The sequence below is a fragment of the Urocampus carinirostris genome, chromosome 2 (assembly GCF_059441175.1).
Source record: "Urocampus carinirostris isolate Australia breed hairy pipefish chromosome 2, RoL_Ucar_1.0, whole genome shotgun sequence".
NCBI lineage: Eukaryota > Metazoa > Chordata > Actinopteri > Syngnathiformes > Syngnathidae > Urocampus > Urocampus carinirostris.
This window is the reverse complement of record NC_142350.1, coordinates 3695782-3765643: the sequence shown is the minus strand read 5'-3', so window position 1 is coordinate 3765643 and position 69862 is coordinate 3695782. Positions and strand designations below refer to the sequence as shown.

General features: G+C 38.5%; 6 protein-coding genes and 2 non-coding genes across 10 annotated transcripts; 6 read left to right on the top strand and 2 right to left on the bottom strand.

The window, feature by feature from the left end:
* Window positions 1-6600: 6600 nt before the first annotated feature.
* On the top strand, window positions 6601-24548 carry cratb (carnitine O-acetyltransferase b). Of its 2 annotated transcripts, none has more exons than XM_088328413.1 (15): window positions 6601-6953; window positions 7967-8185; window positions 9453-9571; window positions 9646-9699; window positions 11213-11378; window positions 14037-14211; window positions 19110-19200; window positions 19312-19399; window positions 19463-19563; window positions 19631-19750; window positions 20640-20762; window positions 22182-22317; window positions 22396-22458; window positions 22530-22667; window positions 24345-24548. In XM_088328413.1, the coding sequence occupies exons 1-15, from the start codon at window positions 6888-6890 to the stop codon at window positions 24363-24365; spliced, it is 1680 nt and encodes a 559-aa protein (XP_088184539.1). In that variant the 5' UTR covers window positions 6601-6887; the 3' UTR covers window positions 24366-24548. The 2 variants fall into 2 exon arrangements, with proteins under 2 accessions (XP_088184539.1, XP_088184538.1); XM_088328412.1 differs by having other exon boundaries at window positions 24100-24546.
* A 2089-nt stretch (window positions 24549-26637) lies between these two features.
* Window positions 26638-33503, top strand: ppt2b (palmitoyl-protein thioesterase 2b). Its single transcript, XM_088328411.1, has 7 exons — window positions 26638-27059; window positions 29151-29304; window positions 30842-30937; window positions 31026-31133; window positions 31209-31292; window positions 32437-32521; window positions 32609-33503. The coding sequence occupies exons 1-7, from the start codon at window positions 26892-26894 to the stop codon at window positions 32805-32807; spliced, it is 894 nt and encodes a 297-aa protein (XP_088184537.1). The 5' UTR covers window positions 26638-26891; the 3' UTR covers window positions 32808-33503.
* Window positions 33504-33936: 433 nt separating this feature from the next.
* rps5 (ribosomal protein S5) lies at window positions 33937-36919 on the top strand. Its single transcript, XM_088328410.1, has 6 exons — window positions 33937-34089; window positions 34900-35003; window positions 35235-35444; window positions 35759-35887; window positions 36641-36739; window positions 36806-36919. Coding segments are annotated over exons 1-6 (612 nt in total). The 5' UTR covers window positions 33937-34088; the 3' UTR covers window positions 36875-36919.
* On the top strand, window positions 35035-35166 carry LOC148370683 (small nucleolar RNA SNORA3/SNORA45 family). Its single transcript, XR_015849842.1, has one exon. It is a non-coding gene; the product is annotated as a small nucleolar RNA SNORA3/SNORA45 family (small nucleolar RNA).
* Window positions 35470-35602, top strand: LOC148370682 (small nucleolar RNA SNORA3/SNORA45 family). The gene has a single exon (XR_015849843.1). It is a non-coding gene; the product is annotated as a small nucleolar RNA SNORA3/SNORA45 family (small nucleolar RNA).
* On the bottom strand, window positions 36201-47676 carry ddah2 (DDAH family member 2, ADMA-independent). Of its 2 annotated transcripts, none has more exons than XM_088328409.1 (6): window positions 47406-47676; window positions 44979-45278; window positions 40879-41067; window positions 37560-37679; window positions 37355-37498; window positions 36201-37279 (listed from the first exon to the last, which is right to left on the bottom strand). In XM_088328409.1, the coding sequence occupies exons 2-6, from the start codon at window positions 45267-45269 to the stop codon at window positions 37160-37162; spliced, it is 864 nt and encodes a 287-aa protein (XP_088184535.1). In that variant the 5' UTR covers window positions 45270-45278; window positions 47406-47676; the 3' UTR covers window positions 36201-37159. The 2 variants fall into 2 exon arrangements, with proteins under 2 accessions (XP_088184535.1, XP_088184534.1); XM_088328408.1 differs by lacking the exon at window positions 47406-47676 and adding an exon at window positions 46845-46993 and having other exon boundaries at window positions 36215-37279.
* Window positions 47677-51547: 3871 nt separating this feature from the next.
* LOC148370679 (prostate stem cell antigen-like) lies at window positions 51548-56461 on the top strand. Its single transcript, XM_088328407.1, has 3 exons — window positions 51548-51760; window positions 54569-54688; window positions 54833-56461. Exons 1-3 carry the CDS (start codon window positions 51709-51711, stop codon window positions 55033-55035), a joined length of 375 nt encoding a protein of 124 aa, XP_088184533.1. The 5' UTR covers window positions 51548-51708; the 3' UTR covers window positions 55036-56461.
* clic1 (CLIC family member 1) lies at window positions 55706-69155 on the bottom strand. Its single transcript, XM_088328405.1, has 7 exons — window positions 68997-69155; window positions 68716-68767; window positions 65206-65315; window positions 65017-65142; window positions 63192-63298; window positions 62947-63128; window positions 55706-56847 (listed from the first exon to the last, which is right to left on the bottom strand). Exons 2-7 carry the CDS (start codon window positions 68755-68757, stop codon window positions 56686-56688), a joined length of 729 nt encoding a protein of 242 aa, XP_088184531.1. The 5' UTR covers window positions 68758-68767; window positions 68997-69155; the 3' UTR covers window positions 55706-56685.
* Window positions 69156-69862: the final 707 nt, after the last annotated feature.

Genomic DNA, 69862 nt, shown 5'->3' with positions numbered 1-69862 from the left:
ACCCGAAGTCCAAAGTCAAAAGCTTTCAGCTGGTACAAAATGCTGCCGCGAGGCTTTTAACTAAGACAAGAAAGTTTGATCACATTACCCCAATTTTAGCTGACCTGCATTGGCTCCCTGTTAGCTTAAGGTGTGATTTTAAGGTTCTGTTGGTATTGTACAAAATCATGCATGGACTTGCTCCCTCATATCTTTCAGATTTAATTTCCCTCTATGTCCTGGTCCGGAGCCTTCGCTCTGAAAATGCTGGTCTACTCGTTATCCCAAGAGCCAAGAAGAGATCCGCAGGTTCGAGCGCCTTCTCCATTCGGGCCCCGGTGCTGTGGAACGCTTTTCCCCCTGAGATTCGATCTGCAACCTCAGCGAAAATGTTTAAATCCGAGCTTAAAACACACTTCTATTCTAGAGCACAGTGATTTTCAACCACTGTGCCGCGACACACTAGTGTGTCGTGAGAGGTTGTCAGGTATGCCGTGAGAAATTATCCAATGTCACTTTTTGAAATTTAAAATTCTATAAAACATTTATCAATAATTTTCTGCAAATATTATGTCATTGTCAAGTGTCTGTGCTGTAAAAACTGGGGGTATTATAAATTATGTTATAATTAATCATACTGTTCAGTGTCATATTATAACATTTTTGGTTAGTGGTGTGCTGCAAAATTTTTCCAACGTAAAAAACATGCCCTGGCTCAAAAAAGGTTGAAAAACTGCTATAGCATATGAATAACCTATATAAATTGACAATATCTGTGTATTATTTGCTATTGCAACATCCATTGCGGCTTGGTCAACCTGGAAGGGGGATTACCTTCGCAAGGTTTCTTCATTTTCCTCATGTTGAGGTTTTGGAGTTTTTCCTTGCCCTTATGTAGGTTTTAGATCAGGGGATGGTGTAATAATAGTCTGTAGTTTGCAATAATCTGTGGGCTGTGCAGCCCTTCGAGACTCTTTGTGATTAAGGGCTATACAAATAAACATAACTTGACTTGACTTGGCTTCATGATAGGGTTTTAAAAGATTGTAGGGTTTCCAGCTTGGGTTTCAAACTAGTTTTCAGGCTTAAATGGGGGTTTTAACGTGTTTCTAAGGGCCCGGTCACACAGCCGTTTGCGTCGGTATCGCGGGGTAAAATTTTGCGGGTTTTTTTTGCCCGTGGTTGCCCGCGATGGAAAATGCGCAAAATTGGCCAACCCGCTGTTCATCAGTGGTATGCCCGCAAAACAGACGCCGGCGACTGTTCCGCTTCCTCATCGCGTCATTTCCGCGTCATTTTCTCGTGTGGACCACGGGTATAAAAGCTGCCGAGCCGGCGTAATGCCGAGAAATGCATCCTTGCTGAGATTTGCATCCCCTCGCTACTACAACCACTTTTACCTCGTTTTATCTAACTTTTATGTCACTTTTAGGGAATTCAATGGCGAACATATAACCAAAACCACTTCGTCTTGCATTTGTTGGGAATGTAATACAACTTAAACCATTCCGTCTTTGTATTTGTTGTGAATGTAATCGAACGGTAATGCACGCCGTATACAAATCACTTTTGAGCAGGTAACATGTTTATTTTGCCTTTTTCTATTTAAATCGCTCGTATTGAAACTGTTATGCACTCTACCATAAAGCTTATTTCTGCATAATAAGCTTTACGGTAGAGTGCATAACAGTTCTCAAAAGTGATTTATATACGGTGTGCATTACCGCTCGATTACGTTCACAACAAAAACAAAGACGGATGGTTTTTGTTGTATTACATTCCCAACAAATGCAAGACGAAGTGGATTTGGTTATATGTTCGCCATTACATTCCCTAAAAGTGAGATAAAACGAGGTAAAAGTGGTTGTAGTAGCGACAATTGGCATAACACCGGGCTGTAGAAATCATAACCACTCAAGACACAGTCCCGTGAAGATCAAGATTTCAAGCTATGGCACCGAAGAAGCCAATATGTTATTATTGTAATAGTTTTTCATTTGTATTTCATTATCTTGTTATGAAATGAAAAGAAATGTCAAGAAATAAAAATGGATTAAGACAAGGTCACTACGGTGACGGGGATCCATGTCCACCCCTTGACGTCTCGAGCACAACTGACGTGTGCTCGGCAAATCGCGCTGTAGATACGCGGAGAAAGGCGTTTGACCGTCACACGCGTAACACGCTAATTTCACGTACTAACACCGCGATACATGCTATAACCGTGCTCCACCCACGATTACCCGCTGAAATTTCGCGTCCTACCCATGTGTAACCACGCCCTGGCCGCGGCCAGAGCACGTCGTTCCGCGTCATTTCCGCGTCATTACCTCGTGTGCCGCCCGCGATTAACACGTGGCCTAAAGTTTTGAGCAGCGCAAAACTTTTTCGCGCTGCCAACCGCGTGTGAATTTCCGACCGCGTGTAAAGCACTGCTGTATCTCGTCTATATGGCGATCTCAAAGCGTCCAACATCGTCTGCTTCACGGGCAGAAATTTCTGGCCGTGATTCAGCCTCGATACGCCCGTGAAAGGCTTGGTGACCGGGCCCTAAAGTTTTGAGCAGCGCAAAACTTTTACGCGCTGCCAACCGCGTGTGAATTTCCGACCGCGTGTAAAGCACTGCTGTATCTCGTCTGTATGGCGATCTCAAAGCGTCCAACAGCGTCTGCTTCACAGGCAGAAATTTCTGGCCGTGATTCAGACGCAAACGGCTGTGTGACCGGGTCAGGGTCGGGATTTGGGTTAGGGTTAGGGTTAGGGTTAGGGTTAGGTTAGGAAGCAATCTTTCTTTCTCAAGGTCCCCCAAAAATTGGAGGCCCTTGAGAAAGTAAGTCTTTGCACTGGCCATTCAGGAAACTGGAGCTTTTCTTGTTTTACCTGCGTTTGTTTAGTCCATCTGGAAAGAGAGTGTTGAGTTTTATTATCCAGTGTTTTTCTGCCTTGCGTCTTTCTTCTTGCGTCCAATTGCTGTTTGTTTGTAGGCCCCATATTTCTAGTGCCTGTAGCCCATGGTGTATGAAGTGGGCTACTAAGTGTGTGTTAGTTTCCCTGCTGTTTCTGATGTTATAAATGTGTTGTGCTAATCTACATCTGATTGAATTTCCTGTCTCTCCTATATATTTAATGTCACAGTGTTTACACTTTATGACATATATACAGTTTTCCGTATTAGGTGTGAGTGTTTGTTTAATTAGGTAGTTTGTGTTGGTGACGGTGTTCCTAACTGTGGTGGCTTGTTTGTAGAATGTGGGGCCCCGTGTTCGTGTTATGTTGATTTCCGGTAATTTACTTTTTACTAAGTAATCTTTGAGGTTTTTGTTTCTTTTAAAGGCTGAGAGGATTTTGTAATCTTGGATTATGTCTGTGTTCTGTAGTGTCTGGTTTATATTTTGTTTACTTTTTCTATTAGCAGTTTGGCTAAATGCTGAGTAGGTGCTTATTAGGGGGATGATTTTCTGTGTGTCCAGTTGCCCTGTGGTTAAAAATGTTTTACGGACTTGCCTGAGGAAAGATCTAGAGTATCTTCTTGGTCTCGGTGCCTTGAAAAGGGTTTGGGTAGCCTTTTCAAAGTCCGTATTCTGTGAGCAGATTCTGTGGAATCTGAGCAACTGTGATTTTATTAAGCCCCTGTAGGTGTGTTTTGGATGTAGGCTGTTTTTGTGTAAGAGCGCATGTGTGTCTGTGTCTTTAAAGAAGGCTTTAGTGTCTAGGGTAAGGGTTAGGTTAAGGGTTAAGATTAGGGTTAGGGTTAGAACCTTTTCTAGGGCTTCTAGCTAGGGTTTTAAACAAGTTTTGAGGCTTAATGAAGGGTTTTAAGCCATTCTAGGGTTTCAAGATAGGGTTTCAAATTAGTGATTAGGCTTCATGATAGGGTTTTAGAGTGTTTTAAGGTTTCCTGCTTGGGTTTCAAAATATTTTTAGGCTTAATTGGGGGGTTTAAAGCGTTTCTACTGTTTCATACTAGTTTTTGGGCTTCAAGATAGGGTTTTTAAGTGGTTTTATGGTTTTTAGCTAAGGTTTCAAACCAGTATTTAGGCTTAATTGGGTTTTTTAAAGCTTTTTAGCGTTTCCAGATAGGGTTTCAAACTAATTTTTAGGCTTAATTAAGGGTTAGAGTTAAGGTTTATGGTTAGGGCTACGGTTGGGGTTAGGGTTAAAGCCTTTTCTAGGGTTTCCAGCTAGGGTTTTTAACTAGTTTTTAGGCTTAATTAGGGTTGTAAAGCAATTCTAGGGTTTCCAGATAAGGCATCAAATTCGTCAAAAGGCTTCATAAGAGGGTTTGAAAGTGTTTCAATGGTTTCCAGCTAGGGTTTCAAACTAATTTTTAGGCTTAATTAAGGGTACCTTAACAATAATGCTAACCATCTAACTAACCCTACTCCTACTACTCCTACTTCTAACCCTAAACTCAAACCCGATACGATACCCTAACACTGAGCAAACCCTATTCTTAGCTATAACCAAAACTGTGACCCTGACTAAACTAATCTCCTAACCCAATTTCAACTAAAAGCATGTAACCTTATCAGTTGAGCTATTAGTAATTACCGTACACATTTGTTTTTTATGAAATAAAGTCAGTCCAAAACCCCTAAATTCAGGAAATATGCAAACTGATACAATTCCTAACCCCAACTTTAAATCAAACAAACACTGAGCAAACCCTAACCCAACCACTAAATCTAGTTCTAGCCAATATTATTACTTCATTACTGTAATTTTACTTGAACCCACTACACCCTAACCCTAACCCACTACACCCTAACCTTGCTTGCTGGAAAAACCTAACTCCAACATAATCCTGACTTTAGCCCCAACCAAAACCCTAACTTATACTCCAACAAAAGCCCTAACCACAACTCCAGCCAAAACCTTACCTTCAAACAAAACTTAATGATGACCCTAACGCTGCTCTCACCCTAACCCTAACCCTAAACCCTACACTAACCCAAGTTCCAACTAAAATCATATGCCTATCTATTTCCTCTGGCTTCATGACTCAACTTGGCTTTGACAAAGCCAGGGTTGTAACTCACAACCATACACGGCTAAGTTAATGATCTTATCTGTTGCGTTTCCAGTAATTACTATTTAAAGTCTGTGTTTAGGATGTCAAGTTGATATTAAGAACCTAAGTTCAGGAAAATTGCTAACTAGTAAAAACAAGAACCACAACTTTAAAACAAACAAAGACTGAGCAAACCCTAACTCTAACCAAAACCTTTACCCGAGCTCCAACCAAAACACTGACCCCTAATCCAACCAAAGCCCTAACTATAACTCCAGCCGAAACATTAGCTCCAAACAAACTTTAAAGATAATCCTAACCATTTTACTAACCCTAACCTAACCCGATCCCTAAACCCAAACCCGAAGCCCTACCATTACACTGAGCACACCCTATTCCTGTGACCCTAACTCAGGCAAACCCCTCACTAAACTAATCTCCTAACCCAAGCTCTAACTAAAACAGGGGTGTCAAACTCATTTTAACTCGGGGGCCACACGATAGAGCAAACATTCTGCCGGGGGTCGGACTAGTAGATTAAAGAGAAAGATAAAGAAATAAGAGAAAGAGGGAGGAAAAGGAGAGAGGGTGGGACAAAGAAAGCAAAAGAGAGAAGGAGAGAGTGTGAGAAACAAAAGATAAAAAGTCGTGAGACAGGGGGAAAAGAGATAGGAAGAAAGAAATCCAAAGAGAAATAGAAAGGCAGAAGGAGAAAAACGAAAAAAGAAAGTGTGAAGTGTATGAAGAGAGAAAGAGAAAAGAGAAAAAAAGGAAAAAATGAAGTTAGAGCAAAATAGGTTAAAAGACACAGAGAGAGAAAGAGACAAAGATCAACAAAGGAAGAGAAAAAGAGAGACACAGAGAGTGAAAGAGACAGAGACAGTGGGAGAAAAGGGGTGGAAAAGAAAGAGAAGGAGAGAGAGAGAGGGAGATTGAGGGAGAGAGAGAGAGAGAGAGTGAGAGAGAGAAATAAATACAAGTAAAGTGTCTTTGAGAGAGGCACCTGATTTGGCAACATCAAGTTGACATATTTCAACATGCAGCTTGTTTTTCTCTTGCGTTTCTCTGAGTGTTGTCTCGCGGGCCAGAGTAGGCCCGCGGGCTGCCTGTTTGACACATGTGAACTAAAAGCAGAGGCCTTGCTCCAACCAGTGACGTAGGTAGGGGATTCCTTAATGCGGTAATTTTATCACATCTAATGGCTTTAAGTTTGGTTTCAGTTTTGAGTAATATCACTTCAAAATATAACAACCAGAATTCCCCCGCCGCCACCCCAGCATTTGAGAGAAAAAAAGGCCTAACTATAAGAATCCTCACTCCAAAAACACGATAATATAAAATCAACCTCATTCTCATCTCATCTCATTAGCTGCACCGCTTATCCTCAGTAGGATCGCAGGGGTGCTGGAGCCCATCCCAGCAATCATCGGGCAGTGAGCAGGGGACCTATGTAAACTTAAAAAAAAATCGTTTTTAATGGGTATTTCTTTTTCATGTTCTTTGTGAGTGGAGGGTGATAAAAAATGTCAACATCGTCGCTATAGTTTTACGACTTCTACTTGGCGTAAAAAGCGACACTTGATGGCGGGACCTCGGTACTACAAGATCAATTTCCTGAAGCTACCGTGACGTCAGCACGTGTGCAGGCTTGTCTGAACTGGGTTCGCTTCAGTTCGTGGGTCGTCGCAAACTCCGAACTTTTTCTATTTAGGCGTTTTTACTTTACTTTTCTGGATCAAGGAAGGTTCTTTCGCATGTCCTGAATGGGGCAAGGCTCACTCTGGATCAAGTGAACCGTTTGCGGCGGTGCTAAAGCAGGTTTAGGTGCTATTTCTGTAGGCCGAGCGCTTTTTGATTGTTTGGGTTTTTTGACAGATGCAAAAAGGCCGCTGCAGGCATGTTGGGGACAAACATGATTTGCAAGAAAATCCAACACGGAGCGTGCAGGCTCTGGTTTGCACGAGTAAGTATCGTGCAAGTGGGCAAGTCCTTACTATTGTGATTAGCATTTTACGCACGCATGTTTTTGATAAACTACCAAACCTACTTTGCTTTTTAGTAGCAGACTAATTAGCTTTCACCTTCGGCGTTGTAATTCGAGGTAAATCTGTTCTGGGAAGTTTTAGACTGTTGTAGCCCATAAATGGACGTCGTAAATGCAACATGTCCCATGTTAAAGCGTATTTAGTCCGAATATTGATACGTTTGTTTTTATGTTTAATTGAATGCGGTTCAAAATTAGTATTAAAAAGTGGCTAATAGTTGTGTTATGCTTCGCTCAGCCGATTGGCTCTATTTGTTTTCCATTTATAGTTCTTAAGATTTTTTTTTAAGATTTAACAACCATTTTGAGCTGCAATTAAGGTACTTTTCAAATGGTTAACTCAATAACGTCCCTTACACGTCTTTTCGATCTCTTTTAGATATCTTTCTAGGTACAGAATTATACCAAGACGTTTTAAATGCACAAAGAAAGACATACAAATTCTGAAAGAGCCAAGAAGAGATCCGCAGGTTCGAGAGCTTTCTCCATTCGGGCCCCGGTGTTGTGGAATGCTCTTCCCCCTGAGATTCGATCTGCAACCTCAGCGGAACTGTTTAAATTTAAGCTTAAAACACACTTCTATTCTATAGCATACGAATAACTTATATTTTATGTTGACAATAAGAAAATTGGGAATTAATAGGATTGTATTTTTTTCTTTCAAAAATTCATACTTTTGTATTTCCATTGAATAATTACCTTAGTTTTTCTCTTTTTTTTGTCTTTTTTTGTTTACTTATTGGAACATTTTCTGCATAATTTGGGTCATCTCGGACAAAAAAAGAGACCCAAACTGGGTTTATTTTTCTTGAGCAAAATGAGGTCATTTTATCAAAAAATCTCAATCGGGTCGTAAAAAGTGACAAAAAATAATGTGACAGATTTCTCTTTGAGAGATGACCAGAAAAACCTTTTGCCCCCTCCCCATCCAGGTGAGTCAGGAGTGTAGCACATCGACTTTTGTGCCGCCCCAGCCGGTGCCCCCCCTGTCCCAGACCCTACAGGCCTACATGCAAGGCCTGGAGCCCCTCATCCCACCTGAGGAGCTGGCCCACACCCGCAGGGTCATCCGGGACTTCTCCAGACGGGGGGGCCTGGGCCTTCAACTGCAGAAGTGCCTTGAAAAGAGGGCCAGGAAAACCGACAATTGGGTGCGTTTTCTTGTTTTTGTTTTGTTTTTTTTGTAAAGAATTGTTTCAATCGACCCTTTCATGGCCTACTATGTTATGTCACCTGTGACGTTATGATCAAAGCTGAAGGCAAAATAATACTTGCGCTGGTCAGAAGACTGAGGAAAAGAAAGCTGTTGTAGTTCCTAGTTGTCGTCATGTTGTGTTGTGTGCCAGAATAGGAGGAAAGTTGTGCATGATTATAAATTGAAGTTTTACAGGATCCCATGGGACACTGCTGATCAAAGAAAAAAAAGGGGGTTTGGCCAAATGCATAAAAACAAAAAGATTGGACTGAGACACTCATGAGGATATGTTGGGTGTGCAGCGCACATTTCATATTACGTAAGAGAAATTAAACATAATTGTTGCTATTGAGTCTATATTACTTATCATATTGGGAAAGTATCTTGTATCTAATTCAAGTACTGTATTAAGCACATGTAAATATTTATGTATTGTTCTTTTAAAAAAAAAAATAATAATAATTTTTATTTATTGTAGGTACAACAATCGTTTGCGATGCATACTTTTTATTTTCGACACACGCGGTGTTTACAAGGCTACCGTTGGGGTTTAGGCTACATGTTAACAGTTCGCTGAAGCTAAGAAAATCACCAGATACTTTGCTGATATCAGCATCATAATCACCTTTATTATTGTATTTCAACAACGAGATTACGGTTGCACTCCAGTCGGCACTTGATATACAATATATAAAGACTGATGAGTAGAGGAACCGCGACCCCACTGAGGATAAGTGGTGCGGATGATGGATGGATGAATAGAGAAAACTATGTATGTATAATGTCCCCTCTAGTATAAAGTATTTCCATAAATTCATATACGATAAGTAATATGGACTTAAATGTTTATCATAGTTGCTATTACCTTCTCTTACTTGACATGAAGTTTGTGCTGCAATCCTGAGTATTTTTGAATGAGCCTTGGTCCAATCTTTTCGCTTTAATGCATTTAACAACTCTAGTCTTTTCCTTTGATCAGAAGTGTCCGCTGGGATCCTGTAATACTTCAATTCAAGATCACTCACGATTTTTCTCCAATTCTGGCACACAGACACACAACATGACGACAACTAGCAGCTACAACGGCATTCTCTTACTGTGTCTTCTGACCAGCGGAAGTATTCTTTTGCCTTCAGGCTAAGCCCCGCCCACCGTATACATCACAAAGTTTAGAAATAAATGAAAAGGGTCCATAGGGTTTTGGTTGATGGATTTTTGTGCAGATCAGCGATTGGTGGGTGCAGTGGGCCTATTTGGAAAGTCGGCTGCCGTTGCCAGTGCACTCCAACCCAGCCATTTCTCTCCCCAGGCGAGACTACAACGGATGGAGGAACCAACTTGTGTGAGTAACCCCCCCCCCAAAAAAAAATTCATCATGCAATTATTTGTAAACCATCATTCTCCACATGTTTGCAGGTTTGCCTCCAAGCTGATTGTTGCAGTCCTGGAGTTTAAAGCCAAGCTGGACTCGTAAGTCCTAACCCTTTATGCCGTTGTTGATGTGGAGTAGGCGTGGCCAAGTACTGTAGTACAGCAGTAGTAATCCTGTAATAACCTAGTAATCTACAGCCCCGCTATTTGTGGGCCCCGACCTTTTTCGGCCTTGTATTTCTTTTGCAATTTGATCTTGGTATACTATATATACAGACATAGGGAGGAGACTGTTTTTGTTGTCATGGCAACAGTATCCATTACCAACCTTTTATTTCACATCAGGGTATTTTTCCGATACTGATATCACCTAAGCTGATATCAGCAAGGAATATACACTGGTGGAAATTTGCATTAAAAAGTCAAATGTTAAAGTGTTTTCTTTTGGGTGACATGTGAATATTATTAATATCTTAAAAATTGCCCAAAAAATGCACAATTTTAAAATAAGACAAAAAGGTATTTAATAAACATTTGTTCATATAATTGTAATTAAAAAAAATACATTTATATGATCTGAATGTATACTATGATTTTGAAAGGAAAAAACATTATAGGGGAGGGGGCTCTGGGGAAAATGTTGGCTCCAAAACAAAGGCTTTTTAATTTGTTAATTTTATAGCAACATTAGAAAAAAAAATCTTAAAATTAGCCAAAAGAAATCTGCAATATGAGGTAGATTTTATTATTTACTTAAGTATATATTTTTTAATTTTACTAGAACAAAGGAAACTTTTGAAATTTGAAATAATACACATTTTTTGAAGTGAATGAGTTTTTTCAGTATCCTTATTTGTTTTGCTATTTTAGATAAATTTGTCATATATTGTCGTGTATATATATATATATATATATATATATATATATTCTCATTTACATTTTAGGTATTGTAACTTATTTGACATATTATTTGTATTTATATGTTTGTTTTTATTTGTCGTCCCTGTGTTTGGTTATTTTTTCCTACTATATTCTTTCCCCTTTCAAGTATATATATATATATATATTTTAAAATAATTTTACCCATTTTATTGATTCTGTTGTATGGGTTGTTTTTTATTTTTTTATTTTTTAAACTTATTGTATTTTTCTCCCACTGGTTCCTTTTTTGCAGTAGACTTTTTTTTTTTAATGTATTGTTCTTTATTTTAATATATTGCTAAAATGCCTGCCCTGCAGTTTGAATTTTTGTTAGCACTGTAAATTTTCTTCTTAAAATAAGTTATCATAGTTCAGATAACTTTTTTTCAAATGATATTATATGAATTTGTTTCCCTTGAATAATTTCAACATTTTACTTTTAATTAATTTTACGATAAATTTCTTAAAGGTTTTTAAACGGGATGTTCTTTAAAAACTATGATGAAACTTGGATTATATAATGTAATTTTAATATTACTCCTAGAAGTGAATTATTCAAACTAACTGGGGTTTGCTGTGATGAAAAATATTGGAAATAAACCTAGTATGTCCTGCTTTTATGCAAACGGCATTATAGGTGATTTTTGATGAAATGAGATACTGTTACTGATATCTATCTTCTGTGCGGTAGCGGGCATCTTCCGTTGGAGTACATGCGTGGCAAGCCTCTGTGCATGGAGCTGTACCCGCTGCTTTTTTCATCGTGCCGCATCCCGGGGCCCAAACACGACCACGTGGCTCACTACGGCATCGACCGCCGAGCTCCGACGCACATCACCGTGGTCAGGAACTATCAGGTGTGCGGCGTCGACCCGTGCCTGCTGCGCTTTGCAGCTTGTGAGAAGAATCACAAGAGATGGATAAGATCAAATGATGAATTCAATAATAATGAATATAACTGAATTCTTTAGGTAATAAATAAATTAATAAATTTAGGAAATAAGAAAATGATTTATAAAAGGAACTTTTTATATTTTATATATATATATATATATATATATATCCAAAAATAACAAATAATTCACATGTTCTTTAAATGATAATGAAAAAGAAAATTGAATTGAGATTTTCAACAACTAAAAACAAATAACTTGAGAAAGATGAATGTAATAATACAAAATGGTAGATAAACCTAAAAATGTAAAAATACATAATAATAAGTAAATAATATTTTTCAATAGTAACTAAATACAATTTTAAAAATAATGAACAAAAAAACATTTTTTAAACAATAAACATAAAAAAATAATACTATTTTGCAAATTATTAATATACATGGAATTTTAAAACTTATTAATTAAAAAAAAGATAAATAAGTCAGATTTTTTTTCGCCTAACATGCAATAGGTCCTCTGTTTGAGATCGGGTGAATAGTTTTGTTGGCCTGGAGAGAAATCGGCGGCACCAGGCTGTACTTGCCCAAGACACACCACAGGAAATTGTGCCCCTATATCTTAGTAGTTAAGGGATCCAAAAATATATAAAATATTAAAAGTAATAGTAATAATAATAAAAAAAAATTTTTTAAAGCATTAATAAATACAATTTAAAATATAAGCCAGAATTCTTTGAATAGTAAATAAATAAAAACTATAAAATGATATTTTTTTAATGAACAATTAATAAATAAAATGATAAACAAACATGTTTATTTAAAAATTAAACAAAAAAAATAATAGTTATTTAGATTAATAAATATAACACAATAAATGAACTTTTTGTAAATACTGAACAAATAAAATTAAACAAAGAAATGTTTATTTTAAATAAAGTTTAAAAATAAACAATTTGACACAATGATTCATAAATAAACAATGATTATTATGATTATAAATACAATTCAAATAGAACAAAGCTATTTTGTACAAACAGTAACTGTAATGATTGTATTAATTCATTTATTAATTTCAGGCAGTTACATTCTTTCTATATAAATATAACTTAAATTAATAATAAAATGTCTGAAAGGCTGTGGGGCAAAGAAAACGTATTCAATCCCAACCCTTATCTCATACGTACAACATTTAAAGTAAATTTTCGGCAACTTTTTATTGAATTGATATTCGCCGCAGGTGTGAGACATGTTGTATAGCTCAAAGGCATAGACAACAAATAATAGTTTTGTAACAGAAAGAAAACATCCATAACTGTGTAACAACAGGTAACAGACCGATAATATTACATAGTAACACGCACACACACACACATGTATGTATATATATATATATATATATATATACACATACATACAGTGGGCCCTTGCTACTTCGCGCTTCGACGTTTGCGTATTCAGAGCTTCGCGGGCCTAAATAATAATAATAAAATTAACTATTTTTTTTAAGCATTTTTGAAGGGGCGTCGCTACTTCGTGGTTCCACGTTTGCGGGTTCAGAGCTTCGCAGGTCTAAAAAATAATAATAGAATAAAATAATTAAAAATATATATATATATATGTATATATATAAAAAAAAATTAAGCATTTTTGAAGGTGCGCCGCTACTTCGCGGATTTTCACTTATCGCGGGTGGTTTTGGTCCCCATTAACCGCGATAACCGAGGTCCCGCTGTGTATGTGTATATATATATATATATATATATATATATACATACATACCTTGGTTTTCGCAGTCAATGGGGACCATATCCACCTGCGAAAAGTGAAAATTCATGAAGAAGAGTCGCACCTTTACAAAAGCTCGAGATGATGTCATTACCAACTCAGTATACAACCGTAACCAAATAACATTTATATATCTACAAACAATATCACACAACACATAATAGCAGTTGAATTAATGGTTTTATCAACGTAATACAAAAAATAAAAGAAATTGGTGGAGCACACGCAGCTTCATGTATGAGCGAAGTGCCCCCACTTTATTCAACCCCTGTGTGGTTGGACCCTTGGTTTAATTGTCATTATACACAACTAAAACATGAAAAAAGTGGAGGGGAGCGAGGGGACTGGGGATCCTCTCCTCTCTATCTCTGCTTCTCCTTCTAGTGTAGGAATACAATTGAGTGAGCAGCTGGCTAGCTGCATGCTAGCACCGGGTGTCCTCGAAAAGAGAATGGTCTCCACAATAAGACTGAATGTAGTGGTTTCACACAAGTTGTGGCTCCAAGTCATCTACTTCATGGCTAATGGACCTGGCGTTGGCAATGTACAAGGTCCGTAGTGGTGGCTTCGGAGAGTTGTTAGCAGTAGGCTGGACCAGCAGTATCCTTTTGCCAGCTCCCGGACACCACCTGAGTCTCTCCTGAAACCCGATGAAAATACCTCGAAGCACCCGCTGGTGATCAGCATTTCTTTGTGTTTATCTGTCTGTTCTTAGAGTTCAATTTAAGTGATTAGTTTATTTTCCATGTAACAATCTGCTAAAGGCTAGCTGTAGCTGTAGGCCACCTCGGCTGTTTGATTGACAACATATGCGTGTAATCACATATATATTCAGTTTTTCCAGCTGGAGGTGTACAATAGCGACGGTTCTCGTCTGACGGAAAGCCAAATCCACGGGCAGCTTCTTCGGATCAGGTCTCAGTCCTGGAAGACGGACAAGGAACCAATGGGAATTCTCACCAGTGACCACCGACACACTTGGGGACAGGCATACAATCGCCTCCTCGAAGGTATCAAACAAAAAATTGCACCACCAAAATTATTTTGTAAATATTTCTACTACTTTCCCTATATCAACATTGTTGTATTAATATTATATAATTTTACTTAATGTATTCATTATACTTGATTTAATATTTTTTGTGTGTGTGTGTGTGTGTGTGTGTGTGTGTGTGTGTGTGTGTGTGTACACAGTTTTTATTATAAATTTTTTTTCATTTATATTATATTCAACTATTGGAATTCATTTGTCTATTCGTTGATTGTTTTAGATTTACATGTTGGGTTTTCTCCGGGCACTCCGGTTTCCTCCCACATTCCAAAAACATGCATTTCAGGTGAATTGGCTGGTCCAAATTGTCCCTTGGTGTGAATGAGCAAGCGAGTTGTCTGTCCCTGTGTGCCCTGCGATTGGCTGGCAACCTGTTCAGGGTGTCCTCTGCCCACTGCCCGATGATTGCTGGGATGGGCTCCAGCACCCCCGCGACCCTACTCAGGATAAGCGGTGCAGCTAATGAGATGAGATGTTGACATTTTTTTCTCCTTTGTTTTAATCCCATATCAATATCATTTTCTTTAGAGGTCGCAGCTTTGATTCCCGGTTCATTCGTGTTATATGTTGAAGTGTCCTTGGGCAAGACACTGAATCCCCAATGCCCCCGATAGCAGGTAGTTGCCTTGCATGACTGACGCTGCTATCAGTTCGTTAGTGTGTAAAAGGGAAAAGTGTAAAGCGCTTTGGGAGGGTTTCATTTACTTGAAAAGCGCTACATAAATGCAGACCATTTACATTTATGTTCTTTATTTTACTATTTTTCTATTTCACTTTTGCATTTTTGAATTTATGATTTTATTGTCAAATAATTTTTCCACATATCTATTTTATTTTTTGACTTTTTTTATTTATCTATGTAGATTTAAGCATGTGTACATCATTTACAGTTTTATTTTTATCAATATTATTTTATTTATTGGAGCCATGTGGTGAAGGGGTGCTCTTCTCGTGAGAGGTAAGAGAATTCGCCCACCGTGGTCTGCCGCGTGTCGTAAGAGGCGACTAAAGTGAAGGGGAGCGAGGGGACTGGTGATCCTCTCCTCTCTATCTCTGCTCCCTAAGAGACAGCAGGGCAAAGAAAGGGGGCCGGGAGATCGAAAGGTCTCGCAAACCCTAGTTATAGGGTCACTAAATGTGAGAGGATGTGGAAGTAAAGCGACTGAGTGGAACAAAGAAGAGATCGAAAGGATGATGACTAAAAGCAATGTTCATGTGTTAGCCTTGGGTAAAACGAAGAAGAAAGGAAAGTGTGAATTACAGCTTAGTGGTATGTATGGTAGAAAGTCTGGAGTTACGGGTGGATATGCTAGAGAAGGAGTGGCTGCACTTGTGAGTGAGAAAGCAAAGGAAAAACTGGTGGAGTGGAAAGAGATATCTTCCAGATTTATGTTGGTGAGGTTAAAGTGGGGGGGTAGAAGTATGGATGTTTATAAGTGCATATGGACCTTGTTCAGAAAGACGTGCTGAGGAGAGAGAGGGGTTCTGGAAGGATTTGTCCAATTGTGTGGCAAGTGCAAAAGAAGGGTGGAAAGTGGTAATACTAGGTGACCTGAATGCTAGAGTGGGTGATGAAACGGTTGAAAATGTAATTGGTAGATATGGAGTACCAGGAAGAAATGAGAGTGAGAATAAATTGATTGAGTTATGTGTGGAAAATGAGTTGGTGATTGCAAATACATTTTTTTAAAAGGAGTGTCGTGAATAAGTATACCTTTTGTCAGAGTGGATGGTGGACAGAGCACTGATGGATTATGTAGTGGTTAAGAAAGGGGTGTTAAGTAGATTGTTGGATGTGCATGTTTACAGAGGTGAAATGAGTGGTATGTCTGATCATTTTTATGTGGAAGAAAAACTGAAAATAGATGTATCATGGAGGGCTAATTATAAGTGTGAGGGAAGAGTAAAAATGTCAGAGTTGAAAAAGGCAGAAAAGGAAAGAGTTTAAAGAGAGGATAGGGGAAGCGTATGAACGGATTAGTAGAAGAGAAGTGGAGTGTGGAAATGGAACGGAAGTGGTTTAAAGAGGCAGTGTTGAGGAGTGCAAAAGAAGTGTGTGAAATAAGAAAAGTTGGTCGAGGTTTTAGGAAAGGAAGTGAATAGTGGAATGATGAGGTATCAGAGGCTGTTCTAGAAAAGAGACATGCCTTTGAGGAGTGGCTGCAAGATAAGAGTGGCGATGCGTATGAAAGGTAGAAAGTGAAGAAAAGGTTGGTAAAAGCGGCAGTGGAAGCAGCAAAAAGGAAAGCAAATGATGAATGGTGTCGAAAGATAGGAGTAAACTGAGGAAAGGAGAAAAGTGGTCTGGAAAGAAGTGAAAAGAGTAAGAAACTGTGAGTCTGGAAAGGAAAAGAAAGTGAAAGATAACGATGGTAGATTACTGGTTAGCGGTAGTGCAGTCAGGACGAGATGGGCAGAGTATTTTTAGGAGTTGCTAAATGTGGAGGATGGGAGAGAAGTGAGAGTCGAGGCGATCGGTGGTATGGAGAGAATGCCCGTGTTGGGTGATTTAAATGTGAAGCTTGTGGAAAATGGGAGGTGCAAGAGGCAGTGAAAGAAATAAAAGGGGGGAAGGCGCCTGGGTTGGATGATTGTACTGCTGAATGCTTGAAGAAGGTGGCACAGCTATGATTGAGTGGTTGGTACGCTTGTTGAATGTATGCTTTTCAAGTGGTGTGGTTCCTGTTGATTGGTGCCATTGTATAAGGGTAAAGGTGATAAGTATGAATGTAGCAATTCTAAAGGTATCAGTTTGTGTTCTGTGCCGGGTGAGCTGTATGGAAGAGTCTTGATTAAGAGAGTGAGAGGAAGAACAAATGAGGTGGCGATGGAGGAGCAGAGTGGTTTCAGGAAAGGAAGAGGATGTGTGGATCAGGTGTTTGCAGTACGACAGGTGTGTGAGAAATATTTTGCAAAAGGTAAGGATGTTTATTTGGCTTTCATGGACTTGGAAAAGGCGTATGACAGAGTTGATAGAGAGGCGTTGTGGCAAGTGATGGTGATGTATGGAGTGGGTGGAAAGTTGTTTGAAGCGTTGAGTTTTTATGTGAACAGAAGAGCATGTTTAAGAGTAGGGAGTGAGACAAGTGAGTGGTTCCCTGTGTTGACTGGTGTGTGATGTCAACAGTGGAACAGTGTGGCAGGTAAGTCAGTTGTTTGCAGATGACACTGAGCTTGTGGCTGACTCTGAGGAAACATTGAGAAGGTTAGCGTTTGGAAGAGTTTTTGATAGGCATAAGTTATGTGTGAATGTTGGGAAGAGTAAAGTGACGAAGTGTTCACGTGATGGAGTGGGCATGGCGTTAGAAATAAGGTTGCATAGACAGGTGCTGGAAGAAGTTGAAAGCTTTAGTAGGTACTTAGGTTGTGATGTGGCTGCAGTTGGTGGAATGGAGTGCGAGGTATTGCACAGAGTGAATCAAGGAAGCAAGGTTTTGAGTACTCTGAGGAGAGTGATGAGCAACAAGAGTATGAGTATGGATGTTAAGAGGGGACTGTATGAGAGTGTGATTGTGCCAACTGTGTTGTATGGTGCAGAGACTTGGAGCCTGAACGCAGATTTGAGAAGAAAATTAAATGTTTCTGAAATGAAGTGTTTGAGGACTATGTTAGGAGTGACAAGATCAAATAGACTGAGACATGAAATTGTGAGAGACAGAACTGGAGTAGTCGTGGATCTGAGCAAGCGTGTGGATAAGAGAGCACTCTGTTGGTTTGGACACATGGAGAGGATAAATAAGGAGCGAATATTGAAGAGGAAGCAGAAGTCAATGGAAGGAGACCAAGAAGAAGGCTGCAATTGACGTGGATGGATGGTGTTATGAGTGCACTGCAGTTAAGAGGTCTAAATATAATGGAAGCTAGAGCTCTTGTTGGTGATAGGAATGAGTGGAGAGGTGTTGTGAAAGGATAGTGGGATGTTTGGACGTGTTCTAAGGGATGGGCAAGGCACCTTTATGATGCGGCAGGGGTAAACCAGTGAAAGCTGTCGGGCCCTGCTGTTGAACAGAAGAGTGTGTTGTGTCACCCTGACCCGAGTGACATGGCCGCTTTAGTGTGTCCCGTTTCATCTGGAGGGACGAAAGCATGACCAACTTACAGTAGGTGCCAAGGTGCCTAACTTGTTAGGGTGTTTGGGCATTTGGGTTGGCCATAGTCCAAAAAATGTTTTTTGTTTTTTTTCCCTTTTTTTATTTTCTTATTGTATGTGTTTCGTCTGACGGAAAGCCAAATCCACGACCAAGGTAGATAGATAGATAGATAGAATTTATGCATTCATTTATTGTCGGCTTCATTTTATTTTTCCCTTTCTTATATCGCATATCAATTTCAATTTTCAAATTGTTGTCCCCCTATGTGTATCAATACCATATTAGTTTACCTATTTTATTTGTTTGAATATATATTATGCTTTTATTTTCATCTTTTATGTATTAACTTGTTTCCCCTTTATTCTATCCTTATATATATATATATATATATATATATATACATATATATGAAATTTTATTATTTGTGTATTGTCTGATTTAAAAATTATCCTATATCAATACATTTATTTGTGTATTCTCAGATTTCTTTAAAAAAAATTACATTTTTATCTGAATCAATGTCCTTTTTATTTCTTTTTTGCTAATGCACAATGCTAAAAATAATCATATTTATTATTTAAAATAATCAAAATTATTCTGATTTACCAGAATTTTAATCTTTTTTTTCTATGAGCAAAAATCTTATGCTGAAATGGATCATTTTTAAATATTTTTTTTAAAAAGGAAAAACTAATAGCAATAATAAATGAGCAAAAAAATTCTACCAATTTTAATAAGAGTTCATTTTTCCATTTTTCTACACCAGATAAACTGAACCGGGAATCTGTGCGTGTCATTGAGAGGGGACTTTTTTCGCTGTGTTTGGATTCTCCGGTTATGAGGATATCGGATGATAAGTATGTGTATGCTCATTTTGACATACCCCTTGAACCCCCCAGTAGAAGATAGCCACATTTTGACATGCAACACCGCGGTATAAAAAAATTGAAAACCGATTCGATTGGCAGATACGCCAGCCGCAAAGCAGCCCAGGTCCTGCACGGAGGCGGGACATTCTCCAACAGCGGCAACCGCTGGTTTGACAAAACACTGCAGGTGCGTTCACAAATCGGGTGGTGCCGCAGAGGCTGCCGTGTTGACGTTGCCCGTTTTTCACAGTTTGTGATAGGCGAAGATGGATCCTGGGGGCTTTTGTACGAGCAAGCCACGGCAGAAGGCCCGCCCATTGCCACTCTGCTGGATTATGTCCTCCGTCATTGGTTCGTTGTTTTCTTTTCTCGACATAATTTATGTGCAATGCAAATTATGTGCTTTATGACCCCGCAGTGAGAATCCAGACCCTATGAGAGCACCGCTGGTGCCTCTTCCTATGCCAAAGAAGCTTTACTTTCACATAGACCGAGAAATCAAGAGGGACATTGAGAACGCCAAGCAGAACTTGGATATGTAAGTTTAGAGGAAAAAAATTCAGGATGAAAGTTTTATTGTGATGTTTTTTTACATTTCATTTTATTTTTTGGGAAGCACATGTATATTTTTTGTTTCTACATTTTAATATATGTTTGTTTTATTTTTACCTTTTTTTATTGTATTATTTCTTATTTAGATGAAGTTTGTCTATTTGATTTTTACTTTGAATTTTGTGTTTTGAAAATATTTTTTTTTTTTTTCATTTTTTAAAGGTCACTTTTAACTAAGTTATTTTTTGGGAATTTATTTTTACTATTATTTATTTAATTTTCTATTGTTTTTGGTTTGATTTTTAGCTTTTTCTATTTGTATTTTTTAATCTGTGTCAAATTTATTTTTTATTCAATTTTGCTTTGATTCATTCGTACTTTTTATTTTACATCTTATTTATTTTAATATGTATTTTTTATGTTGGTATTTTTAACTGTATGTTTTTTATTTTTATTATTTCAATTTACATTTGTGCATTTTTAGTTTTTCTTGTTCATTTTTATTTATTTATTTTTTTTGAAATTTTATATTCCTTAATATATATATTATTGTTTTAACTAGATTTTCTTTTTTGTATTTTGTGGATGTATTTTTTTGTAAATTATTCATTTGTGATTTTTAGATTTTCAATTTTATTTTTTTTTAAGATTGTACTTGAGTTTTTTTCATTTTTAAATTATTATTATTTTTATTTTTTAATTGACATTCATATAAAGATGTGCTCATATAAAAAGCTGTCAAAACAAAAACAAAAATATAGCCGTACATGTATAAATCTAAAGAAAAGTTATACTATTTTTATTTTGTTCATTTTATTTTTGCGCACTATTCTGATCCAATCATCCTGAAAAATTCCACAAACTTTTTTTCCCAGCCTAATCAACGACTTGGACGTGAACGTATTCAACTTTAAGAAGTTCGGCAAAAAACTCCCCAAGCGGCACAAAATGAGTCCCAACTCCTTCATCCAGATGGCGCTGCAGCTTGCTTACTACAGGTACACAACAATTATGAAAACATGTCCAATTTAGCACAATTGACTTCTATAGCCATCCGTGGCACTAATCTAATCAAGTGTGGTTGACTTCTATGGCCTTCAATGACATTATCCTTTTCATTTCGGTAAATCAACATTTAGGACAAGAGTTGAAGCCCCAATTTGTATTATATTGCGACAACTAGTGGTATGAGGTTACTTTGTCCATTTATATAAAATACTATTGATTCAAATACTGTAATGAGAAAAACATGTACTGTTTCATAAAAACAATTTTCATTGTATTACACATCTTGAAGAAGCTGATATGAGTAACCGTCAGTTTACTACTACAGAATCCCGAATGAAGATTTTGCCAAGCTAGCTTGTCCTGGTGCTTCTTTTACGTAGCAGCTACTTAAGCGCACTGCCGTGCCCAAGTCCCATGATTTCTTTTCCACAGTTTCCTTCTCTGTCCACTTGGCTGCAGGCTGTGGCTAGCCACTATTATTGTTAGCTGCTCCTTCCTTGTTCTTTAAAGTCACTTCCCTTCTGCAGCTGCTCATGCAAGTTCCGTTTTTCATTTTCTTTCTAATTTTCCTTTTCTAGCCACTCATGTTAGCCCCATGACTGAAAGCTGTAACTAGTCGCTAGCCATTATTGATAGTATTTAGCTGCCACTGCTTCGTCCTTCAAGGTCACTCGCCTTCCACAGCTGGTCAAGTGGGTCAACCAAAGAGATCCGGGATTTTGCCATCATCCGCATTTTTCCCACTGTTTTTCTCTAGCCTTTTGTCTGTGCCACTTGGCTGCAAGGCTGTGACCCGACGCTAGTATTTTTAGGTGCTCCAGCTTAGTCCTTCATCGTCACCTGCCTTCCATAGCTGCTCATGCAACCGAACGTCTGAGTTCTATTATTTGGGCATTTTTTTACTTTTTTCCCCTCTGTTTCCTACTTTAGCCACTCATTCCACTCAGTTAGCTGCAGGCTATGGGTCATTTTTTTTTTTTTGGGCTGGTTCTGCTTTGTCCTTTAAAGTGTCATTCGCTTTCCACAACCAAACTAAAGTTTTGTGGTTCAGGCACCTGACATATTATTTTCTGCTGTTTTCTTCTCTAGCCCCTTGTTTTGTAGAGTTCCATGATTTGGCTTCATGACATGAGAAATTAAATCTTTTAATAGCGTTTTACAGTAGCCACTAAAGTTAGTTGCTTTCAACAGCTCTGACCAACTGCAGCTATTGGCTCTCTTTAGCAGCTCCGGGTGTATCCAGCTCGCTCGGTCTTTTGTTTTCGCTAGCTAGCCTTCATGTCTTTTGGGCTTCCGTATTGGGTCTTTTTCTAATGCCTCAGGTTCTTTCTTAACTACAATAACCTCCAGTGGTGGTTTATTGCACACTGTCACTTCAAGAATGCAACTTTTCCATATTTTTGCACTAGAGTTCACGGCGAGGTGTGCGCCACCTGTGACATCGCCTCTCAGAGAATGTTCCGCAAAGGGAGAACAGATTACATCCGATCGCCAACAAGCCAAATGCTCAAATTCATATTGGCTTTCATGGACCCGGCGGCGTCGGTCAGCGGAGATTAATCGGCATACGATCATAATATCAATATGAAATAGTTCATTAATTCATATTCAATTAATTTCCAGCGCGAAGTTAAACTCCAATTGCTGACAGAAGCTGTCGATGCCTACTCTGCGCTCACTGACCAGGTAAAAAGGAAATCAGTTTCAGTGGGAATGCCCCGACACTGGTTTGTTTGAGATATTTTTTTTTTCTCTAGGTCCTTAAAGGCCATGGCATCGACAGGCACCTTTTGGGGCTCAAGCTGGCGGCCATTGAGGAAGGACTGAGCGTCCCCAAAATCTTTATGGATACTGCCTTCGGATTGGCCACGCATTGGAAACTCAGGACTGGACAAGTAAGGCTTTTACAATAATTGCATTGTTTTCACTTCTGTTTTTGCCAAAAGAGAATAAATATAGTGTTTTTGTTTATTATTTTTTATAATTTATTATCATATTATTTATTTTTAATTTCAATTTTTTGAAAACATTTATTATTATACTAAAATTGAGGGAAAAATAGAGTACAAAATATGTACTTCTTTTTAAAACTTAAATAACTATTTTTACCAACAGTCTAAAATGAAATTGATAAAAAAAGAAATTAGACACTTATTTGAACTGATATGAAAATATATAATGTATAAAATTTATTACTACAAATGGAGAAAAAATGTTACATTTAAATAATAATTTCAAGGAAAATGTAAAAAAAATATCTCGAGAAAAAATAATGTATAGTAACATCTCAAAATTGATTTTAAGAGAACAGTAAAATCAGAAATCTCTCCAATGAGAAAAAATACTGAAATGTAAAGATTATTTTTACTAAAATTAAAAACCATCTACTTTGAGAGAAAAAAGTGTCTTAAAATACAGTAATAGAACTTAAGAAACTTAAGGAGAAAAATATTAACATTGATAAAAAGTAAAAAAAAAATATGTTAAAATGTGAAAAAAATCTAGTATATTAAAATGTCTGCAATAAGAAAATTAAAAGAAAATGGCAGCATCTAAACATGTACTATCCCTGCACTTAGAAAAAAAATGTACTTGAAAGAAACATCTCCTGGATGCAACTGGGACACAACATTAGTGATGTACTTGGGTTCATTGAGTGTTTCGGGTCTCACAACATCTAGCACTCTCGCCCAGGTGACCCAGCCGAGGTTGGTACTTGCGTCCCGGTAGCAGCTCACGGATCTGCCTTCTTTTGAGCCATAGCCACCTAGTGGCTTTTTCTGCAGCTTCGCTAGCAATTTAATGGCTTTCTTCTTGGCTGCCCCTGTCACACCCAACCATCCTAGAACTTTGCAGTAGGATCGTCCAGCAAAACCTGGCTCAAAATAGTGACATAGAAAATTCATTTAAAAAGACAGTAAAATGGGGTAAAAAAAATCCCAAGAAAATTTGAAAGAAAATGCAACGAGAACAAAAATACTTAGATTTTTTTTAAACTATTTAAAAATACTGTAAAATACAAAATGTACAATAAGGATAACATATTAACATTTACAAAATATTTGTGTTGAAATTATATTAGAAAACTATCCCTGCATTAAGAAAATGTATAGTAACGTCTAAAACTGAAGAAAAAGCACTAAAAATAAGATTATTTTTTCATACAATTATTAATACAAAAAATTACCTGATATTTTATCTGTGTCTGAAGTCATATTTTGCATTCAGATAAGTCTTAAAATAATATCAAAAACGTCTATTTTAACACTTTGCATTCTTTTAAGGATCTTTTTTTTTTTATTATTTATTTATTTATTAACCTGGAAGGTGCCCACTAACACGGACAGCGTGATGTGTTTCGGGCCTCTGGTACCTGACGGTTACGCCATCTGTTACAACCCACAATCGGATCACGTGCACTTTTCCATCACGGCTTTCAACTGCTGCGAGGAGACAAACGCCGAAAGATTGAGCGCAGTTGTGCAGGACACCCTGTGCCGGCTGCAGGAACTCCTGGAACCTCTCGTTTAAACTCCACAAATAAAGGGCTACTACTTGTTTTTTTTTTGCAGAAATTGCTTCTTGCAGGATGAAAGCTTCAGCATTAATCTCTCCTCGTATACATGGCATCGTTCACTGTCACCAGCAATTGAGATTTGGTGAGGCTGTGAAGGACCGAAGTCGAGGATGATAATTTAAAAAAAAAAAAAAAGTGTGGCCCAGTTTGTTGGGCGTGTTTGTGCACATTTGGTTAGTTTGGTTAATAAAGTTGGTGTTGCTGCTCCATGTCTTGGTGATTATTGATGAAATATCTGCTGAAATTACCATAATTTCTCAGTAAAAAGTAAAAACTCAGCAAGTAACTTGTCAGTGTCTGTTTTTTATCACTGAAATTGTTGATTATTAGGAGTATTATGTTGACCTTATACAGTTGTTTTTCGAAGTAATGAGGACAGTTCTTGATAACTATAGATATATTTAATTTTTGATGACAGTATCCGACTTTTGTTTTCTATTAGGTTGTTTACGTAGATTTTTATCTATATAACAAATATTACTTTTAATTAAACAACAGTGTGCCGTTAACTGAAAGTGAAGCATTTCTAAATTGGGACGTTAAAACGTTGCCCGAAAACAATTGCATACCTGTCAACCTCCACGGCTCAATGCCCTTACAAACTGTCGTATTTTCCTTAGCAAAATACAAAATAAATCTTACACCATATTTTTTTTCAAACGTGTTTATTCATGTAGTTTAACATGTTATATAGTACATGTGTTTCGTTATATCATCGATATCCATCCATTGCACCGCTTATCCTCAGGGGCGCGGGGTCGTTCTATCATATATAGTTAATTAACATTTTGTTGTGAGATCCTGAGTTGCTCGACATGAATGAGGTTTATTATAAAAAAAAAGTTCAAAAATTAAGTAGCTTGGACGTTCTCTGTAGAAGGAAAAAATGCATGCAAATATAGTTAAGCAGAATAATACACATTCTTATTCAAATTGTGAATTCATTTTCTGCATTAAATTATTGTTGGTAATATACTGATTAAAGGGATAACCACAAACCTGTCTTTTTCATTTTCTCGTTTTATACTTCCTTTTTTTCTTAACTTCTTTATACAACCTAATAATTCGTACTATAATGCATCAAAGCAAGTGAGCTGTTTGAGAGCTCTCTTTAATGAGTTGAGCAGAAAAAGCCGGTTCTCTAAAAAGAGACTGACTTCCTTTCACTACATCAAACCGCTCTCTTCGTTTGCAACGAAAAAAACGATACCGAGATAGAGGCTTCCGAGGCGAACTTGTTTGACTTGATTGATTTGCCGTTTCGTGACTGTCGGTGTGTACCGGATGGTAACCATAATTGAGAAATTTGCGTTTCTCCGTATATATTTTCTCGTACGTCGTACACGTCTTAAAATGCACAATAAATGTACTTTGTACAGGATGACAGGTATGCAATCGCTTCATCCTTTTTCTAATCGTCGATCAATTTATGTACTAAATTGGCTTTTATTTGTATGTTACTCAAAGATATATGGTGCTATAGCGTGGTTTCATGTGACTGCAATTTAAGAAAACCAGAACAAATGTTCATTGGGTGAATATTTAGCCGCTTTTAAAGTTTATTAAATAAGCAATCTTGTCAACACTTATTAAATGCATTTTAACGACATTTGTTTTGTATTTGGCTGTAACATTTTATATGAAAATTGCATAACTCAACCTTCCACGGCTACATGCCCGTACAAACTGCCGTATTTTCCCGTACGAAATACAAAATAATCGTACACCATATTTTTTTTCCAGAATGATGCATGATGGGAAATCCCCATGCGATTGACAAATTTGCATTTTTCCGTACAGATTTCCTTGTACGTCGTACTCGTCTCAAAATGCATAAAAAACGTACTTTGTACGGCAAAACCGTACAAGTTGACAGGTATGAAATTGTATCGATCGTAGTGACACAAATGTGCCCTTTCAAAACGGAAGTGTCGTCTCACTAAGTTACGTTTCAACATTGACCGGAAAAAATAAACACTCCACGCTTGTCCGTCCAATGTTTACGATCAAATAATCGATTAAATAAAACGGATTGTATTTTTATTTTACACAAATTCAATTAGTGCGCCCTTTGATGAATCTTGAGTTTACAAAAAGAAAAATTCTGTTAATCATTCTCACCGTCAATATATTTAGTCGCTTTCAAACATTTTAAATAATAATGTCCCACATTTGTTTCATAAAATGTTAATTTCGAACATTTTTATTTTATTTAAAACGATAGTAGTCGTTGTAACACGATTAAGGTTTTGAAACGTTTTCAACTGTCCCCTATCTAAAAGGAAGTGACGTCATACAACGGAACAAATAAACCCTCCACGCTTGGTCTTCTCGTGTTTATTATCGACTATTCAATCTACGAAATCGGCTTTTATTACTATTTTATCACAATGAACGCCACAATGAGGGAAATCCGTCGTTTTTCTGCGGCTATGGCGGCAGGCGATTTAGAGAATTTTTGCCTTTTATTTTGAAATAATCGAAGGGTTTTCTGTTTTATTGTTGCGTTTCTTGATCCATTTTGACAGTTTTTTCCTTTAAAATGAAATATTTGCCTGTATACTCGATTAGATGGGAGGGGGGCTTCTTGTGGCCACTGCTTGGCGCGTGTTTGTGGGCCGCTGCGGTCGCCTACAAGCCGGTGATCATCGTTCACGGTTTGTTCGACAGTTCGGGAGATTTCAAGAACCTGCAAAGCTTTATAAACCAGGTAGCTTTCGAATGTGGAAATGTTTACCTTAATTCTGTCTAGTTTGCATTGCAGAATCTTACGGAGTGACATGTGTGGGGTGTGCTTTTACTTTGGAGGGGTCACCAAAGTGTTGCACGCGGGCGCCAGATAGCCGTCAAGATCAGCCGGGTAGCCCTTGGTTTGGTTCTGAAAATAGCTCACCAGTCGTTGCGATTTACAGGGGAATTTCGTATGCAAGTGCCATCTCTCTCCGTATTTTTAACTACCTTCTTCTTTATTTTTTTTCTGTCTCTTTATCTGTCTCCCTCCCTCTCAGTCTTTATTTTTCCGTTTGTCTGTCTGTCCCTGTCTATAATTGTTTCTTTCTGTTCCTCCCTCTCTTTTTCATTGTCTTTTTCTTACCAGCTCGGTGGGCTTGAGGGTATGGCACCCGCCCTGAGACTGGGAGGTTGTGGTTCAAGCCTCGGCCGAGTCATACCTAAGACTTAAACATTGGTACCTGTTGCCTCCCTGCTTGGCGTTCAGCATTAGGGGTTGGAATTGGGGGGTTTGGTCACCTAATGACTCCCAACACCTCAGTTGGGTTGCGCGAGGGGGCTGGGAATCCCCTCCTCTGTATCAATCTCCTAAAAAGAGCCAGAAATGACTCTAGCCACCTCCCACTAGGGGGATATGGCTGCGGCATATATATATAATATATATACTATAATATAATATATATATATATATTTTTTTTTTTTTTTTTTTTTTTTTTTTTTTTTTTTTTTTTTATAGCTTGCCACTCCTTGCACATTTGATCTCTGCACTATTGTTACTTACAGTGTTATTACTTACAGTGTTATTGTTTACAATATAATGGTACTGTGTACCTGACTTGTTAACCTGACTGTCCATCTTGCACATCTGGTTAGCGTCTCTTCTTGCACTATCGGCACTATGGTAAATAACACAATACAGCTTTATTTATATCTGTACACTGAAGGACACTGAGGGAAACTGTGGGAGTCAGATCCATCGACATTTCGTTCTGTATACACGTGTACTAGAATGACAATAAAGTAGATCTGAATCTGAATCTGAATCTGAATCTGAATATATTATATAATATTTTCTTAGTCTTGCTCTTTCCTTGTCTACAGTATTTCTCTTGCTATCGGTCTTTCACTCTTTTCTTCTTGGTTTATTTTCATTTCTCTGTTTTTGTTTTGCTTTTGTCTCTTTTTCTATTTATTCATTTTCTCTACTCACTTGCTCTTATTGTCTTTCCTTGTTCCTTTATTTTGGTCTATTTTCTTTCTATTTTTATTTGTCTATTTTGTCTCTGCTCTGTATCTTTCTTTTTGTTTTGTTCTTGCTCTCTTTTGTTCTCTATTTTCCGTGTCTATATTCTCTCTCTTTTTTGTTCTCCTTTTCTCTGTCTCCTTCTCTCCTCTCTCCATCTTTCCTTATTTTCTTATGTTAGTTTTTACCGTCTTTCTTTAGTTCTTTTTCATTGTCTTTTTTGTTCTCTCTATTATCTCTTTATCTTTCTTTGTTTCCTTATTTCTCTTCTCTTTCTTTTCATCTCATTTTCTATGTCCCTATTTTCCTTTGTGCTTGTTTCCTTCCCTCCATTCTTCCTATATTTCTTTGTGTCTTCTTCTCCGGACGTATTTAGTCATTTAGTTGGTAATGTCCAGGTATAAAATTGCAGATAAAACGCCGGGATCCAATGACTACTTGTCGTTTTTCGTCAAATACGGCTCTATGTTCTTAATTAGCCAAAAGGTTTCTTCATTTCATTTCTAGTCTCACAAAACCCGTCTAACCTTGTGAAGTACGCGGACTGATATGGATTTGCATAATAGTCATTTGTAATCCAACATGGCGGTCGCTTAAAAAGTCACGTGGGCCTTGGGAATTCTATGGAAGTCTATATCCAAAGGCTGTAAGGCTATTTAACTTTGATATTAAATATTATTCTGTGAATCTTTGCATATTCTTTCACTGTGAATGAATGACCTGATGCTCCAAACAAAGTTTTGTTGCTTTTTGACAGTGACATTAAATATTCTGAATCTGAAGTGTGAAATTGCTGCTTTTTGAAATCCAACATGGTTTTGTCCCCAGTCTCACCCAGGGACCAATGTGACGGTGATCGACTTGTTTGACCGAGGTTCCAGTCTGCAGCCCATGTGGAAGCAAGTGGAAGGTTTCAAGGCCGCCATCTATCCCATCATGCAAAATTCCGCAGAAGGAGTCCATTTTATCTGCTACTCTCAAGGTGCGTGTTTTTATTGCAACGGGTGACCTTTCAATGACATTCCGTCGGCATTTGTTTAACGTCAGAATGGAAATTCTCATGAGAGGTCAGGCAATATTGACATTTTTCACATTTGACACTTATCAGGGTTTTATTCATTCTTGTGACCATCTCTGGAAAATTACAGCAGCGTGACTTTGGCTGACGCTCAACAAAATCAACATATTTATATGTATATGAAGACACAATCATATTGTGCTGCTACTTTCATAAAAGATCCACATATATTGTAATGAGAAATATATATGCTTAAAATATTATCTTGACCTAGCTCTCTGGTGCCTCGCTCACATGACAAAGAGGTCAAGAGCAGACACGACCAAATTGTGCTACTAGTTTTCGTCAAGTCATGTTTATTTGTGACGCCCTTAATCACAAGGAGTGTCAAAGGGCTGCACAGACCACAGATTATTGCAAACCACAGACTATTATTACACCATCTCCTGATCTAAAACCTACATGAAGGCAAGGAAAAACTCAAAAACCTCAAAACCTTGAGATGGGACCGCACAAAAGGTAACGCTTTAAAAATTATCTTGGCTAAGCTCTAGTGCCTCTCACACATTTTAAAGAGGTAGCGAAAAGACATGACCGAATTGTGTTACTACTTCTAAAGACAATCAAAATATGTACTAATAAATGCTTTGATTTGAGTTACACAACTGATTATGGCCAATCACTCCAGTGCCTCGTGTACCTTATGAAGAGGTAGAGAGGTGACACAACCAACTTTTGCTACTACTTCTAAAAAATAAAAAATAAAGTATATATTCTAATATGGCAGCACGGCGGCGCAGTGGTTAGCGCTTGTGCGGCACAGTTCATGTCTCGGGAACCTGTCGTGGGTTCAAATCCAGCTCCGGACTTCCTGTGCGGAGTTTGTATGTTCTCCCCGTGCTTGCGTGGGTTTCCTCCGGGCACTCCGGTTTCCTCCCACATTCCAAAAACATGCATTTCAGGTGAATTGGCCGGTCTAAATTGTCCCTAGGTGTGAATGAGCGAATGAGCTGTCTGTCCCTGTGTGCCCTGTGACTGGCTGGCAACCAGTTCAGGGTGTCCCCTGCCCACTGCCTGGAGATGGCTGGGATGGGCTCCAGCCCCCCCGCGACCCTAATGAGGATAAGCGGTATGGCTAATGAGATGAGATGAGATATTCTAATATGGAACACAAATGCTTTGAAGTTGCCATGTGATTGTTTATGGTCGATCTCTCCAGTGCCTCAAACAACTTCTGTAGAGGTAAAGAGGAGACACGACCAAATTGAGCTGCTACTTCTAAAGAAAATCAAAATATATTTTAATGAGGAAGATAAATGCTTTTAATTGAGCAATGCCATGCGACTGATTATGGTGGATCTCTCCAGTGCCCCATGTACCTTAAAAAGAGGTAGAGTGGAGACTTGTCCAAGTAGTGCTTCTACTACTATTTAAATGCCTTAGTTCATCATTTTATAACATGTTAAAATGTGTGTGACTAATCCCATCTTTGTTGTTTCAGGCGGTCTAATTTGCCGAGGAATTTTGTCCATTTTGCCAGATCATAATGTTCATTCGTTCATTTCTCTCTCCTCACCTCAAGCTGGACAATACGGGGGTAAAACTTATCCATACGTTTCTGTGCAGTTTCCATGGCAAGCAATCGACACGCTTTTTTTGTTTTTGTTTGTTTTTTTCTCCGGCAGATACGGACTACCTGAAGTACTTGTTTCCTCAGTTTGTCAAGTCCAACTTGTATCATTTGTGTTATACGGCCGTCGGGCAGAGAGTTTCTATCTGCAACTATTGGAATGGTGTGAACCTAAATAACGAAAAATCTAAATATTGATATATGAATACAAATATTAAAATTGAAGTTTGACCCTCAGACCCCCACCATAAGGACATGTACGTCAACAGCAGCGACTATCTGGCGCTGCTCAACAGCGACAGGCCCAACCCAAACTCGACAGGTCAGATAATTCTCTGCCTTGTTTTGAAGTTCTTGTGGACGCTTGAAGTCTGGACTGAAAAGCTGCCAAAAAAGTAGTTGTGTGTGAGTTGAAAAGAGTGCTGGTAGTGGAGATCGTCAATATGAGATACAAGTACAGTATAAATAAATACAGTGGGACCTCGGTTATCGCGGTTAATGGGGACCAAAACCACCCGCGAAAAGTGAAAATCTGCGAAGTAGCGACGCCCCTTCAGAAATGCTTAAAAGAAAAAAAAAATCTTTTTTTTTTTTAATTATTTCATTCTATTATTATTTTTTAGACCTGCGAAGCTCTGAACCCGCGAACGTGGAACCACAAAGTAGCGACGCCCCTTCAAAAATGCTTAAATTTTATTTATTTATTTATTTAAAAATATTTTATTTTATTATTATTTTTTAGTCCTGCGCAGCTCTTAACCCGCGAAAGCGGATCTGCACATCATGTACTTCCTATTACTGAAGTAATTATTTGGATGACTACTTTTTACGTCTACTTGAGTGATATGAACTGGAAGTATATGTACTTTTACTTGAATAATACACTTTGGCACTGAGGTGTACACTTCAGTGCTGCACTTCCCGGCCATGCGTACCTCGGCGCCAAAGTGCACAGTTGATTTGAGGGACCGGGCCCGAAGTGAACCCAAAGCTGCACTTCTGCGCTGCACCTCGTACTTTAACCGAAGTATGCGCGGCGCCAAAGTGCAGCTCCGAGTTTTCTTCAGGCCCGGTCCCTCAAATCAAGTTAATCGGTCCGGTTCGGGCTTCCATACCTGCGGGACGGGTCGGGCTGGATTTTTTAGGTCTGATCTTACTTTTAGGGTTTCTGCAGTGTTAGCACTCTGTTTAGGCTCTTGGTAGAGTTGGGGCTAAGGTTACTCTAGAATTGGCGCTTTGGTAGGGTTACGGTTTGTGCAGGGTAGGGTTAGGGTTAAAACTGGGGTTATGGTAGGTTTAAGACTAGGTCAGGTTGCTTTAGGGTGAGGACTAGTGTTAAGGTTTCAGTAAAGTTAGTGTTAGGGGATTAGGGCTCAGTTAATAAATTAGGAAATTTTGTTTAAAAATATCAAAATTTTGCCATCCATATGTGTTTAAACAAAAAATGTTTTATGTCCAAATATCAGAATGGAAGAAAAACTTCCTGAGAATTGACAAGCTGGTACTTGTAGGGGGACCAGACGATGGTGTCATCACTCCCTGGCAGTCCAGGTGACTTCTTCTATTTTACTCCTGACTATCTTTGTCATATTATGCCTTTCCTGTTCCTCGTTTTATTTTTATTATTTTTACTTTTAGTCAGTTTGGATTTTTTGATGACAACGAGACGGTGGTGGAGATGCAGCGACAAGGCATTTACCAGAAAGATATCTTCGGTCTGAAGACACTGGCGTCTCGCGGCGACCTCATCTTGTGTTCTGTCCCGTACGTTCAACACGTTTGGTGGCACTCTAACGAGACCGTCTACCGCGCTTGCATGGAAAAATGGCTGCATTAGAACCAAAGGTGGCCATTTTGTCTCATCAATTACCTCAGCCCTGTTTCATGCAGTATTTTAACGTGTTTTTTTGTAGAGGTTGTTATTGTCTTCTTTTTAGGGTTTTGGTAGGGTTAAGGATATGGTTGGCATTTGAGCTAGAGTTTAGAGTTATTTTTTACCCAGATGTTGCTGTTGCTTTTCAAAATATTTCTTAGCTATTTTATTCATATTAGCCCGCGCCTTAACTTGTCCCTGTCATGCCGCATTTGAACTCGTACCATAAGTGCTAAGATCATCAATGAAATCCTAGAAGATCCGGAAAGTATGAATGTCAAACTAATGCATAACAGTTTGATCCTTCATTTTTAAAACACTGTCACTTTATTTTTCATATCTGCAGTCGTAGATTTAATCTTTCAAAAATATAGCATTCTCTTTCATCTTTGTAAGGGACTTTTATTAAACTAACTGAAATATATTCTTTTTCAAAAGGGAAGATGAACGTGTCAAATATTTTTAATTGTATTTTCATTTGGGAAAATGTTTGACATTTGTACGCTTGTACCACTTCTTTTTGACAACTCTAGAAGGTATTTTAAGGGAACTTCTAATTTTTAAGCCTAAAAGGAAGGATACAGCCATTTTGTCCCAAAAATTAGAGTGTTAAACATGTTTGAGAAATATGTATCTGCCAATAAAAATGTTTTAATGGTGTGATTTTTTTTTGTGTTATTATTCAGAAAAATATGGTATTGTACATAATATAGAACAATATTTTGTGAGTAATGACAATAATTTTGTTTGTGTATAGATTGCCTTTTGAATAAACACATATTAAACAGCCAAAGTGTTCTTTTTATTGATAAAGCATTTTTACTGTATTTTTGTTTTGTTTACTATGTTTCTTTACGGCTGTAGTTTGTTTTACGACAGTCTGATATTATTTAAGTTCTTTATTAAAACAGACCGAAATTGATGAGTTGATTTGTAAAGTAAATACCGTAGAAGATTTAATCATAATCCTTATTTGTGTTTGGAAATGAAAATTTTAAAGCATTTTCTATGGGGCTATAATTGGATGAAAATGGGTGTAAACATAAACTTACATTAAGGATTTATTAAACATTCACTGATTTTTTGGGCGGTATATCGGTGTAAGTCGTCAAAGTTTGACAACTCAACTACCCAAAAATCATAGCGCACAGGAAATACGACACCACGCTAGCGGATATCTTGGAGCGTCGCCGCTTAGAGGCCCTTTTCTGTCTCCGTGAAGTGTGCTTCAGACCGTCGGACACCAGTGAGTGAAAAAATACAATTTTATTTACGTTAAAATGCACACAGTATCATAATTCTGGCACTATTTGAAACGTAATTGAGTTCTAGTTTTCCCAAAAGTTGAGACAAATCTACACTAAAAGGATAAATCAATTTTATCTTTTACTCTAATGCTAAGCGCTAGCATGTTGCTAACTTCCTGCCCATGTGGAAGCTAGCCCGAGACGTTTGCGTTGCCATTTATTGACATTCCTCTTTTCTTTTACGTGTTTAGAGTCTATTAAATGTTTTAGTAGTCTCATAATGTTTTACCGATTTAATGCAAATGGATGAATGCTCCCAGCAATTATTGTTGACTCGCTAATACTGCCGCAAATAGTTTTGAATTGTATGTCATATTACCTATACATTTTAAAATGTGATGTCAGGGAATCGTCCAAAACATTGTTTCGAAAAGTGGTCAAAGCTTACAATGCAGTGGTTGCAGAAGATGCGGTATGAATCGTATGTGAAATGCATTAGTTTTATTTCCTTTAAGGGCCTTAGTTTTTGCGTCCAAAACCCTTGGAACACATTTTAACACGAGTGTCTTTTAATGTTGCTAGTGATATTGCAAAATGGCTATTCATTTATTGGTAGTTCGTTGCTGCTAATGTTTCATTACTTTATTATGCAGAGCCAATTTGGACCTGACTTCAAGCTCTCCCTTGTAAATATTTTATCCTGTCATTATATTTCTCTTTGAGGTGTTTCTCGGAGAGCTAGGTTTAATGTTGTAACTGAAGATAAGGAAACTTCTAATTTAATCATTCTAACCCAAATAAATGTCCAGTGACTGATTGGGAGACCGCACCAGCAGTGTCTGAGACCCCTGAGATCAAGCTCTTTGGCAAATGGAGCACAGATGACGTGCAGATCAATGACATCTCTCTGCAGGTGAGCAGTGGTGGCAACATGTGTTGCTCAAATCGAGGCTAGAGTCACGCCTTGACATCACTCCATTGGCCTGGTGTGCTTAAGCTCTCGTAAAGAAAGTCTTCGCTTATTCATTGGTTGATGCTTTTCAGTTGCTCGGCCAATCACCAGCCTAGACACATGCCTGTTACCAATAGATGTTTGAAATGCTGAAAATTTGCAGTTTTAAAAATTTATTTTCTGGGATTGCAGGATTACATTGCCGTGAAGGAGAAGTACGCCAAGTACCTGCCCCACTCAGGTGGCCGCTATGCCGCCAAGCGCTTTCGCAAGGCCCAGTGCCCCATCGTAGAGCGTCTGACCAACTCCATGATGATGCATGGCCGCAACAATGGCAAGAAGCTGATGACTGTGCGCATTGTCAAGCACGCCTTTGAGATCATCCACTTGCTGACTGGAGAGGTGCGCTAGTGTCACAATTGAGCCAAGCGAGGCTAGAGTCACACCTTGACATTGCTCTGTGGTCCTGGTGTGCTTGAGCACTCGTAGAAGAAACGTCTCTGCATATTCATTGGCTGATATTTCCAGTAGCTCAGCCAATCACCAGCTTAGACACATTCTCTTTTAAATACTGTGTACTGTGCTAATGGTTGGTCGGATAACTTAACCACTAGGGTTTTGTGGGCTTGTGGGTTTTCGGTGGTGTGTCTTGGGCAAGTAAAGCCTGGTGGTGAGCACAAAATGTAACAATCTGGTGCTATTCAATTTTATTGTAGAATCCCCTCCAAGTGTTGGTGAACGCTATCATCAACAGCGGACCCCGTGAGGACTCTACCCGTATTGGGCGTGCTGGAACTGTCAGAAGGCAGGCTGTGGATGTCTCCCCCCTCCGTAGGGTCAACCAGGTAATACATTGAGGAAAAACACCTGCTATAAGCGTTTTGTTTTTTCAAGTGGAGCTGGATACCAGCTCAGTAGCCTAGATGGTAAGGCGCCCGCTCTGAGACTGGGAGGTCGGTGGTTCGCGCCCCGGCCGAGTCATTCCTAAGACTTAAAAAGTGGTCGGCGGCGCCCTCTGTTGGCTGCGGCTGCATCGGCTCGCTACAACGGGTCAGGTGCAATCGACATTTCGTTCTGTGTACATTGTTACACAGAATGACAATTCAAGGAAATTATTATTATTATTATTATTAAGGCCTCTGACATCATTTCTTCTGGTTTGCTGGAGCAGTGATTTTCAACTACTGTGCCGTGATACACTAGTGTGTTGAGAACGTCAGGTGTGCAGTGAGAAATGATCCAATGTTACTTTTAAAATTTTACAAAACATTTATGAATTATTTTCTGCAAATATTATGTCATTGTCAAGTGTCTGTGCTGTAAAGACAGTGGGTATTATAAATTATATTGTGATTAAAAATACTGTCCAGTGTAATTTCATAATATTTTTGGTTATTGGTGTGCCGCTAAATGCTTCCAATGTAAAAACATGCCCTGGCTCAAAGGTTGAAAAACACTGTGCCAGAGCACTGAGAATAAGGTCTGAGCTTATTCGTTTGCTACACGCTGAGGTGGTCGAGCCAATTACAGACTCTAATGCATCGGGTTTCCTGATTGCATTGTTATGTTTGTCACACTTAAATATATTATACTTGCAGGCCATTTGGCTGTTGTGCACGGGTGCCAGAGAAGCTGCTTTCAGGAACATCAAGACCATTGCAGAATGTCTGGCTGATGAGCTCATCAATGCAGCCAAGGTCTGTTTAAGGATTGAGGTTGCCACTTTGCTCTGATTTATTGAATTGATTGTTTTGCTTTTCAAGGGTTCATCTAACTCATATGCCATCAAGAAGAAAGACGAATTGGAGAGGGTTGCCAAGTCCAACCGTTAAATGTTGTTTCTGAAAAAAATAAATGAATTTGAGTACATCGTCAAATTGTTTTTTTTTTTTCTTCTATTTAAACACTTTATTAGGGGCACTTTCACAGGTTTCATTTGAAAATTGTAGCCAATTTGAATGGCATTTTTCCTTTACATTCCTCAAAAATGTGGCCCTGGAACACCAAAAAGTGACTTTCCAACAAGAGAAATAAAAAATGTTATCAAAGGGATTGTCTCTAGCCCAGGCGATGCTAACCAGCTTGTCCTAAATCCAGCAATGCTAACTGCAATTTCCTCAAAAGTATGTGTGCTTCTTATTGACCAGAAGACAAAGTGAGGACAAAGAAGCTCCCAGCTTAGCAGCCTCGCTGCAAGCAGTCGGCAAGAAAGTGTAATCCTGCAATTTCTGGAAAACCTGCGAACAAAATACAAAAATGTTTTTACAAAATAGAATGAACTTTGAGGAAAATCAAAGGGAGTGCTACTTTACAGGAATGCTGTCTGGGCATTCTCCTGCCGGTCGGTGGAGCAGGAAGTCTTTCTTGGACGGGCCCTTGATGTAGATGCAGTTGGCGGCCCATTGTTCCGGGACTGTTAGAACTTCATAGTGATGATCCGTCAACTGCTCCATCATCTAGACGCAGAAACTACCAATGAGATCTCATTGAACAAAAGAGCAATAAGATCAATCACACCCTCAATGTCTTTTTTGCGCCCTCGCTGTTGCTGATGATGATTGTGTTGTCACCACCCATGGAACAGATGTTCTTCAGTCGGATGCCCCCGCACACGGGCACGGTGGACACTGAAAAGTCCTACAAAAAAAGGGGGGGCAGAATATTAAAATGCAAAATGTGCTGTCGCGGAATATCTGAGCTAGATTTTGCAATGCTTGGAATTCAGCACAACATTTTCCCCTTCAAATTTTCATGGCTTTAACAGATCTGGGTTATTCATTTTGTTCTTGAGCCTAATATTTACTTGGTGTTTTTAATATGAAACTTAAAATTCATTTGCATTTGAGAGTCCCAAGTATTCCTTCACATTTAAATATGGCTCAATATTCAGAACATTTGAGGCAGTAAAACGACTTACAATGTTTAGATTTTTAAGTGCTGAAAATAGAACTGTTTTTCAGTTTTAACCTTAAGAACATGACAGTTTGGAGGTTGAAGTTGTTTCGAAAATGCATGTTAACCAAAATAGTGATACAATTTAAAGATGGCTGAAAATTACCATTTACCTGTTATTAAAAAAAACTGGGACAATCCATTTTGTTTTTTAATTGTAATTTTTAAAAATGTTAAGTATTTTCAGGAGCTGTGTTCTAAAATCTTAACACTTATTAGACAGGCAATTTTTTTCCCCCACAAAATATATATCCATCTCCCCTGGTCATATCCCTCGAGAGAGGGGTGGCTGACAGCAAGACAAACATACAAAAAACAAAAAGTCGCAAAAACAAATTTTTGGACCATGGCCAACCCAAATGCCCAAACAAGTTAGGCACCCAAGTTGGTCATGCTTTCATCCCTCCAGATGAAACTGGACACAAGAAAGCGGCCATGTCACTCTGGTTAGGGTGACAACACAATTCTGTTCAACAGCAGGGCCCGACAGCTTTCACTGGTTTACCCCCGCCCACATCATACAGGTGCCCTGCCCATCTCTTAGAGCAGGGGTCGGGAACCTTTTGGACTCAAAGAGCCATAAAAGCAAAAAATATTAATTTTATTTTGGGAAAGAGCCACACCATATATTATGAGACAAATTTACTAAATTGCTAATCCCGCGCCCCAGACAAAAGCTTAGTCTTCAGCACATTTATTTTTGATGATTTGATAAAAATTATGAACAGAGAATAATGCCAGAGCCCCTGTCCCAAAATCAACAAACATACCACTTTAAACTTGTCTCTTTCTTGCAATTACTCAAGATCGGTTAAACTCATTTTGACCCCTTTTTTTTCATACATATTGGTTTCAAAACTAGATGCAAGCAGTTGTTTTGTGAAAACGTGACAACATTCTGCAAACAGGGAGCCTGGTGTGCTTACTTTTGGCGCATACGGAGTGGGGCGAGAGATGGGAGGGAGTGCTTGCACTTTTTGCATAGCTCCACCCATCCCTCCGACTCACCCAATCAAATGACTAAGTTCTCTTCCGGTGTTTTGGCGTATTTACAGTTCTGTGGATTCATCTTAAGGTATCTAAACACTGAACACAGATTATATAGTGAACGTTTATAGAAAGGATTCTTTAGCGTTGTACAGCCAAAACGAGTTTTTTTCCCCCTTTTTTTGTGTGACACCTTGACTGTAAATTGTAGTGAAAAACGTGCCCTATATATACTGCGAAGTAATGCACTTGTATTTAATATAGGTTTGGCTTTGCGTGTACCTGAGTGTAATAGATTTCTCAAGTTTTGAACAGCATGGAGAATTTTTGCACGCAAATTTGTCTCTGAGCCACAGATACTCATAGAAAGAGCCATATATGGCTCGCAAGCCATAGGTTCCCGACCCCTGTCTTAGAGCGTGTCCAAACATCCCACTAACCTTTCACGACACCTCTCCACTCATTCCTATCACCAACACGAGCTCTAGCTTCCACTAGATTTAGACCTCTTCCCTGCAGTGCACTCATAACACCATCTATCCACGTCAATCACGGTCTTCCTCTTGGTTTCCTTCCATTTACTTCTGCTCTGTAGATCCTCTTCAACATTCGCTTCCCATCCATCCTCTCCATGTGTTCAAAACCAACCGAGTACCTGCTTATCCACACGCTTGCTCAGTTCCACTACTACTACAGTTCTGTCTCTCACAATTTCATTTCTCAATCTATCCAATCTTGTCACTCCTAGCATACTCCTCAAACACTTCATGTTAAAAACATTTAATTTCCTTCTCAAATCTGCGTTCAGGCTCAATGTCTCTGCACCATACAACACAGTTGTCACAATCACACTTTCATACAGTCCTCTCTTAACATCCATACTCATACTCTTGTTACTCATCACTCTCCTCAGAGCACCCAAAACCTTGTTTCCTTGATTCACTCTGTGCAATTCCTCGCACTCCATTCCACCGACAGCAGCCACATCACAACCCACGTACCTAAAGCTTTCAACATCTTCCAGCACCTGTCCATGCAACCTTATTTCTAACGCCATGCCCACTCCATCACGTGAACACTTCATCACCTTACTCTTCCCAACATTCACACATAACTTGCGCCTGTCACACACACTTCCAAACTCCTTTTATTAACCTTCTCAATGTTTCCTCAGAATCGGACACAAGCGCTGTGTCATTTGCAAACAACAACTAACTTACCTGCCACACCGTTCCACTGTCACCCATCGTCTCTACACTTCTGCCAAATACCTTTGCACAAAAGTATAAATAATATCAGAATATTTGATAACCGCCCCAAAATATTTTAGAAACAATGTTCAAATTTGATGAAAGTCGGGTCATTATTTCTATAGCCCTTAATCACTAAACGTCTCAAAGTACGGCACTTGTTACGATTACGCCATCCCCAATCTTAAACCAACATGGAAGAAATACTTGTAGAAAAGTGTGTGCAGTCTAAATACTTAAAGGAACTTCACCTGTTATACGTACATTTAGAATGCAATATTTACAAAGAAAAAGCAAATCAGATGTCATTACTCGTTTTGGCTCAAGAACACTGGTAGCCCACAGGTCTGTTTTTAAGATTATAAAATTGGAAGGAAAAACGAAACTCGTATATCATTAAAAAATCTAGAGGGATTTCAAATCTTATTGAACTGCATTGTCCAAAAGCATGTACTTGTACAGCCAAACACAACATGAGAAGTAGGTTTGATTGCTATAACCAAAATTTGTAAGGGAAAAAAAATTACTAATTTTGACTAACAGATCCTTTGTGAGTGTTGAAATGACCACTATGTACCAAAATCTAAATGAGTAACCCACGCTTCGTCTCAAGTGGAATTCCAATCCAATTTTTATGGTGTGCTTACCCGAAAGGTGTCTGCAAGGACTTCTGCCCCCCTGTGGTTAGTGTAGGGTGAGATGCCCACAAAGAACTCCCTTCCTGTGAAAAGGATGTCGCTGCCCTCTAACGTGGCCCCTCCTGAGTCCCCCGGGGCCCCGTCCATCTCCACCACTGTCATGTTCAGCTCCAACATTACCCGGCGCAACGCTTCTGCCTGAAAGCACAATTACGGACTATAGGCTGCTACCTTTAATCTACATTTTAAACACTGTGGCTCACTTACAATAGTGCAAACCAGGGGAATCTGACTTTTTAATGGAAACTAAGCATCCAGAGAGCAAGCGATTGGCGATTTCTGCCAAGTGCTCTGAATGTCAAAGTGAATAAATTTAATCAAACGGTGGTAAGCAGCGGGAGTAACTATGACTCCCTTCGGTTGCTACATGTCTCGTCATCTAATTAGTGAGGCGCATACATGGATGAACAAGATTCCCACTGTCCTTATGGAGTAAGATCGTGATCTTGGCACAATCAGCGCGTAGACGTCTAGCACAGAAAAGTAACACATTGTGCTGATATAAAGACACTTGTTTGCGGACTGTGTCCACAGCTGTCAAGCTCAATCAACTAGCGCAACAGTCAATGATAATTCAATTAGCTTTAACAATAATGCAGGAATGCAACAAAACACTAAAAACAACACTCAATTTCCAGTCCTGACTGAAATTCAGAACGCTGTACAATTACAACAGCCTGTGTACTTGCTTTGCCATCTGACTGATCTTAATCCCTCCCATCCCTTACGCACATTAAAAAGTGATGGCGAGGAGACCAAGTTTTGCAACTAGTATCGTATATATTTGTGTATAACGCACTTTTTTTCTTAACTAGAGATAATTCAAAGTTTGCGCGCCCATTATACAAGAGGTTTTACGGTAGTATATTACCATATTTTTTCAATGATTGGTCAGTCGAAAATTATTGCTGACCTCAATCGCAAAACAATGGATTTAACTGGAATAAAACCTGGGTTACAACGGTGAGAGCACCAGATATTACTGAACCACTAATGATATAAATCACATACAAAATAATATTCAAGTTAATCTCATTATCATTGCACTGTTTTCATTCACAGTACCAGAGATTAAAGGTTGGAGGAAGAAAAAAACATTTATATTGTGAAATAATCACAAAAAATGCACCGTAAAATAACTCTTTGGTGTATCTGATGATAAATTGGACTTGGAATTGTGTTCATTGTTGTCAAATTATCTTAATCATGGCCGCACGTATTCAACATTTGTCATCTACGATGCTTAGTTTGAGAGATAGTGAAACATTTTATGCTGATTTCTAATCAATAATTAGGGATGTTTGTTATACATGAGTGGGCATTATACACAAATACGGTACATAAAAATGTGATTACACATGCTGACACTAGTTATTAAATAAAGAGAGGTAGACGTTAGTTATCAGGCAGACAGAAATTAGACTGATAGCAACCAACATATCAACGTTTTTGGCTCGATAGGAAAAATATCGCTGATAATTTGTCAGCTGCTGCCACATTAAAATATTTAATCAGCCGTCAGTATTTGTTAATAATATTCCAGGCATTTATTATTTATTTATCTTTTTTTTGTTGCACACCCGTGTATATGTAAATGACAATTTAATAATCATTGACTGCTGTGCTGGTTGATTAAGATTTGACAGTTAGCAAATCGGTCGCAGACGAAAGTCTTATTTGTGCCACAACGTGTTACTATTCCATCGAGGTCAATTGATTATTGGCACCAATATTTGGCAGTTTGACGGATATTGCTATTGTCATTTTTATCTATTTGACATCATTTGGGCTCAGATGCAGCCCAGCCTTTCTCTCCTGCTTTCTGACGCTACGCACCCCACGTCTTCTGATTTGATAAGCGACCGGAGGTGGAGCCACTGAAGCAGAAGCTTTACAACTCACAACTGTTACCAACTTTACAATGAGCAGGCAAATAACATTAGAGCAGAATATACAGTGGCAGCTCTGGTAACTCCTTATTCCCAACATGTCTGTAAATCAAACACACTGATAAGAGATTGGAATTAGAGGTAAGATCGGGCCAAAAAAAAGCACCCGAGCCCGACGCAGGCCCAAGGGGTATTAAACCCGACCCGGACCGAGCCCGACTAATTAACTGGATTTGCTGGCCCGGCCCGGAAGGGGCCCGAAATTACATATTTTATTTATAAGGAGGGGTGATTTATGATAACAAATTAAACTCTGCCTTTTGTTACAACATCTAGGCCTAAGTTAAATAAAACTGTATAAACATTTACATCTTTTATATTTCTGTGTCTGCACTGCAGATGTTACATTAAGCGACAATCTGTCATTGACGTTTTTTTTTTTTTGAGGTAGCGAAAACATTTAAGGGCGTCCGTCATTTTGACGACTTGATCATTGGGCCATAATCCACAGCAGCAGTAGTAGTACATCCTTAAGATTTTAGCGCAGCACTATCATTGAGGGGGTGTTGACGTGTTGTGCCCTTTTCCGACTCCTATGCAAATTCCCCCCCCCCCGATCGTATTCTATATAAAACGCTTATTAAAACAATAAAGCGAGCTAATTATAATAATTGGGAGATCCTAGTCTATATAACGCGTTTATTTAAACAATAAAGCGTGATTTTATTCTGCAAATTGCGTTTTTTAACGCGGATGAAAATGTCACCAACGTCAATGTACGCTTCCGACAAAAGCGATCGTATTCTATATAAAACGCTTATTAAAACAATAAAGCGAGCTAATTATAACAATTGGGAGATCCTAGTCTATATAACGTGTTTATTTAAACAATAAAGCGCGATCGTATTCTACAAATTGTGTTTTTTAACGCGGATGAAAATGTCACCATGCCAGCATGCTCTGGCTCCGTTAAAAGCAATTACAGCTCCTTCTCCGTTTTATCCAAATTATTTATTTTATAACAAGTATTCCTTGGTCTAGTATCCATACATAGTTTAAGTATATATTTTTAATGAACATATATTTATAATTATTAATTAATTAAAAAAAAAAAAAAAAAAAAAAAGCAGGACCGAACCCGACCCGACCGTATGACTGACATTTCAGGCCCGACCCGGCCCGAAATTGCCTCGGGTTCGGGTTCGGGTTCGGGCTCGGGCCATAAATCTTAGGTCTAATTGGAATGGTGAGAGATTTTTCAAAGTCAGTGGTAGAAGAGCGTGTGTCTGTGATTAAGAAATGGCGTAAACGTGCAGTTAACTTGTTTTAGGGAAGCACGTTCAGGTGGAGACTGATATATTAGCTCTTATCATAACATTAGTTGGTCAATCAAGCTTGTGTGTTCGTGATTGAGAAAGAGCATATAATGCACGCTAAAGTAAAAGGCTAGGTGATTAGCTATTACTATAACATTAGTTCGGCAATCTGACTTTAAAACAGGAGTGACCACATTTTTTCTAATTCGAGCAAGCATTGATTTGATGCAAGCTCTGTTTAAATTTCAATTGTTTTTCGCAATACGGTTTCATGAGGGGGTTTTGCGATGCCTTAAATCTAATTGAAGTCGTATTGACATTTTTATTCATTTATAGTAAAAAAAAAATTAGGGAGATATTTACGCTTTATTGTAACTTCATATGGGTTGGTGCTTAGCCTTATTTTATTCCTGCACTGTTAGTTTTTGGTTTGAGTGAAATATTAGTCATGCTAATTGAGTTGGAGTTCTTATTTATTTACTGGAAATAGTTTCAGAGAGCTATTAGAGTTTTATTTGAATTTATAAACACCTTTTTTTTGCATTATTAAACATTGCTTATACCAACATTTAAGCTTTTACAGCAAATTAATATCGGCTCCAAATATCGGTTATCTGCCTCCTTGTAATACGAATAATGGGTATTGGCTCTGAAAAAACCATTCCTTTCCTTTTCTTTACGAGGCATTTCCCCACTGATTTTCCTTTTTAAAAGTAATAAACGGACGAGAATGAGTTGCATGTGGCTTTTTATCAGGTGCACTCTGTAGTCCCCAAATTTACGGTAAGTGAACTGTCCTGCCAACTGGTGGTTGGTGAGTGAATTATGTACAAGTAAGTGTGACCTCTCCGCGCCGTTGTTGTCTGAAGGGCCTGGTGAGGAGCGCCGTATCCCCTTGGACCACTGCCACGTCCTCCAGTTTCCAGCTCATGGGCAGTTCGGGTTCGGGCGGTATCTCGATCAGCTGCAGGCCAACTTTTTGCCGCAGCGCCCCAGTCAGGCAGCCGAACTGTCGCTGGGCCTTGGCCAGGTCAACAGAAACGTCCTCGCCTTCGCCCGCCAGCTTCCCGAAAGTCTCCGGGATGCCTCTTACAACCGCGTGGGTGAAGTGGCCGTACGGGCACACGTTGGCCATCTCCGAGCTCTGCAAAAATGCCAGGGGGAGCAGCTCTTTACCATGTGTAAACATAATTCAAATAACATAAATCAATTAAAAAATAAATTTTATTGATCCCTGGTGTGACGTAAATTGAGCTGGTACACTGTAGTGGTGGGTGGATGCAGAGGAATGAGAAGATGGTAGATTTAGATTGAAACCGATTTTAAAGTTGTCATGCAATTTAGCGACCAATTTTTGTGCCTTTTTAATATTTGTTGATAATCACAAGCTTTTTTTTATGGTTATTATCTTCTTACTTCCCCCTTTAACATTACTGCAAGCCCTGAGACCCATAGAAAATGCAGTATTCCCTTGCCGTATTGTAGTGTACTTACACCAGTTTTGCTACTTCGCATATTTTCATCGTGTTCTGTAAACAGAAGGAGTTTCTTTTTATCGCAAACAAAATTGGACCTCTCCACTTGCTGAACTTTCTCTACAAATAAACATGACTAGACTAGAGCCACATGTGGGTCTTTGTGACTCCCTATTAGCCAATCGCCTGGCACTTTAAAAAAATGTTAGATACTTAAAAAAAGGTTACTGTACGACACAACCATAAGGTAATTGCAGTTTTCAAATTGTCCAATTAATGGCGGCAAAGAATCATGTAAAGTAAGGTGGATCGGGTCCTTAATGGTTAATGGTCTGCATTTATATAGCGCTTTTATAGTCAATGAAGACCTCCCAAAGCGCTTTACAATGTGCTTCACACTTAATCCATACAGTTGTGCAATAAAACAGCAAAATTATTTTTAAAATGATGATTTGACAGCACAGAGGTTGTTTGTAAAGACAATGTTTATAAAGTACAGTGCTCTTGTTTGTCAAACCAATACTTAAGCATAGTATGTGGGTTTGTTCTTGAGTAACACGTTAAGAAATAAATAAATGTTCATACTTCGAAGGTTTTAAATACCGCTGGGCGTTTTCGGAACGCAACCCTCGCAAAAGACGAGGGATTACTATACTGTAAAGGCTTGGCTAACTTTGTTTCAATGGCTTAACTATTAGCATAACTACAGGTCTTGGGACCCATGACAAAAACAGTAAATAAAGCTTTTCTAGCCATTTTTCCATAGTCATTTGCATCGCCGTGAGCCTTGGGACCCATTGCGAATAAAAACACAAACTTTGTTTCCATGGGTTTCATGTTTTTGCCTCTCCCTTTAGCATAACTGCAAGTCTTGGGAGGCATAGTAAAAAAAAGTACAAATATTTTATAGCGATATTAACCCGGGGGAATGTATTAGACATTAAAAGAGAATTTTGTGATGTTCACGTTTTGAAAGGGTCACAATAAACTCGTCCAAAGGTGGACCAAAACAATAAAAAATAATTTTACCAATCACGTGACGGGAAAAGTCACTTTATTGAAATGTTTGTGCTCATTTTCCGTGCTTTTAAGTTTATCACCCGTGCAGAAAATCTGTAAATCAACCAAGTAGCGCATTCGATAACACAACTCTCGTCACTGATTCTATACCTATTCATCTAAACGTTGTAAAAGTAAACAAGAAAATATTGTAAAGATAAAAAAGTGATTCTTACCACTTTTAAATGGGCGAGTTTTGGCAACGATGTGTTTCCTCCTTTGACCGTTATCCTGCTTTTTACCCTGGTTTGCCATCAATGCCTTTCAACATACTACTTCCTAAAAAGCACTTCAAAATAAAACATTTTTTCTTTTCTTCACAAGAGTTTCGGATAATTATCTTTATCATATTAATAATTATTAAAATATGACGTTTGTGCCACTCCATTTCGGATAAAAACTGACTTAAAAATGTTTTATGACGTGCCAGTTAGCAAACTAAACGTTATGTGAGTTCAACTCTTGTAAAGAACACTTTTCTTACATTTGACGGCCATTTTCGGTTAGACGACTAAAACAACTTTATTCTCTGAGAAAAAACAAGACTATTAAAAAATACACAACAAAATAAATAAAACCCCTCATAAATTGTAATCATATTATCATTGTATTTTTTATTATTTGAACATATATATATTTTTTTATCCAAAATGTATGAATGATACGTGTTTTAACGCACTTTAAAGAGGAAAAAAGATAAAAGACTGTTTAGGATAAAAGTCAGAAAAAATGCAAACCTTATTTAGTCACCGTCCCCAAATATGAAATCATATTTTTTGTCTGCACTGTCCTTGACACGACCGGGAAAAAAATAATCCTTTAATCTTTTCCCAAATGGGTCAAATAGTGCTTGTCTTCTGGATAAACATCATATTTGGCTTCAGGGTACATTTTACTAACACGATTTGAAGAAAAAACACTCTGAAAACGAAAAAAAAAACAAAAACATTTAGATTAATATTAATTTCTGAGTGAAGAAATCATCATAATCATGTAAGGGGGGCAACAAAGGAAGAATGGAATACACCTGGGCACGCCAATTTAGAAAATAGCGCGGACAAAATTTAAGAGTGAGTTGGAGGGCAGGTGGGAGGAATAAAATATGTTAAACAAAGGTCGCAGACAGGATTAAAGACTACCATCTGTCATCTAGCCCAGTGTTTCTCAACTGGTGGGTCAGGACCCAAAAGTGGCTCACGGACCTGTAATCAGTGGATTTGTTCCCTTGCCTCGGCAAAATAATGCTAAGAAGAAAACAAGCTGAGTCAATTACACTCCTTATCGATAATTTTTTATATTTCTTTCTGTTCAGTCAATCTTTGCACTTGAGAGGTACCACGTCTAACTTCCATGAGATTTTGTTCGTTTTATTTCCTTTTTCTGCCTAAAATAACGGCCCCAAAAAAGGTCGCGATAAGGGAAGGGAAAAGTGGAAAACATTGACAACTATTATTGAAATGGAAAAAGAAACAATTACCAAATGGAAAAAATTGTTTGCTACTGAAGTGCTACTAGAAGGCACAGTAAATTGATTAAAATTGTATACAGTAATCCCTCGGTTATCACGGTTAATGGGGACCAAAACCACCCGCGAAAAGTGAAAATCCGCGAAGTAGCAACGCCCCTTCAAAAATGCTCAGGGTACATTTTACTAACATGATTTGAAGAAAAAACCCTCTGAAAACGTAAAAAAAAACCCATCGTGTCTCCCAGTACGACTCTAGGATGCTTATTTAATCCTCCCCTTTCGACTTTTGTTATAATTGTGTCTCACAACTAGATTTCCTGTGTATTTAAATATAACAAACGCGTCATGGACAACCCTGGTTAGAATAACCACCGCAGAAAATGGATTGATGGATGGATGGTTTATAAAAATAGGCCTAATAATACTATAATACAGTGGAACCTCGGTTCTCGACCATAATCATGGGAAATGCGAACTCACGACCAAATAAGATCATCAAGTGCTGGTGGAAAACATCGAAGCGCACAGGGAGCGCAGTTGCTGTGTTTTGCGGAAACGTGGCTCACGTTTAGCATTCCGGACGCTAACGTGTAGCCACGCGGAGCTACCCGGAGCTATCCGGCTTCAACGCCGCTATACAGAGACACGAAAGCCGGGGGGAATCGGAGAGGAGGCAGACTTGCTAACACGAGGTGGTGTATCCCTGGATTTTCAGAAAGAAAAGATTTCCATCTGCCGAAGGGATGTCGAACTTTTGGACTAGCGTGACGTCATCCACTCCGCTACAAGCACCCCTAGGGCATCATGTTAATCTGTTAATAAACAACGGGGTAGACTGCTGGAAGTGTGAATTTCCCTACGGGGATGAATAAAGTATCTATCTATCTATCTATCTATCTATCTATCTAATCAGTTGCAGAACCCTGTTCGAAAACTGATTTGTTCGATCACCGAAATCATTTTTCCCATTAAAAATAATGTAAATCGTTTTAATCCGTTCCAACACCCTGAATGTTTACCTCGAATGTTTAACGTAAACATAAAGCTAACCCAGGCTAATCGTATGTTCGTGTTATCGTAATCTTCCGTACGAAAGATTACGCTAACATGAACGAGTAAAAATAAAAAAAGGATAAAGAAAAGAATTATGAATAGGATTTTTTTACTTTTGTGGTTCACGGCCTCCTTATTCTTTAGTATCGTACTGATCGTAGATTTAGCCATGATGTATTCCATAGCAAGATCAGACCCTCGCACACCTCCTTCATATTTTGCTATTATTTCTTTCTTAAATGCAATAGTTGCATGCACTACTTTTCTTTTTTCACCTGTAGCAACGACTTTCTTCTGAGGTGTAATTAGGGGCTAAAACACTTCGTACACCTATATTAAAAGCGAAAGCAAAACGAAGCACGTCCGCACGCGATAACAGTTTGTCACGACGCTCAGCATCGCACCCTAGCGTACGCACTCACGCATTACCGGCGTTAGAACTCCGATTTTTTGACCGAACAGCGAGAGAGACTAATTGTGATTAAGGGCTATACAAATGAAAAAAAAAAGACTTGAAACAAGAATTTCTTGAAATTTTGGTCGGACTCCGATTAGTTCGAACTGAGAGGCGTTCGAAAACCGAGGTTCCACTGTATACCATATTTAGACAACGAGCGAATTAATGGCAAATTATTATTCTACCACTTCAACCCAATATTATTATTATTTTTTAGACCTGCGAAGCTCTGAACCCGCGAACGTGGAACCGCGAAGTAGCGAGGTCCCACTGTATTTTTTTAGCTTGTTACCGTTGTATTCATCTTTATTTACTACAAAGTTAAATAATTATCGATGTTTAGGTACACGCTTTAATGATATATTCATTTCGTCTAGTAAAACATTATTTATATTTTCTTGTATGTTGCTCAGAAACGTCTTCAATAGACGATTATTGGTATTACACCCAACAATGACATAACTATACTCCCAAACATACACTAAGTGGCAGTGTTCCCCATCAAACAACACTGTGCCCTCTTGCTTGCAATTGCACTGTATTTTGTTCTCATGACACAAATAAACGAATTCTTGCAACTTCCAGCTGCGTGCATTTCTGCACTTATTTTTCTTCTGCGCCCCTCCCTCTAAGAGCTAGTAAACAGCTTATCACAAGACATCCAGTCAGCGGATTTGTCTCCTCGTGTCTCCCATTACGACTCTAGGATAATTCAATTAAAATCCACGTCTCTGTCTACTGACTCTGATGGGGGCTATCAATTTACAATTCTCTCTTGGGGAAATGGAACACGATAAGAACATCCACAATAATATCCCATTCGGATGAATTAAACATTGATTCAACTAATCTCTTATTGTCTTGAATTGGTTAGTAATTTGACAAATTTCAGCTTCTGTGTTTGTAGCACTCTGAGAAAGAAAACAGAAAAGGGCAATTGCAAAAAAAAAAATAACACGAAAGGACATTTTCTGACTTGTGAATAGAATGCATCAACTTGGCACTTTCTGATCAATTTGAAACTTGTTGGATTTGAATTTTTGTTTGGGTGTTTCATGCCAATTGTGTTAGGAATAATGCAACGGCCAACTAAACAGTTTAAAAAACGGACACTTCATAAATGGCCGTTTGATAACATCCCAGCTCTAAATAAAAATGCACGATATAAGACTCAAGTCGTTTCTTATTTATGTAAATAGGAAAAGTTTCCATTCGAGAAGTCTTCTTGTGGCACACATAAATCTGAATCGTGAATAAAATAAAATCAATATTTAGACAGTCGTTTTAATATGTTTATTTCCTCTGAAAGAATTTACGCACGACCGACACATCGAATATGACGGTTTGGTGAAGTCTGTTTCCCAAACAAACAGCTTACGTTTTGTTTCTAGTTTTATTTGAAGTTGCAGTTTTATTTTGCGTGACTAAATGAATTAATCAAACTTTATTCTGAACATGAAAAAAAGAGAAACAAAAGTCAAAATACAAAAACAATCTGAACGTAACATGTCGGAAAAGGAGTACGAATGAGAGCAAATGCTTATTTAATCCTACCCCTTCGATTTTTGTTATAATTGTGTCTCACAGCTAGATCTCCTGTGTATTTAAATATAACAAACGAGTCATGAACGACCCTAGTTTGAATAACCACCGCAGAAAATGGATTGACGGATGGATGGTTTATAAAAATAGGCCTAATAATAATATAATATAACATATTTAGATAGCGAGCGAATTAATGGCAAATTATTATTCTACCACTTCAACCCAAATCGAAATACGAACTCCACCATCTTTAAATACAAAGGAAGTTGAATAGATCACAGTTGTTAAATTTGTGCTGTTATTCATGTTTTTTGTGAGCAACTTCGACCCAAAACCTGACGTCACGTGTTGCGTTTGAGAGAAGAAACACAAACTCGGACACGAGAGATTCTTTTCTCGAGTCGTGATGGAAAAGAAGAGGTTGAGAGAAGGAAAAGAAGAGGGCAGTACGGAATTTAGATTGAATTAATTTGAAAGTTGAACTCGAGACTCAGTAATTTTTTGGAAGGAAGGAAGCATGATGTCTCCCTTGCAACTTCTTGTGCTACTTTCCTGTCTTCCCTTGGCAAGTAAGTCCTAAATAGGAAAAAAACTTTAAATATTTATTATTGTCGACCGTTTTTTTTTCAGGTGTTTATTACATTACATTTTAATTTTCCTAAAGGTGGGGTGCATAGTTTGAGGTTAAATACATGTATTTTCTCTATTAATGCCCAACTGAGTTCATAGAGCCCTTATGCTTTATTTTCCATTACACCAATCTGCTTTCATTTTTCCTTTTATCAGGCCTGTTTCCAGTGGAGCAAACCCTTAAAATTATGAAAAAAGAAAAGTTTATTCGAGCTGGTCTAAGATATAAACGCGAAACATGTGTTACTCTGCTGGCATCTTCTGCGGGCGGCTTTGGCTCAGGAGGTAGAGTGCTCGTCATTTGATTGAGGTTGCAGGTTCGATTCCCGGCTCCTCCGTGTTGTATGCCGAAGTGTCCTTAGGCAAGACACTGAACACCTAATGCCCCCGAAAGCAGGTAATTGCCTTGCATGGCTAGCGCTGCTATCTGCTAGTTAGTGTAAAGCGCTCTGGGAGGTCTTCATTGACTTGAAAAGCGCTATATAAACACAGACCATTTACATTTACTTAAAGTCAAAGTTTTGAAAGGACACAACCCACCTTTAACTGATACGAGCAAAAAGAAAGGCATAATTTATTGGGTTTAACTCCTTGTACTATTTTTTTTTTAATTTAAATGTGTTTTTTATATCCATCCATCCATTATTTGCACCGCTTATGCTCAGTAGGGTTGCAGGGGTGCTGGAGCCCACCCTAGGGCAGTGGGCAGGGGACACCCTGAACTGGTTGCCAGCCAGTCGCAGGGCACACAGGGACAGATAACTCACTTGCTTATTCGCACCTAGGGACAATTTGGACCAGCCAATTAACCTAACATGCATGTTTTTGGAATGTGGGAGGAAACCGGAGTGCCCAGAGGAAACCCACGCAATCACAGGGAGAACATGCAAACTCCACACAGGAAGGTTCAAACTCAGGACCTCAGAAATGTGCCTCATACATGCTAAACACTGCACCGCTGTGCTGTTCTTGTTTTTTTACATAATGTAATATAATATATTGACATAATATCTGATGTGTTTTTTCCTCCGTTAAAAAAAATGAATACAAAACTAATTCAAACTTTTCGGGAGTAAAAAGTGAGCATTTTAAATGAAGGAAGGGTTTCGGTAGTGCAAGGGTAGGGTTTTGGTAAGGTCAGGGCGAGGGTTAGGGTTTCGGTAGGGATAGGGTTACGGTAGGGTTAGTGTTGGATTAGGGCTATGATTACAGTAGGATTAGGGCTAGGGGTTTGGCCGGGTTAGCGCTAGAATGAATATTATGTAGAGTTAAGGCTATGGTTTTTGTAGGGTTGTGGTTTTGGTAGGGCTAAGGTTACGGTAGGGCTTGGGCTAGGGCAGGGGTCGGGAACCTTTTTGACTCAAAGAGCCATTAAAGCAAAAAATATTAATTTTATTTTGGGAAAGAGCCACACCATATATTATGAGACAAATTTACTAAATTGCTAAACCCGCGCCCCAGACAAAAGCTTAGTCTTCAGCACATTTATTTTTGATGATTTGATAAAAATTATGAAAAGAGAATAATGCCAGAGCCCCTGTCCCAAATTCAACAAACAGACCACTTTAAACTTGTCTCTTTCTTGCAATTACTCAAGATCGGTTAAACTCCTTTTGACCTTTTTTTTCATACATATTGGTTTCAAAACCAGATGCAAGCATTTATTTTGTAAAAACGTCACAACATTCTGAGAATAGGGAGCCTTATGTGCTTACCTTTGGCGAGAGATGGGAGGGAATGCTTGTACTTTTTGCATAGCTCCACCCATCCCTCCCACTCACCCAATCAAATGACTAAGTTATCTTCCGGTGTTTTGGCGTATTTACAGTTCTGTGGATTCATCATAAAGTATCTGAACACTGAACACAGATTATATAGTGAACTTTTAAATAAAGGATTCTTTAGCGTTGTACAGCTAAAACGAGTTTTTTTCCCCCTTTTTTTGTGTGACACCTTGACTGTAAATTGTAGTGAAAAACGTGCCCTATATATACTGCGAAGTGTTTCCCTTGCATTTAGCTTTGGTTTGGCTTTACGTGTACCTGAATAGCATAGTCAATCCCGGTTTTGAACAAGATGGAGAAATTTTGCATGCAATCAGATTGGTCTCTGAGCCATAGGTACTCATAGAAAGAGCCATATATTGCTCGCGAGCCATAGGTTCCCGACCCCTGGGCTAGGGAGTCGGTCAGGTTAGGGATTCAGTAGAGTAAGGGCTAGAGTTTGAGTAGGGTTAGAGAGAAGGTTAGGGTTACGGGTATGATAGGGTCAGGGTCCCGGTAGGGTTAGGGCTAGGGTTATGGCTATATTAGAGCTAGTTTAAGGTTTTGTTAGGGTTTGGGCTGAAGTTGTGTACAATTAGGGCTCGGGTTTTGACGGGGCTAGGGTTATGGTTATGTTAGGGCTAGGGTTTCGGTAGGGTAGGGTTGCAGTTAAGAGTTATGGTAGGGTTAGAGGTATGGTTTCGGTTAGGGTTAAGGGTTTGGTTGGGCTAGTTTTTTTGTAGGGTTAGGGGGTAGGGTTTGGCTAGGCTATGGTTACTGTAGGGCTCAGGTTTCAGTAGGGTTAGGGTAGAGCTAGGGTTTCAATTGGGTTAGGGTTTGTGTTAGAGCTAGGGTTACCGTAGGATTAGGGCTAGGGTTTTGGTAGGGATACGGTTTCAATAGGGTTTGGATTAGAACTAAGGTTTCTTCCTAGGAAGTTGTAAAAGTTTTAGTAACATTTCAAATCGTTTTTGGGGGTTTCAGCTAGCTTGACGTGCTACACGTGTGTCTTTCCCGCCATTTCACCAATGGACTGCTTGAAGTTTCCCGAACAATGCGCCGATGGACATCGCTGCCTGTCCAGCGTCGCCACGGCAACACGAGGCAAGGACAACTGAGGCCTGATTCTTGTATCAAGACAAAAGAGCAATTGTCATATGGGCGAAGAATGAAACAATTGTGCTGCTGGAAACTAAAATATTATTCATAACTTTTGATGTGATTTTTTTATGACATTTTTTCCTGCAGGAGCGCTTCAGATAACCTTGTACGAAAAAAGCTGCGCTGGTCCTTCCCAGTGTGGCACTAGCGGGCAAAAATACACCAGCGGCCTCTATTTCAATTACACCAACGTGTGCTGCGACAACGACCTGTGCAACGCCGCCACCAAGTGGACAGGAGGAGCCGCCACGCTCTTCCTACTGCCCTTGCTGGGTCTCTTGCTAGCTTGATAACTGAAAAGGAGACAATTATATAACCAAATAAAAAATGCACTGCAAAACAAATGGTAAATGGTCTGCATTTATATAGCAAGAGACCAAAATACAGTAAATAAAACCACCTTTAAAATGAAAACCAGGAATTAGTTAAATACGGCTTTTGATTTTTAAAAATCTGGAATTCGGAAACAAAAGTGTCTTGAAATTAAAACAAATTTCATCAAAATAATTATACATAAGATATATAAACATTATCCAAAAAGGTAAATGAATTGCAATTATCCAAAAAATAACAAATGTTTGATGCCCTCGGATATAAAGTTGTAATATTTATAATCTAAAAAAATTGATTAAACAAAGACACCTTATTTTGAAAAATGAAAAGCAAAATCATATTAATTCCTAATTATATTATTTCCTTTTCATCAACATATTTTTAATTTCAATAGACTGTTTTTATTGGTTGCATTTGACAAACTTGTTTTTTTTTTATTACTCTCAATTCCTAACCATATGTTTTTACAAAATAAAGTTTAAAAATGATTCGGGAAAGTCTGTTTCTTGAGTTTTCCATTTGAAATTGATATTTCTGACAATTCTGGTGATTTTTTTTAGGAACTATAATTACTCCCAAAACACCAAAATGAAGATATTGAATATGAAATTAAAGAAAATAGAACAGTTTAGCTCCTCATTGGTCAATATCTTTATTTTCTTCCCTTTTCAATATGACATGTAAATTTTCAAGCATAAAAACAACAATCAGTTGTCAGGCATTTTCTTTCCATGAACACAATGTTAACTCGTTTATAAACATGAAAAAAGTACTATAATCACAAAAATGTACGTATAAAGACACAGAAAGTTAAAAAGTATTATTTTGAGCAAAGACACAGAGCCACATTAATTTACTTCATAAGGACACAGTTCAGTCAAGTTTTTATTATTTTTTCCCCATTTTCGAAAAAGTTGAAAACATTGTAAAAACATTTTTAAATATTTGAAATCGCACTTGATGTGGTTCAAATTTAAATCATCTATTATACTTTTTATTAGAATTTTTTATTAAAATTCCTTTTATGGCATTTCTTCAAGCGAGCCAAATTGTTTTTAGTTGCAACATCGTCCATTTCCTGTATCTTAGCCCTGCCCCCTACTTCGAGTGTGAACATTGTCCACTTCCTGTTTCTTAGCCCGCCTCTCCTTTCCTCTAACTAGCGTGTTTGTCCACTTCCTGTACCTTAGCACACCCCAGTATGACCGTCGTCTACTTCCTGTTCCTTGCCCCCCAGTATGAGTAACGCAAACATTTCAGACCACCCCAATAAGTTTTTGCTCACCCAAAAACATTAACAAACAAAAAAATCTTTAGGAAATGGACACACACACACACACACACACACACACACACACACACACACACACACACACACACGAAGCTTTAAAAAGATTGTATCTCACATTAAAACGTTTTTTAAAATGTAAAATATTCCTTTTCAACTCCCTTGGCAATTTGTGATCATCTTTTTGACAATAAATTGAATAAAATTAACAAGAGCCTTGATGGAAAGGAAACCTTTGCAATAGATTGCAGCTTTCCTTCAACCCTATTGAGTGTAACAGATTACCGGATGAGCTCAAGGAGGTGTTTATTGTCGTTTTTTACTTGAGAACTTTGGCGACGGCTGAGTAAGCTGCGTGAATTTCTTCGTCCACCGGGCAAGTTGAAGCAAACTCGTCTCGGGCGTATGCTGCGTTCAGGTACCGCCACAAGTTGGACAAAGACTGAGGGATGCTTAATTGACGGTACTTCAAACACACCACCTACAAAAAAGAAAGCAGGAATTATAAATGCGCTTTTACAAGGCAACAAAAGTGTGGATAAACAGGGGGGAATTGTAAACTGTGAATATAATCAGTTGAAAACTAGCAACCATAAGAAAAAAACATACATATTGAAAAATTGACTTAGTTTTTCCAAAAATAAAATAAGTCAATTAACAATAAAATAGGTCAAAAAACATTACAAGAAAATACAATTCTTGATAAAAAAATAAACAAAGGATATATTGTGGGGCACAAAATACCTGAACTATCCAATTAAACAAAAACAACAACAACCCAATTTTCTTTGGGGAAAAAAAACAAAAAAACTGAAAAAACATTCACACACAAAAAAGGGCCAAAAATAAGATAAAATGAAATCAAATGATTTACAAAATAATAAAAAACATTGCACAGCAAGAGACAGAAGAATATCAACAAAACAAAATAACACAAAATCCTTGAGTTTTGCCTTGCCCTCATGTAGGTTTTAGATCAGGGGATGGTGCAATAATAGTCTGTGGTTTGCAATAATCTGTGGTCTGTGCAGCCCTTTGAGACTCCTTGTGATTAAGGGCGTCACAAATAAACATGACTTGACTTGACTTAATTGGTTGATTTTTTTTAATTGAATGCCAATTACAAAAATGGAAAGACTGGTCAAAAATATAATTAAAGGGAAAAAATACATTATTAATATTCTAAAATAACCTTGGAAAGCAAGAAGAAAAAATGTAAAATAGCAATCACAACAAAAACGTATAATAAGAAAATTACATTTTTCAGGAAAACTAAAGGAAAAAATGGTTCTTCCGTAAAACATTAAATATACTCTTAAACAAAAAATTAGTTCTTTATGTTTGGAAAAGAATTAGTGAAATAAGTCAAAATAAAAAATAAAATAGAAAATTAATTAAAATTAATAAAATACAAATTGTATAACTATTATATAGCCCTTTACAGCCTTGTAGAGGTGTACAATTTTTTTCTCTAGTGTCCATTGACTGTGTATGTATATGTATATATACAGTGTTCATTTTACCTCTGAAAAGTGATGGATCCCCGGGACTCGCATGCTCAAAAATCTATGGGTCATTGTCGTTGTGCCAATCCAATGTGCTTTTCTGAAAGTTCGTATTCCGAAATGATTTATGCAATCCGTTTTTTTTTGTCACGCTGGGTACACGCATCACAGAACATGTAGCCTCTATTATCATCCTCCTCATAGCGTAACCAGGAAATAATTTTGTCCATTTTGGCAGAAAGTCCTTTTTTTTCTAGGAGTATTCCTTTATTTTCTTTCGTCGAATCGTTCGCTTCAACACGCGTGTTTTCTTGCCTCCGCGATCTTCCAAAGAATTTCTCCGCCGTTTTTTCGTGCCGGAATTATTGCCGTTATCACTTTCTGCATTATGTTTCGACTTATTACTGACACTGAAGAAATTACCAATTTTGTGTTGATTTTCACCGAATACTGTTTTTTCAAAGGCATACTTAACCTTCACCTTCACTTGACGACAACCACCACAACAATGACGTGATGTCGAAGCAACGAGATCTTGTTTGCCGAGATCGGCGTGCAGACGGAAACCCGAACCGCGAGACCAAAACAACAATGGCGGATCTGCCGGACGAAAAGTTTGGGGTGCGGTAAATCTTTGCTAAAAAAAGTAATCTGGTAATAATGACAATTTTGTGTCAAAAAAGTTCCGTCCCGGGGACGCACGTTGATTTGACACTATGCGTCCCCAGCAAAATGATGCGTCTAGGACGCAGGCAAACGAGAACATTGTATATATATATATATATCTCCTCTCATCTCATCTCATTAGCTGTACCGCTTATCCTCATTAGGGTCGCGGGGGGGCTGGAGCCCATCCCAGCCATCTCCGGGCAGTGGGCAGGGGACACCCTGAACTGGTTGCCAGCCAATCGCAGGGCACACAGGGACAGACAACTCATTTGCTCATTCACACCTATGGACAATTTGGACCGGCCAATTCACCTGAAATGTATGTTTTTGGAACGTGGGAGGAAACCGGAGTGCCCGGAGGAAACCCACGCAAGCACGGGGAGAACATACAAACTCCGCACAGGAAGTCTGAAGCTGGATTTGAACCCACGACAGGTTCCCATGACATGAACTGTGCCGCACAAGCGCTAACCACTGTGTGTGTGTTATTACTGTGTTGTGAAGAGCCTGCTTAAGTTTGGGCAACCTCCTAATACAGAGGCCTTGATGTTTCTGTGAAACAAGAATCCCACAGCATACATGCGTTTGTTATCTTCTCCACGACAGTATGAAACATGGCCCTCATCATTTGTCATTTCTGCAAAGTTATTCCATCTGGTCTCACATAGACCCAAAAAGTCCTCACAGTACCCTTCCATCTCGTAGACGAATTCTTTCAACTTTCCTTGTTGAATCAAGCTGCAGGCGTTCCATGTGGCAGTGGTAAAAGTGTTCCTACCACACAATCCAGGTGTCTTCCTACCAGTCACACACTTATCACCTCCGGCCTGGTAGTTAGCGGAAGGCACGTTCCTTTTGAACCCAGGCAAGGACTGAACCGGTATCAAGAGTGAGTTGATATTGTCTATCATGTCGTGTGTCCAGTACAGACGGGCGGCGCCCATCTCTGCCAGACCATTTTTTGAGTTTGGGGTTTGCTCCCCCACAATAAACTGATAGCACTGGTTTCCAGGGTCACCAGAAGCAGGAGAAGCCTCCTGTTCTGACTATAAGTATGCACACACAAAAAACAAACCAACACCAGACAAACATTCTCCATACTTACAGAACTATTGAGTACATTAACAATGCAATTAACACAAACGTGTTCTATATTTATCAGGACGATTCTCCTTCAGAATACCTCAGCAGTCGCTTAAACATTGGTTTAGTGTTAACATTAGGTCATCGGTAGCTTAGCAGCCGTGCACTCTTGCAAGATGTAAACATATTAAACTAAAACAAACAAATGTTATTGCATTTAGGAGCCACCCAAATAGTATACACAAAGTGTGCTATGTACATAATTGGGACGTATAGACATCCATTATAATTGATCATCTTTGACTTATAATCAACCTGGTGTATTTCAATGCATTTCCCAGGAGTTTTATATTTTTTTTCTTTAGTGCCATCCAGTAAATTGTATGCAAAGAAAAAAAAAGTTGAGTGGCGCCAAAGCCCAAATATAATAATAATAATGATAATAATGATTTTGCTTGCAAACCACTGACTGCAGGCCCATGCTGTGGTATTGCACACCGTGGCGCATCCGGTACACGACAATTCTTTTGCCTTGCTTTGCAGAGACTTCTCTAAACCAATGCAACAAAAATATTGCGCTTTCTACCTTGTTGTTGTAAAATAAAGTGTCGTGAACTTGATTTGCTTGTGTGCCACTTGGGACAGCCAAAGCACTTGTGGGCTGCTTCAAAGGATAAACACCTGATTGATTGCCGTGGGAAAGTTAAACATCCGAAAGATTCCCATTGAAATGGTAAACAATTTAAATAAAAACTTGTTTAACTCTCAACTATTATTGTTCAGCTGTTTAATCCGATTGGATCGTGACCTTTCTGGGAAAACGTATCTAGGGGGCCGACTCAATCCATTGCCATTACCTACGAACGCCGACTTGGGCAGGATGGAAAGGAAATACTCAGCCAAAGAAGCACCGTATTTGATCATGGAGGGAGAATCTGAACCGGAGGACTTTTTTTTCCTCTGACACCTAGGACTATTCCGATGAGGATTTTGAACCTGATTGCTCGGCAGAAGCAGGACAAACTAAAGAAGTTTCTGACAACGGTGAATCGGGGGACGATGTGGAGGAAGACAGGGTGATGAGAATATGCAAAATTATGTGAAAGAAGACATGAGTAAACCAAACATTTGGCGATCTGAAAAAAAAAAAAATCATGTAGTCTGCATCACACAAAGTGCCTGGCCACTATGTGCCTCCGAGACTGCCGGATCCCGGGCCAGCTTCGTATTTCATTGCCTGCATCAGTAGCCCAGGCACTGCATTCAATTTATTTTTTACCGAGGAAATTATTGACCACATAGTCGCAATGAATAATTTACAAGGAGAGAGAACAATAATGCGCTCGAACACGATCACTACACAAGAACTCAGTGCATACTTAGGGCTTCTTAGTTTAGCTGAAACGTACAAATTAAAAGGAGAATCGACAAAGAGCCTGTGGGACGAGGAACTGGGTCGTCTAATGTTTGCTGCAACTATGTCCGTTTTTAAGTTTAGCCAGAATTGGCAAAGGCCCTTTCTTCACCTGAAATCTCCCGAAAAGAGCACCAGAGGATGGAGCAGAGTGCATAGCCAGCTGAACAGGCAGCTTCTGCAAGTGAGCTGGCAATTGATGCAAAGGAAAATGAAAGAAAGAGAAGGCAACAATTTAGGCTTTGCCCTGTCCCGCTTAAGGCATCAAATAAGTGTGTCACGTGTGGGATTCCCATATGCTACAAGCATATGAAAAAAACATACCCTAACTGTAAACTATTAGGTGTTGCTGGTTATTGCTGTTATTTCATTGTTTTAATGCATTTAATTGATTTTGATTGCATAAATGCTGTTAATTGTTCACAGTTGTGAGTTTTAGGCCAACATTATGTGTATATAAATGATACAGAAAAATTCTCTTATCACAGCCATTTTTATGACTCTTTGTTGTTCTGAGGTGGGGTAATGAAAAAAAAACGACTTAAAATATATATGTGTGTAGATAGGGCGGCATTAGCTCAGGAGGTAGAGAGCTCTAAGATTCCCGGCTCCTCCGTGTTATATCTCCTTGGGCAAGACACTGAATCCTTAAAAATAAGCAGGTTGGCGCGTTGCATGGCTGCATGGTGTGTGTGTGTGTGAATGGGTAAGTGTGAAGCATATTGTAAAGCGCTTTGGGAGGTCTTCATTTACTTAAAAAGCGCTATATAAATGCAGATCATTTACCATTTATAGGTCTGATGGCACTTTTTTTTCAAAACTAGAATCAAGACAGCAAGCATGGCAAACTACAGACATTTCGACAAAGATTTGCAAAAAGATCCGGCAAACAGGATCGTGGCCATCTGCATGGACAAAATTGCGAATAATTATATGCTACCAAAGAAAGGAAACTTTCAACGATGCTCCAACTACAGAATCATCAGTCATGCAAGTAAAGTTTGCTGGGCCTTCTGAACAGACTGAAAACATCCTAGCCGAAGAACAAGAAGGTTTCAGGGAGGGATGGAGCGCCAAACAACATATTTTTAATCGCATTCTATGTGAGAAGATTCAACAACTCTAGAGAAGCCTATATCATGTTTTTGTTAATTTCATGAAGGCATTTGACAGAGTATGGTAAGCCACTTTATGGGCCACCCTGTGGAAATACATAATTGGCCAGAAATTGTATAGCAATGCCAACGGTACCAATGGAGTGTTGTTTTCTCTCTCGAACTTTATTCAACATCTTCCTAGAGAGGATCATGGCTGAAGCTCTGGAGCAATATGAAAGTACAGTCAGTATTGTGTGACACAACATTATTAACCTCCGTTTTGCCAAAGATATTCCCGGATTGGCAGGAGAACTCTGAAATCTGGTCAAAGGCCTAGGCAAAGCATCAACCCAGTATGGGATGGAAACCAGCACAGAAAAAACTAAAGTCATGACCAACATTCCCCAAGGGATCGCCACAAACATCACTATCAACTGGAGAGAGCTAGAACCTGTCACAAAATGTAAATATCTTGGAGCTATCATATATGACCTTCAACAGTGGAGAAGGCTGTTAAGAGTTGCGTCCTCATCTGTGCCCCAACGACCCATGCGTGGTTAAGGTATCCTTGAACCGTGATATGGTGCCATTGGAGCATGGTTTTGCATATATATATATATATATATATATATATGAAATGAAAAAAGGTAACAACTCTCCCTACCCTTAAAAAGAAAGGAAAATCTGGTCAATAATTATAATTAAAGAAAACCAAATTACACAAAAATTAAATAAAAATCTAGGCAAATATTAGTTAAGAAAAAAATTAAAATAACAAAAAGTAGCATTTTTAAATGAGAATCCGCTATTACCTTGACAATGTGAAGCTTGGGCAGCAGGTTGCAGTCAGCCAATGAGAGCTCTCGCCCATCTAAGAAGGGGCGGGAAGAAGAGCTCACATCCTCATCGCTGTCCTGGTCGATCTCGTCGGGGAGGGGTGACCCCAAAAAGTCGTCCAGTTTCTTTAGCGCTTTCAGGAGCCCCTTTTCCAGGTCTTAAAACAAAAATATACATAAAAAAACGTGATTTTTCTCACTTTTCTCTCCTGGGGACTCACTTTCATTGCTCTGAGGATTGGAGTTCTTGATGTAAGCCGAAAACTTGGAAAAAACGTCCATGCCCGCCGTGTTGGACTCGGGGTTACGTGCCGCCAGGCGGGGGTACCTACACCACAAACACACATTTTTTTGGTCACAAATATTTATTCAGTTATTTCATGTACACCGTTACCCTTACGACAACTGCTTTTTTTTAAATAAACAAGTTCTGGTGTTTGAAATGTAATACAAGGCTAAAAACGGACTAAACTTCACTAGGAAGTGTTATGCATAATAATTTGGTGTTTATTTGAGCTCGAGTTGAAAAGTGGAGTAAAAAAAAAAAAAAATCCTACATCCAGGTTCCTCGCGTCACTTCCGGTTCCGCCAGCTCGACGTAGACAGACTCGAATGGCTGACAGGACTGTTGCATGTCCAAGCCATCTTCATCCATGTTGAAGGATTAACAGCGCAATGGCGGAAGTTTGGAAACGTGTTCATGTGATATATAAACAAGTAGATGCCATCTATTTTTACAATCTTATTGGCACATGGCTTCAATGCATTATATTTTGCAGTTATCCAGAGAAGGGGATTAAAGTTTTAATAGCACGTCGTGTTTGGTCACTGTCCTTCTTTGGTGGTTTGCTCAGTTTCATAGTTTCATGTCAATGACAATACAATCACGTTACAGAGAGAAATTAAACATTTTTCCCTAACCCTTGCCCTTCTGTGGCCCTCCAAATGTATGTGCATTAGGGAATAAATAAACGTATACCTTTATAGAACTATCTGTGTATGAGTCGATTAAATTTAGTCTTTGGTGGTTTGCTCGGTTTCATATCAATGACAATACAATCACGTTACAGATAAATTACACATTTTTCTCTCACCCTTGCTCTCTGCATCCCTCCAAATGTATGTGCATTAGGGAATAAATAAACGTATACCTTTATAGAAATATCTGTGTAATAGTCGATTAAATTCAGTTTCAAAGGGGAATTAATTTACAGTTTTTCCTAAGGAAAAAAAAAACATAATAATAATAATAATAATGCAATAATAAGTATATTTACATTTCTATAAGGAAATACCGCATTATTCCCTAACCCTTGCAATTGTGCAATATTTTACAGATTAGTTTACAGATTTGAAATGTTACATTGTCTTTGAAAAAAATGCCCCCAAAAACAAGTAAATACCTACATTTATAGTTAAAAATGGGCACATTAATCAATTGAATTCACACTTTTAAAGGGAAATCTTACGTTTTTTTTTCTAAGCACACGGTCTTCCCCTAAACAGAAACTGTTCATTGATAAATATAATTTACACTTTTAAAGGGAAATGCTCAGTTTTTCCCTCCTAAAAATTATATGAAAGCAATTTTATTAAAAAATATCCCCATATGCCCCATTTATAACTTGCCCCCCCCCCAAAAAAAACCCAAAAACCAAAGCAACAATAAATAAGAATTTAACTTTTAAAAGAAAATATCAATTTTCCCTCAATCCTTGAACCACACCCCCATCAAATGCTGCCAAAATAAACAAACATTTATAGGAAAATACTGTAACCCATTACATTTTAATAATTCCCCAACCCCTAAAAAAGTACAATTATATGTATTCAATAAATGTCCCTTTCATTGTAAATAGCCCGTTTCTCCTCAACCCTTGCCCCCCTTCCCCCAAAATAAAAAACTGTAAAAAACCATTGTGAAATGTCAAATTTGTACCCAACCATTAACCCCCTCAAAAATCCATGCAATACTAAATAAACAAATGTCCAGTTCTATTGTGAAATTACTTCTTTTTACCACCAGAATAAAAGATTGCCACTGACTTGGGGGGGCAGAGCTTTTCCTCGAGGAACTCTTCGATTTTGTTGGTGTCGGTTTTGACTTCGCCGCCGTAAAGGAGGAAGGGGGGCTGGGCCCCAGGGGCAAGGTCGTTTAGGACGTCCGGTTTCCTGTATTAGAAAGATTTTTTTCAGATTTTTATAAGGAATACAAAATATTTTTTGTCATTTTACCTTTTCATGTCGACAGTTGTGACGTCGAAGGTGACGCCTTTGAGCCAGAGCACCATGAAGAGACGCTGCGAGAAGGGGCAGTTGCCGATGCTCTGCCCATCGCTGCCAGCCTGACACAAAATAATAAAAATAAAACAAACCTTATTGAGATTCAGGAAACAAAAGCAAGCGCACCCCCAAGGGAAATTCTCTCAAGATGAGGGAGATTTTGATGGGGAGCAGAAGGGATATATTTAGACTTGATTCAAAACAATATTTATAATTTAAATGAATTACAGATTTTTTTTTGTTCAGCAGTGTTAGGTGCAGGAATTGAATTACGTTTTTAAAAGGGTAGAGGTAGGGTTTTGGTCAAGTGATGTTTATTTGTACACAAGATGTCTCAAAGTCAAATTTCTGTTAGGGTTAGGATTTGAGTGGGGTTAGGGTTTCAGTAGACTTAGGGCAAGGAGGTATGGTTTTGTAGTGTTAGGGCTTAAAAACAGTTAGGGTTTCTATAGGTTAGGACTTTGGTTGAATTAGGGCTAGGGTGATGGTTTTATAGGTTTAGTAGAGTTTTGGCTACTCAGTATCTATAAAGTTAGGGTTTCCACTGGGCTAGAGCTAGTGTGTCAGTAAAGTTAGGATTTCAGTAGGGTTAAGTTTTGGTTTCTATAGGATTAGCGATAGCGTTAGAGTCTCTGTAAGGTTAAGGTTTTGTTAAGGGTATATTTCAGTAGGGTTAAAGGTACTATAGAATAAGGTCTAGGGTAAATGTTTTAGTGCGGTTACAGGTAGGGTTTGACTCAAAGAAATGATGCCATTTTTTGTTACTAAAATATAATAAGCAAGCTGACAGTTGGGAAATTGTGTTCAATGGGGAAAAGTGTGAATGTGAAAGTAATTGTTATTCAATCATATATATATATATATATATATATATATATATATAGTATATATAGATATATACTGAAACACGTGAAAGAAGTTACATAAGCTAGGCCTATAAAAGAAAAATCTCAAAATTAACACAATGTGAAAACATTGACGAGGGGGGGGGGGGGTGGAAGCCGATTCTTGCAAATATTTGTTATGAAAAGGAATTATTCTGAAATGACAAACAAAAAAAGTCGCAGGTCACCATTGACTTTCACGAGCTGGTTAGTGATCCAACATATTCTGTGTGGTCTTAATTTTATGTTTAATTCAGTTAGAGCTAGTAAGTTTCCCTGCATATAATTTCACTGTCTCATTGTTGTTCAAAAATCCCACAGCAGGGCGGAAGCCGATACCAAAACACAATACTAAAATAGTAATTATGTAGGGTTTTTTATTTTTGAGGAGGGAAAAATCTGAAATATAGGTAAGGTGTCATGTGCCTTACTATCATGAGCTAGTTAGTCTTCCAACATATTCTGAGTTGTCTCTCTTCTATGTTTAGTTCAATTAGAGCTAGTTAGGGTCCCATATGAAGCATCTTGGACCCTGAGAACCTCAGGGACAGGCCTTCTGCTGGTCCCCAGAGCCAGGACTAAACAGGGTGAATCTGCGTTTCAGTTCCATGCAGCTAAACTCTGGAATAGTCTTCCTGATGACATCAGACAGGCGTCTACTCTGACAGTGTTTCAGGGAGGGATGGAGCGCCAAACAAGTCCAGGCTGAAAACAGCTCTGTTCAACTGTGCATACAACTGAAAGGGTTCTATCTGCACTCTTCTTTTACTTTATCTTAATTCATTGATTTTATTATGTTTTATCTGTGGTTTTAATGCATTTTAAATTTTCAATGTCTTTTCTTCTATGTTTTAACTGTAATTGTGTGTTCCTTTGCCATTTCAGTAAAGCACTATGAATTGCCATTTCTGTAAAGCACTATGAATTGCCTTGTGTATGAATTCATCCATCCATTATCTACACCACTTATCCTCTTCAGTAGGGGTTGCAGGGGTGCTGGAGCCCATCACGGCTATCTTCGGGCAGTGGGCAGGGGACACCCTGAACTGGTTACCAGCCAGTCGCAGGGCACACAGAGACAGACAACCATTCACTCGCTCATTTACACCTAGGGACAATTCGGACCGGCCAATTAACCTGACATGCATATTTTTGGAATGTGGGAGGAAACCGGAGTGCCCGAAGGAGACCCACGCAAGCACAGGGAGAACATGCAAACTCCACACAGGGGGTTCGATCTCATGATCTCAGAACTGTGCCGCACACGCGCTAACCACTGCGCCGCCGTGCTGCCTGTGTATGAACTGTGCTATACAAATAAACTTGCATCGCCTATATTACATGGTCTTGTCGTCACATCCTTATTATTCTGTTTTTGTGTGGGAATGTTTCGTGTGACTTTTATGTGTTGTTCTATCGGAGCTGATTACTGTTGGAACAATACGTAATATCAAATTGGCGAATATGTTTCCTGCATCATCTTATTTAAATGTTATGTAAAGTTAGAACCAGATTGCATTCCACCATATACTGTGTCTTCTCCCTTTTATGTTTAGTTCAGTTAGATAGTTGCTATTCCAACATGTCGGGCGTATTCCACTTGTAATGTTTTGTTCATTTAGCTCTAGTTAGTGTTTCAACATATTCTGTTATGTCTTTCATACTGCTTTACATTCGATCAGTGTTGAAAAATATCATTGTTCGTCTTTCATGTTTTTTTCAGTAACAGAATGTTACTTCCTTTATGTTTATTTAATTTAAAGCGCGTTAGTAGTCCAACGTATCCCACGTTGTCTTCCTTTCATGTTTTGTTCAATGCGAGCTAGTTTGTGTTCAAACATATCCTGTCTCCTCTTTTATGTTTTTTTTTTTTCATTTAGATCCAGTGTTTCCTCAAATTCTGTATAGTCTTCCTTTCTTGTTTTTGTTAAGTCAGGGTTAGTGTTACAACAAATGCTGCTTTCTTTATTTCATGTTTTGCTTGGTTACAGCTTGTTAATTTGAAATCCTGCGTCCCATGTGTCCTTTTTCCTTTGTGTTTTTTTCAGTAAAAAAAAAAGTTAGTTGTCCAACTTTTTCCAAGTTGTCTCCTTTCACGTTTTGTTCAGTGTGAGTGAGCTTGTGTTTCAACATATCCTTTCTCTTTTCATGTTTTGTTCTTTTACAGACTTTTAAAAATTGTTGAGTAGCTTATAATTCTAAAGATCCGTGTAAACTTGCTTTTTCAGTTTCTTTACACTCTCCAAAACCGATTCACACAAATGAGTCATTTTCCAAAACATTAGTTTGCATCCACGTTGAAGTTACAAAATAATCTTACATCTTTCACCGAGAGAGAAGAAAATGTACACACAGAGGAATCATTGTAATACAGTAGTGAAACATCATTTTTCTAAACCTCAATTTCGCTAATTTAAGATCAAATTCTGTGGTTAATAAACCTTTGAGTTAAATCTTTTAGGGGGCAAGTTAGTCGACACTTACGTCACTACTGACATCAAATTAGTCGCAAATCCAAATCGAATCAGAGTTATCGTAGACGTCATGAGTAGCGTGCAAATTCTCAAAGTTTTCTTACCTTGACGAAAAGTTCCACTTTGGGCAGATTTGGGTCGCTCATTTTTATTTTACTGCAGAAAAAGAAAAAAATTATGAAAGAACGTAAAGAATGTTTTAAAGTTCGTAGGAGCAAAAAAAGGCAGACGAGGAGGATTTCTGAATAAGGAGGAGAACCAAGCCCATCTTCCGCTAACAAGCACGCACAAATAAATGAAAAACATAATAGTGGTAACCAAGTTAAGCAGCAGTTTGCGGTCGCCTAGCAACCTACAAATATTTAAGTCGCATTTCCGCGCTTACTTGAAATCGTTGTTCAAATCAGCCGTTGCTCTCTCGCCCTCTGTTTTGCTAGTTGAAAGAAGTTGTGTTTTCCCCTGCCAGGGCCCAGTCCACAACCCGGGCTTCGTTTCCCTCCCCAGGCTGCGAACACGTCGTGTGAGCGGCGCCACTTCCTGGAATCTGCACAATTGCAAAGAGAAAACGTATTTATAGAAAGTGGGCGCGACGGGACGTTTTTTTCGAAACACAAAAGTTTGCAGGTTGCAAAATCGTGAGAAACTAATGTCGGAGTACGGTGGTTTAAAAACACAATTGAATTCAGCTAATGTAGCTAATTTACGGGAAATAACATCCCTAAAATTCACTTTTTAAAATGTTTATTGCATCAATATCACTTTTTGTGTGCCCCCCAAAAGTATGATCATTTTTGATCAAAAAAATAACCCATTACAACCTTGTTTGACTTATTCAAGAGGGACTGTTGACCCTTCCAAGATGGCGTCTCACAGGCAAATCTAACTTCCGCCCCGCGTCCACTTCATTACTGTCATAAATTCAACAAAAGGATGTTCCCTATTTACAGGAATTCGAAAGTGTTGCATTTGTGTTCCCCAAAAATCACATTAATTTTAATCGACAAAAAGAACACATGAGAGCCTTATTTCAGGGATCTTTGGTTATTGCCACCTGCTTACTACCAGCAAATTGCAATAACGAGTCCAAGACAATTGGTAAAAGAAAAAAAGGAATCACAATATTGTAGACTGGAAAGAGACTTCAGAAATGATCTTATTTTAAATAATTTATACACGATTTTTCGCACCAGACTGTAGGGCTGCGCCGTTTTACACAGCCCCACCTCAAGTGATGTTCTTCACTTCCGCTTT

Coding starts and splice junctions, on each gene's coding strand:
- LOC148370679 (XM_088328407.1), top strand. CDS start 51,709: ATGATGTCTCCCTTGCAACTTCTTGTGCTACTTTCCTGTCTTCCCTTG. Junction 51,761..54,568: donor TTCCTGTCTTCCCTTGGCAA/GTAAGTCCTAAA, acceptor TGGGGGTTTCAG/CTAGCTTGACGTGCTACACG. Junction 54,689..54,832: donor CGTCGCCACGGCAACACGAG/GCAAGGACAACT, acceptor TTTTTCCTGCAG/GAGCGCTTCAGATAACCTTG.
- clic1 (XM_088328405.1), bottom strand. CDS start 68,757: ATGAGCGACCCAAATCTGCCCAAAGTGGAACTTTTCGTCAAG. Junction 65,316..68,715: donor AAGTGGAACTTTTCGTCAAG/GTAAGAAAACTT, acceptor ATTTTGTGTCAG/GCTGGCAGCGATGGGCAGAG. Junction 65,143..65,205: donor ACAACTGTCGACATGAAAAG/GTAAAATGACAA, acceptor TTTCTAATACAG/GAAACCGGACGTCCTAAACG.
- ppt2b (XM_088328411.1), top strand. CDS start 26,892: ATGAAATATTTGCCTGTATACTCGATTAGATGGGAGGGGGGCTTCTTG. Junction 31,293..32,436: donor GCCCAACCCAAACTCGACAG/GTCAGATAATTC, acceptor TCCAAATATCAG/AATGGAAGAAAAACTTCCTG. Junction 32,522..32,608: donor ATCACTCCCTGGCAGTCCAG/GTGACTTCTTCT, acceptor TTTTACTTTTAG/TCAGTTTGGATTTTTTGATG.
- rps5 (XM_088328410.1), top strand. Junction 35,004..35,234: donor TCAATGACATCTCTCTGCAG/GTGAGCAGTGGT, acceptor CTGGGATTGCAG/GATTACATTGCCGTGAAGGA. Junction 35,445..35,758: donor TCCACTTGCTGACTGGAGAG/GTGCGCTAGTGT, acceptor ATTTTATTGTAG/AATCCCCTCCAAGTGTTGGT.
- cratb (XM_088328412.1), top strand. CDS start 6,888: ATGTTGGGGACAAACATGATTTGCAAGAAAATCCAACACGGAGCGTGC. Junction 11,379..14,036: donor CCGTGGTCAGGAACTATCAG/GTGTGCGGCGTC, acceptor ATATATATTCAG/TTTTTCCAGCTGGAGGTGTA. Junction 22,668..24,099: donor GGAAACTCAGGACTGGACAA/GTAAGGCTTTTA, acceptor TTAACCTGGAAG/GTGCCCACTAACACGGACAG.
- ddah2 (XM_088328409.1), bottom strand. CDS start 45,269: ATGGCCAACGTGTGCCCGTACGGCCACTTCACCCACGCGGTTGTAAGA. Junction 41,068..44,978: donor GACAACAACGGCGCGGAGAG/GTCACACTTACT, acceptor TTGTGCTTTCAG/GCAGAAGCGTTGCGCCGGGT. Junction 37,499..37,559: donor GCGCAAAAAAGACATTGAGG/GTGTGATTGATC, acceptor TTCTGCGTCTAG/ATGATGGAGCAGTTGACGGA.